General features: G+C 36.6%; 1 protein-coding gene across 1 annotated transcript; it reads right to left on the bottom strand.

Moving 5' to 3' along the window:
* Nucleotides 1-35,720: 35,720 nt before the first annotated feature.
* On the bottom strand, nucleotides 35,721-44,585 carry CTXN3 (cortexin 3). The gene is made up of 2 exons (XM_012727892.1): nucleotides 44,290-44,585; nucleotides 35,721-36,878 (listed from the first exon to the last, which is right to left on the bottom strand). Exon 2 carries the CDS (start codon nucleotides 36,774-36,776, stop codon nucleotides 36,531-36,533), a length of 246 nt encoding a protein of 81 aa, XP_012583346.1. The 5' UTR covers nucleotides 36,777-36,878; nucleotides 44,290-44,585; the 3' UTR covers nucleotides 35,721-36,530.
* Nucleotides 44,586-64,125: the final 19,540 nt, after the last annotated feature.

Raw genomic sequence — 64,125 nt, 5'->3', positions numbered from 1 at the left:
CCGCTGCTCCCCTCAGCAGTGTACTTCGTTGATCTGCCTGTTCTGCTCCCCCTACTCTGTCTCTGGTGAATCCTCCCTCCCTCCACATCTCTGGCCTGTACCCCAGTTCTGTACGAATAAAAAAAAATAGTCTTTAAACTAAAAAGAAAAATAAACATGTAAAATAACTATATAAAAATATAAATGAAAGCAATTTATATTTTGATGTGTCAAATTGGAAAAGATGAAATATTTAATTGCTAATACACTTTGTTGTAAGGATAAACAATGTAAACAGGGTTAAACATTTCTGAGGGCAATCTGGTAATGGGAAAATATGCCACCTTTTGATTTATCTGTGTAGAAATATACAGATATTTGATGCTCATGATTGCAGAGAAAAAAATCTGAATGGATGGCTACCATTTATAAATACTGATTATCTTTCAGTTTGCTGATTAAGAATGATCTTTGAGAATATTCACATTTTGTAATGACCAATGAAACTATTTCCAAAGTAATCTTTAATATAAGTTCTTCTTATACCTCCATATGGGGAGACTTTAAACTTTCATCATCATATATGTTTTTGAATATATTTAAACATGTTTTTTAATATATTTAAACATATATGTTTTTTAAATATATTTAAACAACATAAGATCCTTTCATTTTGAATGTGTTAGCCACTTCTATTGATAAATGAATATGTTCCAAGTCTTGGCAAATTATACTTAATTTTAAAAAACACCTTCAGAATTCTGTATACATACAAATATCATCAATCAAAAGAGAGCTGGAAATTAACTGTCAAGTATCTCCTTAACCTGACTATTCTGGAAGAATAACTCACTGAGGTACCAGCACTGAAGATTTTGATTAGTTAAATAAGGAAATAAATCCTTGGTGGCCATAGCTAATCATTCACTCATCATTTATCCTTCATACTCTCGACATTTTTATCTACAGCAGCAGATATTATGTGCCAGGCATTAAGCTAAGTTCTGCGAAGGCAATAGTAAATCAGAAACACTCTATGCCTGCTCTTATACCCTAATAAAGACAAATCAAAGAATCTCACCTTTGAACACTTCCCAGCCTCTACAACTCTTAAGAAGCAGATTTTTTACTCTCCAGTTTTAAAACTCAAATGCATTGCTATCCTGTCATAAGCAGACTTCTAATATGACCCCCACAACCTTTTTCCCCTGGTATTACACTTATGATTATGTAATGTAATGTTATATGCAGATATAACATATTAACATAGGGGACTATGCAGGTAGAGGTAAAGTTACTACTCAGTGGACCTTAAGCTAGAGAAATTATCTGAGTGAACTAATCAAGTGAACTTATTTTTAAGACTTATTTATTTATGTACACAGAACCAGGGTACAGGCCAGAGGTTCAGGGGCTGTGAGAGCACTCTCCAGAGACAGAGTGGGGAACAGAACAGGCAGACTGAGGAAATACATTGCTGAGGGGAGCAGTGAATGAGACAGGAAAGGTAGTTTGTGCTTTAACCCATTGCACCAGGAAGGGCCCCATGTGAACATGTTAGAAAAGAATTCCTCTAAGTAGTATCTGAAAAGAGAAATTAAAAATGTGAGACAGAGGGCCCTCCCTGGTGGCGCAGCGGGTTAAAGCACAACACTGAGAATCTAAAGCCACTTCCGCATGAGTTCGATTCTCGCCTGCCCGGATGTGACCACATGGCGTGGCAGACCTCTCCTGGCCCGCCCACTGCTCCCCTCAGCAGTGTACTTGATCTATCTGCCTGTTCTGTTCCCCACTCTGTCTCTGGTGAAGCCTCTCACCGCCCCTGAGCCTCTGGCCTGTACCCGAGCTCTGTATGCACAGATAAATTAATCTTTAAAAAAAAAAAAAAATGTGAGACAGAATCTATGTGAAGAAGCTTCTAGGAAATGAAAGTATTCACCAACAAGAAACTGAAGACTCCGGTCCTATAATCACCAGGAACTAAATTTTTCAAACGTCAGGAGTGAGCTGGGAATTGGATCCCCCAAAGCTCCAGATGAGAGTACAGCTTACATATCAATTTAACCTTCAACAGAAAACCTTGTCATGTCACCCCAGACTTCTGGTCTATAGAACTGTGAGATAATGTGGGTATTATTTTAAGCTACCAAGTTTGTTACACAGCAATGGAAACAAATACATAGTCCATTTTCATTTCTGTATCATCTCTGGGAACTTGTTTATAGCACATTGCAGTATAACTGGAGCTGAGACTAGTGCTTCAATTTCAGCTACTCGAGTCCCTTATCCAGATGGGAAAATAGAAGCCCAAGGTTTCTAGCCATGTTGGCTTTTCCCCCCACGTTTTAAATTAATTAATGAATTGATTCGGTTTTTTGAACAATCTCAAAATTGTACAATATTTGGAAGCATTATACACAGAATTTTCCTTTTCTTAACCATTTGGATGCATATATTGCTAATATGGTACTACATTACCCCAAATACTTCAGTGCATTTTATACCATATTTTATACCATATTATAGACAAGGGGCATTCCTCTAAATAGTTACAACACAGCCATCAAAATCAGGATCTTTACATCAGTTCATTTCTCAGAACCCATTCAATTCTGACAAAATATCTATAGCTAAAGATCCAGTTTGGAGTTACATATGTTTTCAGTTAACCTGTTGTCTCTTTAGTGTCCTTGAACTGGGACAATATCTCATTCTTTCCTTACTTTCATCATCTCAAAAACCTGAAGATTATTGGCCAGTTATTTTGGAGACCAAACTTGGAAGATTATTTGGCCAGTTATTTTGCATTTGTCTGTCTTCACGGTGGTTGTATATTTTGGCAGGAATATTAGAGAAATGATATCATGTTCTTCTTGTTGATGACTATACAGTAGCACACAGCAGCAAATTGTGATTACTGATGATGCTAACTTTACTCACTTAAGGTGGTATCTGCTAGAGTTCTCCAATGTAAAGTGTACTGTTCCCTTTGTAATTAACATTATTTTGTGGGGAAGTAATTTGGCACTATAAATATGTCATTCCTCATCAAACTTACATTTATTCATGTATAACATTTATATCAATATGGAATAGTAGATTCCTATTTCATTTAATGTTTCATAATATACTATAATTATAGTTTATTTTACTAGTTGTAAGTGATATATGTTATGCAGTATAATTAATTAATTATAGTTTATAGGTAATGATAATTTTTTTGATACTCAAATACCCTGGAAATTGGTCAACGGGATCTTCTTACAGTTGGCTTTGCTTTAGGGTTGTTTTGACAAATTCCCTCCTTATTCTTTGAGTGCATCCTTACTTATTCACATACCAGGATATTCCAAGCTAATATTATACATTACTACGGGAGTTTTGAGCTTTGTTAGTAAAAAATTATGCTTAGAAACCAAGATCCAGACACTTGATTTGCTTACTGCTTTTAGGGTTGTTGCTACTTTAAATTTCAACCATCTCTCTTTAGTTTTTCCATCATGTTCTTTCTTTACACTATGTTCTCTCCTTCCCCAAGTCCTTGTATATGTTGTTCCTTATGTCTAAAATGTCCTTCCCTCATCTTCATGTGATGAATTTTTCTAACTAATGTTTCAGAGTTCAATTTAAATCATTCTTCAAATAAACATTCCATGAGTGTTGAGACTGGCTGACTCTTCCTGTCACAGCATCACATTCCTTTAGAGGAATTTATAGTGTAGCTATCATCTGATAAAATATTCTCTTCCTCACTAAATCAATGAAAAAGTAAAGGGACAGACAAAACCAAAAGAAGTCCTTGAAATCTGACTGCAGGACTAAAGCTACTAGGGAAGTGGGATGGAAATGGGCGAAGGAGCCAATGAATTGTGGTGTGTTATTGGGGCTTTTTTGGTGGGTCCGGTGTGATAACATTTATTTGTACAGGTGTGAGCCTATATCCTTAAAGCATATAAAGCATTGTAAGTTAACATTACTTCAAAATGCATACTTTTAACAATAAAATTAAAAGGTGAAAAAGAACTGAAAAGATTTGGAGGCCAAAGGCTAGCTCTTATTTATTAATGTAGCATGCCATGTACATAGTAATTTCCAACATATGTGTGGAATAAATGAGTGTATCAGTGAATGAATGCATAAACATTACTGAGGAAGCCAGAACTAGATCCCAGTTCTTTTCCATCTATTTTACAGAGAACCCTCAGAACTTTTAAAAGGAAAGAACTCTCTGAAATAGTACACTAAATCCTCAGACATAAAGGTATAATTTGATTCCTTTCTGACAAAACCCTGAATTTTTCACAGTGGATCAAATAATTTTCCACATTATTTTTGAAGTTAGCTCTTCTTGGAATGAATTCAGACAAAAATGGAAAACCAAGCACCCTCTGAAAAAGGTCACAGAGTTTACCACTATTGATTTAATCACTTGCTTATTCACCATTAGATTTATTATATTCCAAGTAACTTTGCTAAGTTGTTAAGAAAACAAAAAGCTGCAGAAGAATATTTAATCTGATTGCATAACACTAAATCTTCACCACCTCCTGGGTCTCTAATTAAATCTTGTTTTTGCATGGTGCCTTGTCCTTGAAAGTGGGCTGTTATGAGAGTCTCAGGCAAGGAACTTATGACAGAAAATGTAGAAACTTGTTTTGAGACCATGTGGAAGTCAAATTGCCCTACTGTTGTTGGCTACAGGAAGGCCAAACATACAGCCGTCTCTTGGCTTGCTTTTTTATGGTTCGAGTGAGACCTAGACTCAACAAAGATGCACCTATGGATTCTGTCTCTCCCCAGAAATAACTCTAGTAACCATGTATGGGAATTAGAAATTTTTGGCTCCCTTGAAAACATTTCATTACTAAATTCTGCTTACTTGCTAGAAAAAAATGGGGTCAGCAGGGCATAGCTGAAACAGTTACAGTTATTCAAGCCCTGAGAGTCCTCCATTAGGAGATTTTTTTTTTTAAAGATTTATTTATTATTTGTGCATACAGAACTGGGGTACAGGCCAGAGGTCAGGGGCGGCGAGAGGCTTCAACAGAGACAGAGTGGGGAGCAGAACAGGCAGATCGACCAAGTACACTGCTGAGGGGAGCAGCGGGTGGGTCAGGAGGTCTGTCACACCATGTGGTCACCTCCGGGGCAGGCGGGAATCGAACTCATGTGGAAGTGGCTTTAGCTTCTCAGTGCTATGCTTTAACCTGCTGCGCCACCAGGGAGGGCCCATTAGGAGATTTTTAAATGACATTTTCTCACTTTACATTTCTGAAATGGGCTTCTGAGATATTTGGTAATTTGTCTTTCCCTCGCTTGGTGTTATTTAGTACAAAGAGAATCTCAGAGAAACTTATACAGTAGAAATGTTTATTCAACTCTTCCTTCTTTTCTTGGACTTGCACTGTGGTTTTCTTCCATTCTAAGAAATCTGACAAACGTGAAGACCTGATTTAATCTGGTTCCATTCGGATTAGATGAGAAATGCAAAATCTCAACACATGAGAACCAGGAATCTCTCTTCTATCCTTCTGAAGTTTCAGTGTAAGAAAGATCCTTGGCCACACAGAGACTTTAGTTATTAGACATCTGTAATACTTCCTAGCAAAGAACCTAAACAGTCTTTATAAACTCAGTCTTTATAACATCCTTCTGCTTTTCAGCCCCCTTCCACTAGTATATTTTCTCTTCCCCCCCCCATATCTTTCTTTTTACCCCTTACACTTTTAATGAAACAAACAACTAGAGAATGGCAGAACAGCACCCAGCCACCAACTAGACAGTTTGCAAAAACCATATCACATAATCATACTTAGCCTCAAATTTCTGCTCCTCAATGCATTCTCTTTAAGACCAATGTTCCTAAATGTGAACAATTCTGGGTTAGAGCAACTACTATTATCGTACTTTATAAAAATGTATATTTTTTGTGAAGGACAAAATAAACACTATTTTATCAATGAATTATCTTGGGAAGTAGGAGAAATGTTCAGAATTAGTGTGGGATTGGCATGATGAGATAGAAATGAATGCAAGAACCAACATAAGTCTTCCAAAGACCAGTATTTAGAATTTTAATGCTCATGAGATAATCTTAAGTTCAACGCAGACAGCAGTTTTGAGAAGGTTTCAAGTAATCTAGATGCTTCTGTGATTCTCAAAATCTCTATGGTATATTTTTCCCATTCATTTTCAGATGGCTCAACATTTACTTATGACCTGTTTCCTGTAGATTTGAAAAGGAATTTATTCATATAAAATGGATGCAGTTCATGGACTTTATTTAATTAACTAGAACTCTTTACCTATCCTGAAAAAATCATAATGTGGCCTTCTAAAACTAAAATGGCCTGACCAGGATCCACTGGGTTGTTCAAATAATCAAATGCAAAGAATCAAAGAAAGCTTATAAAAATATGGTCGAATGAGAATGCTGTTTAAAAATACATTGGTCTCTTTGAAGTAAAAGAAAGATAAAAGCTGAGCAATAAGGCTCTAACACTTTCTAAGGAAAAACAGGTTTTAAATGTTAGATCATTGCACTTCTATAAGGAAGATACCCAATCTATGTGTCATTTCCAGAAAAGAGAAAAGAGTTGTAACTGGGATTCTGTGCATCATGCCTTCAGTAGAGACACAGAAGATGTAAGTGTATAAGGCACATTCTTGTTTGTTTTTCATTTGTCTCCATGAATGTGGAATACTAATTTATTCCTAGCTTTTAGTAATATTCTACCAGACCATCGTAGCATCACTCTAGCAAACAATAGCAGAATAGAGCAAACTGATAAGAACTGAGAAGCTGATATTATTCTATCCTTGTCAAGTGATAGTCTGGTCACAAACAATGCTGAGTGGGGCTCTGTTAATTTATCCAAAGAAATATTATATATCTGATTTGCCTGGATAGAAACACTCTTGCACATTGGGCTGAAAGCTGTTAGGCGATAAATAATCTACAAATGTCATATTCATGGAAGGAATGTAGAATGTCTGTTTATCTACCAGGGCAGAGGAGTAGGGGTGTTATTGTGGTCAGCATGTACATTTCTGGCATCAATGTTTACTTCCCTCTGCTTGTCAACAGCTGAGCTGTTTCTCTGTCCTCCCACTTGGAGTCCTATGATATCAGTGATCATCACCTCCCATCAAGGCTTCCAGTGTTTATTCTTCAAATGCTAATATTAAAATGAAGCTCTTAATTCAGGGTCAGGGGATTTCTGAGCATTGTTTCTCCTCTTCTAGTGTTTTCCATAAGGGCAAAATTATCTTCAACTTTTAATTTTCTTTATACTTTTTTCCAACAAAAGTAGAGCTATTTAGGGACACCTCAAGATACTTAAAATTTTTAGTGTTTCAGTTGAAGCCCTTTCCCATGGAGAAATTTAGTTAGTTATAAAATTAGAAAATAAAATTTGTAAGTACTATAAATGTGAAGGTCACTGTAACCTCAATACATAGCAAATGTTAAATTAATAAAAATGTGGCAAATGAATGAATGGATGGAATCATGAAAAAATCTAGGTATTATCAATAAGATATAAATAGTAACAGAATAGTAAATACAAACATATGATTTTTAAATATGATTTTGACTTATCTAGTGGAATTTTAGTGGATTTAGCTCATCTGCAAAAAAGATAATTGGGACATTGTTACTATGGTAATATTAATATGATACATGCAATTGTTCCTCCAGCCTCTGTCTTCATCTTGTACTGGTCTTTCTTTGCTTTATTAAATATGTTCTCACCGCATACTTTCGTAGAGAACTTGTTTTTTTTTAATTAAATGTATTTATTTATATATATTTTACATCATTGTTAATTTTTTAACAATGTTTACTTCCCTCCACCTCAGGTGTTGACCCCATAGAATTTCCTCCCCCAGTTCAGTTGTGCACCATCACCACAGTCACCTGTGCATTTCCCTCCCTTCCTCCTTCCAGTCCCTCTCCCTCCCCTGCAGGATTTCTCTGGCTTATAATTGTCTGTTTTGTTTTGTTATTATTTTTTCCCTGATGTCTTCTTTGGTTCCCCTATATTACTTTTATAAGTGAAACCATTCCCCCCAAAATGTTGGGGTTATATTTTTACTCCTGGTGAGGATGTGGAATAAAAACAACTCTCCTCCACTATTAGTGGGAATGCAAGTTGGCGCAGCCTCTGTGGAAAACAATATGGAGAAGTTCTGAGAGAATAAAAATGGAAATTCCATATGATTCAACAATACCTCTACAAGCATTTACCAAAAAAAAAATTTGAAAACTCTAATATAGGCCCTCCCCGGTGGCACAGCAGGTTAAAGCACAGCACTAAGAAGCTAAAGCCACTTCAGCATGAGTTCGATTCCCGCCTGCCCTGGAGTTGACCACATGGCGCAGCAGACCTCTCCTGACCCGCCCACTGCTCCCCTCAGCAGTGTACTTGGTCGATCTGCCTGTTCTGCACTCCACTCTGTCTCTAGTGAAGCCTCTCGCTGCCCCTGAGCCTCTGGCCTGTACCCCAGTTCTGTATGCACAGATAAATAAGTCTTAAAAAAAAAAAAACTCTAATACGAAAGACATATATGACTATGTTCATCATAATGCTGCCCTCAGTTGCCAGGTCATGGAATCAATCTAAATACCCATCAACAGATGAATGGATAAAGAAATTTTGTAATATGTACTCAGTGGATTACTACACAACTCTTCAAAAAGACAAAATAGTGTTTTTTGGAAGAAAAAGGATGGACCTCTAAGTGATTATGTTAAGTGAAATAAGCCAGAAAGTGAAAGGCAGTTACTGGATAATTTCACTCATCAGTGGAATATAAATAACCAAAAAAAAAAAAAAAAAGTGCACCGTCAAAGTACATCAAGAAGAAATCTTGGGCTTAGTGAATAAATTTACTGGTTATAAGAGGGAACATGGAGGAGGTAGGAGGAGATGGCAGATGGAAATAGAGTGTTGGCACAGGTGGTGCTGTTGGGTGGTTTGGTGCAGGGTGAGTTGGCAAAGACAACTGACTGAAAACAGAATAACCTGATAGAAAATAGTAATGGCAAATACACAAAAGCAAAACAGACTGTTTACTTGGCAATTGGAAAAGATTGTCATATCTATGATCCTTATTTTATTATAAATCATATGGTAAAAATCTAGAAAATTAGGTTTGTTTTATTTTTGAATTTCAGAAAGCTTTATGTCTCCAGGAAATAGAAATCAATGTGTTGTCAAAATTTAGAAAATAATTGACAATACAGATTAGAATTTCATATTTACTTTTAACCTAATGTGGGATGCCAAACCATATATCAGTATTTAGAATCTACTATGTACCAGTCCTGCGTGAAACACATCATACTATTGGCAGATTACCATATTCTAGTGATTTATTTGTTATAGGGAGAAAAGTGTAAGAATCATGAAGCAAATATTAAATAATTCAAGATGAAAGAATTAAATTTAAACTAAGTGAGAAATGATGCTTGGGAAAGCTGTCATGCAGTGGTTGAAATAGATCATTTACCTTTTGGATAAGATCAAGGAAACTAAAGAGAATGATTGGCCATGTGAAGCCTGAGAGACAATAGGAACCTGAGGGAAACTCAAATGGAATGAATTAAATCAAAATACCAGTCCAAGGGAAACTTGGGGATGTTTCATGGGAACATATGGAACACTGAAATCCTTTTTTGGTGTACTCTACAAGCTATTGAACAGAGGTGTGAATTGGAGGGAAAAAAAAGATTTCTATTAGAAGTTACGTTAGACATAAGCAATGTTCACTTTTGAGGGAAATAATTTAATATATCAATTTGTCCTTTCCTTATTATGTCCATTCCACAGCGGTTCTTGAGAAAGGGTGCTGCCATTTACCTAACTCCAATTCTCTGAAGGGCCACAGAGTAAAGACTTCAAATACTCTAATCAAAAGCACTGATACAGAAATGATTGACAGAAACATTTTTGAAAGGAAAAATAATCTGGTATATATAGACTTCTACTGCTACCCCCAGACCAGAAAACCCAACTGAGCTGTGCAGGAATAGGGAGCAAATTTAGACAAATTAAGACCATATATACTTTTGTCTGGTGTTGTGTCCTAGTCCTGACCCACCTCTTCACTCACTCTACACCTGATAGAGGGGAAAAGATACAAAGGAATCACTATTTAAATTTTAGTTTTTGATAGCAAATAGAATATATCTCTTGTATCCTAGGTGAGGCTTAATGAGAAAACAGCCTACATAGAGAAGTCCCTGGCACCATCCTGTTGGAACAGAGTAGAATCTTAGGGATAAAAGGCTCATGGGCAAGTCTGAACTCTTGTATTTAGCCGAGTCAATGTTCTTCATTCAAACTTTGTAGATAATAGAACAGAGATGCATAAGAGATATTAGAGATATAGTGAGAGACTCTGGCAATGTCTGAATCCAGAACCTCAAGATGTAGGGAAAAGAAGTAGAAATGTGCAAAGCAAGACCAAAAGAAGCCAAGATTGGGCCAGGGAAATGAGAGTGACAGCCAGAGATCATGGCAGCATCATGAAGAGGATGAACCTTTGATAGAGGCTAATGATCAAACTCTGACTGTGAATTATACATTGTAGCAGCTGGTAAGACTAAGATGTGCCTGAAAACCAAAGCAGATCTAGCAGCTCAAAGGCATCTGCATAGGCTCAAACACAGCAAAACTGGGAAGTAAATGGCTTCCTTCCTGACAAGACTGCATGATTCTGAATAATGCTTTGTATCAGTCTACCCCATTCCTTCATCTTAGACTCAAATCTAGGGAGAGAGGAAGAGAATTACCAGAGAATGTGTCTATATTCTAAACTGGAATTGCCTGAGAAATTGATGTTTTTATTTAGCTTACCTGGAATAAATTATAATTATGGTTGTGCACATGAATGAATGCAGGGTCAAAGTCAGAACAGATTTTGATTGTAGAAAATAGTGTGTTTTGAACATCAATCTTTGGCCTTGAAATGCAGTTCTGCAAATCTCATCTTCAGGAAGTTCCTTCAGTTGCTGGTAGCTTTGTTCATTTTTAGACTTTTCACACCCACTCATTCTTCAGGGAACCAGATAACCTTGCCCTTAAACAACTTGTTAGGAAAAGTTCTTTCTTTTTATCTGCTTCATTATCCAGTGTCTTTGTGACCCCAAAGACCAATCTGCTTAAATATAGCCCTAGCATTATCATCAACGTCATTATGATATAAACAGAGACTGCCATTTATTGAATACTTATTTTGCCATACTTTTGATATACATTATCTCATTTAATCTGCACAATTGCTATCATGTAAATTTTACTGTGCTAAACCAAGGGTGAGAATTAATAATTATCATTACAAAGCTCACATAACTAGTAAAGGGGTAGAATCAGAATCTATCTGATTTTTAAAAACATTCCATTAATTATTTTCTCCAGGAATTAATATATTCATGTATCATGTTTTTTCAGTTGACTGAACTGAGTGGATCATATTGTATTAACATATATAACATGACTCAATTTTGATCAGAACTATTAAAAATAATTTTGGTTTTGCAAACTCAGCTGATTGAAGATGAATGTGTCCTTCAACATCAGTACAAATCTAAACTATTCCAGTTTACACATTCCTCTTGCAATTTAATTCAGAAAACTACGTAAGTTTCCATCTACCTTTGCCCCTGGAATAACCAGTCCCTCTGTCTGGGTTGGTAGTGGTCTTTTCTGCTGTACTATCACTACTTAGTTAGGTGTGTAATGTCACATATTGGTTGGCCTGTTGTTTGCTCTCTATGAAGATAAGTAATCACAAATGAGTGATTTATCCCAAATTCTATACATATCTATTGGGACCTAAATTATAGGAGTGGAAAAGTAATTTCAATCTTTATATCTTTACATTTCTATCTATGAAAAATAAATAAAAGTCAATATAGCTGTCCCATGCTAAATCTAAAACAAGTTTTCATGCCCACAATGAATTTGGTAGCTCAAAGTATCAAAATGGTAGGAAATGACTAAATGATATGTTAGCTTGTTCTCCAGGCAATGGCTCCACTACCAGGCCCATCCTGCTCTGTACTCCTAAATTCATGTATTCTCTATGTACCTATGCCTTGGTAAATTCATTAAAGCTTTAAGATTTTATTTTTAATAATATCATGGTGACCAAAAAAGGTCACAAAATTGTATACCTTTCAGTCAGCTTCCTTAAATTACTATACTGTTAAATAAGTCACACATTTTATTCAAACTTTGCCAGTTTTCCCCTAATGTTCACTTTTGGGACTAGTCTGCAACCCAGCTCCCCATATTATATTCAGTGTCATGTTTTCTTTTTTCCTTTGGTCTAGAATGGTTCCTGAGAAATCTCTGCTTGTTATAACTTTGACTGTTTTGAATAGTATTGCGGCTTGCTTTGTAGAATGTTTTTCAATTTGGGTTGTCTGATGTTTCCTTATGATTAAATTTAGTTGTGCATCTTTGGCTAAATTACTAAAGACCAGGGGCCCTCTCTGGTGGTGCAACAGGTTAAAGCACAGCACTATACAGCTAGCTTCAGTTTCATCTCCAGCGAGGGAGCTGACCCACATGGTGTGGTAGACCCTCCTGTCTCGTCCGCTGCTCCCCTCAGCAGTGTACTTCATCAGTCTGCCTGTTCTGCTCCCCACTCTGTCTCTGGTAAATCCTCTCACCGCCCCTGCACCTTTGGTCTGTACCCCAGTTCTGTATGCATTAGTAAATAAAATTGTTAAAAAAAAACTATTAAAGACATAATACTAATTATATGATGTCAGTGAACCTTGTTTCTGATGTTTTCACTCTGATTACTTGATCAAGTGATAATGGCATCTTTTCCATAAAGAGTTACTATTTTCTTCTTTATAATTAATCAGTATCTAGTAGTGAGATAATTAAAAATTATGTCAACATCCTGTTTCTCGTTACTCTTTTTTCCACTAATTTTTAACATATTTTGACGGTTCTTATTTTATTGTTCAAATTGTTTCAGAGTTGGCCAATGGAAGTGCTTCCAAGCCGACTTTTGTGTTCTCTTGACATGCCCCCTCACTTTGTTTGACTGCTTCCTTCCTTATTTTATTGCTCCACAATTTTATTCCAGATACTTCTTATACTTGTTATTCTCCAGCTAGTCATTTCCCCAAAGAGCCTTGGCTTCTTTTTTATGGAGGATTGTATTTTGAAAGAAGATCCAAGTACTATGTTTGTTCATTGTTACTAAAATATCATTACTTCCTAGCCCTCTCAGCAAATGGAGCTAAGAAATGTATGTAGGAATGAATGTATTTACAAACATCTCTGTGTGTTTATATATGTGTACACTTTATATATCATATCCATATCTTTGACTCTAACTTGCTATCCTACTCCTAGTGTTCACTTTGTCCTTCCTGCTTTTGTTAGTGGCGACTCCTTTCTTTGTCAATAAGAAATATGGTTCTCATTACTCAAAATATATTTACTTATTTGTGTAAGCCTAGAATACACATAAAGTAGTTTCAGAACTGCTTCCCCACATTACTTTGAAAAAATAAACTTACAAACCAGAGTCCAGTATTTATGCACCGTTCTCTTTTCCTTCTTCCTTGTAAGATAATGTCAAAAAATTGTCTCCCAAAGGTACTTAGGTTGTGTATATTCCCAGCCCCTTCACTGTAGTTTTGTTATTTCTTGTAGTACAATGAAATTTATTTATCACTATTTGCCTTCTCTGTTGAGTCTGCTGTCTGAAACATCTTGTTTGGCTTTAATTATGCATTTTTTTGTGGGTATATAATATTACCATGGTACTAAAACTTAAAGCTATATTTAAAATAAAAAAAGAAAAAAAAAGTATGTTCAGGAAATCATCACTGTCTCTCATCCTTCTATCCCACTGACTGAAAGTATCAGGATTATTCTTCTATAATTCATCAAATGTCTAGATTATTCTTCTATAATTATTTTTTTGAATAAATTGATAGCCATGTACATATTTTCCTAGATTCTTTTCTTTCTTACACCAAGATAGTATATTTTTAACAATGCATTCTGGAAATTGTGCTGTATCTGTTCCTCTTAAACCATTTTGCTCACACTAATATTTTAGTGCCTTGACCAAAGAGCATTCTAGCTGAAGGAATTACAACCAAATTTCTGGTCCTGCATGTGTCAGCTTAGAAGTGTTTTTTAAGATAGTTTTTCCTTTATCCAGTCATCTAACACCAAACCTCTGACCCATATCTTCTGAATCTTTCTGAGTATCTAACAAATGCGTAATCCTCACATGCCTATCATACTGCTATTTCTGACTCAGAATTCTTTCTAATGAGAGTTATGAATAGTGTTACAATGCCATTTTTCTCTCTGATTCAGACAAAACATATGCCTGTGTTTATTTCTTTTACTCTAAAGTTAAATTCCCAGGATTTTACTGCAGAGGGAAAAAAACATATCATTTGCTAGGTACTTTATCTTAATATTTCCTTTCTTCATTTTTTTTTAAGATTTATTTATTTATTCATACAGAACTGGGGTACAGGCCAGAGATGCGGAGGGTGAGAGGATTCACCAGAGACAGAGTGGGAAGCAGAACAGGCAGATCAAAGAAGTGCACTGCTGAGGGGAGCAGGGGGCGGGTGAGGAGAAGTCTGCCACGCCATGTGGATCTCCTCGGGGCAGGCAGGGATTGAACTCATGCAGAAGTGACTTAAGCTTCTTAGTGCTGTGCTTTAGCCTGCTGCGCCTCCAGGGAGGGCCTCCTTTCTTCATTCTTAAGGTGACTTTGTAAGATATCAACTTGAGGAGGATGCACTACATTTCCCAGAATTACTACTGTAATTCCAAGAATTTTATTTCTGAGTAGGATAGGCCCCAGAAGATATTCTTGGTTGAATTTTGGAAGATGAAAATGTAGGAACAGCTATTTTGTACACATTATTGCTGCTCTGCTGATTCAGCTCTTAGGTTTGAAGCTACCTTGGGCCTGCAGTACTTTTCCCAGTTTTGCCTTTTACTTTACTTCTGGGCCACCTGTGTATTTTTAGTTGCATGACAAAAGGTCATGGCATCTGCATAACACTCCTACCACCATAGTGAGAGGCAACAGGAGCAAACAAGGCTTTCATACCAATTTGAGCTTCTTGATTATAATTTTTTGTCCTTTCTCCCCAATGTTATACTTATCTTCCCTTCCTACTGCCTGATCTATGGGCTTCAAACTCCAGTATCAGACCTATGGGCTTCAAACTCCAGTACCAAACAATGACCTTACACAGGCTGATAACCATCTCCCCAACTGCTTAGTCAAGTCATGCACATAGAAGAAGAATCATTTATTCTGCCTCTCAGATGCACACAATTTTGACACTTTGAAATAGGTGCTAATGTAACAAATATCTAAAAGTGTGTGAGTGCTTTTGGAATAGCGTGTATATGGAAGATAGATTTTTTTTTTTTTGAGGATTATGTTGCCAAAAGCCTAAATTCCTTTCAGCAAACTGAAAGTATACATACTGACTTTAAGAATGAGGCTGGTAAATGTTCAAAAGAAAGTAAGTCCCATCTTAGTGAAACTGGAGTAAGAGAGATCATTGGTACAAAGTAACAAAAAGCCTAGCATACCTGCAGTAACTGGGAAGTCCAATCTATGACTACTGAATAAGGTGATTTAGTTAAGGAAATTTCCATTTGAAGTGTTAAACATGGCACCTAGTTTCTTCCCGCTGCTATAGTAAAATAGAAGAGGAAAGAAGTAAGAGAGATAAGAATGTTTTTCAAAATTTGTTTTGAATGCATGTGAAAAAAACAGGCATGTGAAAAAAAATGTTCACTGTCATTTATCAACAGGGAAATGCAAATCAAACAATGAGAGACCACCTCACACCTTTGAGAATAGCCCACACCAAAAAACCTGAAACAACAAAGATTGGTTAGGAGATGAAGAAAAAAGAAGTCTTATAACTACTGCTGGGAATGTAGTCTGGTCCAGTCCCTGCAGAAAATAGTATGGAGGTTCTTTAAAGTATTAAATATGTATATATGTGTACATACACACATACACACAGCATCTGATCCAGCAAATCTACAACTTGGCATTTATTGAAAGAATGCAAATGCACTAATTCAAAGGGATATATGCACTACCATATTCATTGTAGCATTATTTACAATGGCCGACTTGTGGGAACAACATAAATAGTCAGTATCAGATGAGTGGATAAAATGATGGGTATAGATACTCAATGGAAGAATATTCAACTATAAAAAGAGACAAAATTTTGCCACTGTGACAACACAGATGGAACTGGAGGAATTATGCTAAGTGAAATAAGTCAGAGGGAGAAACCAATAAATGATAGTGCCACTAATGTGGAAACAGAAATAAAACAAAGGAACAGACAAACTAGAAACTGGACTGCAGGATCAAGGGGAAATGTGGTCAGTGGGGAGCAAAGGATGAGATCGGTCCCAGTGGACCATAGTGGAAAACTATGGGCGTCTTGGTAATGGGTGTGGTATAGTAATATACATCTTACAAGATAGGAACCCACACTTCTGAAATCATATACAGTGTTATAAGCCAACATGACCTCAAATAAAAATATATAATTACAAAAATATCCCCAAACAAAATTCTCAGTCTCCTCCATCAGCAAACAATGCTAGGAAATGGCTTCCCAATTTAAAAATCAAATTAAGGCACTGCCAGGAAAACATGCCCTCAAGATCAAGCTGCAAGTTGATGTGACTGCAAAATCTTTTGTGAAGACCTCAGAAAGATCAAAAGTAGGTAGGTCAAAGAGAACCACTCATTCATAGAAAAGAAACTTTGAGATCACACCCACATGGAATTGAAAAGGACACAGAGGATACAAAAGTACAAAATGGCAATTGGATCCCCCAGAATGTCAACAAGCAGACTTGGAAATCTACTCATCTACAGATGTAATATGGTTCATAAAAAAGAAAGACGACTTTGCAGACAAAACCAAGAGTCTGTTATGGACTGAATTATTTCCTTCAAAATCCCTGGGTTGAAGCTCTAACCTTCCACACGAGCATACTTGGATATAGACCTTTGCAGAGGTAATTCAGGTTACATGAACTCATAAAGGTAAATCTCCAAGAAAATGCTATGTGAGGACACAGAGCAAAGGTAACCATCTGCAAACCAGAAAAAAGCGGTCTTACTAGACACCCACCCTGCTGTCACCTTAACTTTTACTCTCTGGAATTATAATAAAATTAATTTCCATTGTTTAGACTACCTAACCTGTGCTAATCTGTTATGACAACCTGAATTAACTTACAAACACAAGCCCAGAGTTTATAGCCAAATGTCATGGGAAATGACTTCTGAGTTTTGAGACCTAGTCAAGGAATTTCCAACATCTTCCCAGTTACATTTTAAAATTTCTATGATCCAAAGACTCCTTTATGACTTCTATTTCCCCTTATATCTGACCAGGAATGTTTATAATGGTTGTCCTATCTCTGTTCCAACACTGTATGTTGGATGTGTGTGAGCAGATAACCTGGAACTTTGGTTTCACATGTCTACATTTTGAAAGAAATAGCATACAAGAGCTAAATTTAAGAAAATGCACCTTAGAAGACTCATCTATACCTGCATTTGATTTAGGTTAACATATTCTAGACTTTGAATGATGATGTAATGGAATGAGACTTCAGGGGCTTGGAAAGGAACACATGTATCTAGACTGTGGGAGGAATATGAATTATTGGAGCCCAAAGTACAAGCTGTGGTAGGGACCTCTAAGAGTCCCCACCTCCTGGTATTCCCACTTTTATAAATCCTCTCACTGTGGGCTGGATTTATTGTCAAGCTTTTTAAAAACAATGTGCAGAAGCAACGACACATCATCTGAGATTGGGTTGCAAAAAATAATTTGTTCTCCCAATCACTTTCTATAGGAAACCACAACCATGGTATAGAGCTACTCTCTGGAAAGAACCATAAGGGAAGGATCAGATCAGTCTGGCGGACAAAGAATATCTGAGACAGGATAAAGGCTTCCTAAATGAGTTTACAAACAGATACTCACCTTGTCAGCCTTGAAATGATTTCCGCTTCAGGCAATGTCTTGAGTGCAGCCTTGTTAGAGATCCTGATTCAGAGCAACCACCAAAGCTATGTCCAGATTCCTGACATCTAACAGTTAAGGGTCATAAATATTACTTTTTTCTTTTTTTCAGCCATTGTCTTTTTTTTAACATATTATACACTGAAAAATAGCAAGTACATTTTTATTATTGCTTCTATCCATCTTAAAATACCTCTAGTGAACCTTTCTTTCCTCCAATATCTTCCCTTACCTATAACTTTTAATCTATTACTCTTTTAGATTTGCTTATACTATATATACTTACATAGTATAGTTATTAAATATACACTATAGTTGATATTAAATTGTAGGAAATGTTTAAATTGTTAATAAGGGTATTTTAAATATATAGCAATGTAGAGTCAAAAATATAATGGGCTTTTACATTATTATCACCCAACTTCAGCAGCTCAATATTAACACTGTCAATAGTGACACAATAACCCACAGTCATTTTTGTTTTGTCTTTAACTCTACCATCCTTCTTCCCAGATTATTTTGAAGTAATTCCAGGACATTTCTTTCATTTCATATCTCATATTTAAGAAAAACTTTTATCACTCATGGATCTTCTCATCAAGGTGTTTTGGTGTGAAGATAAGACCTTCAAAGCAGAGCCTAGTATAGCCATTCCTGGTGATATTTTTCTAATGGAAAATATAGAGGAACTATTCTAAACAAGTCATGAATATGAGTCTGGGGGTTAAAGATAAGGAAGCAACACAGACAAGGAAACAGTTGAAAAAAGTGAGTGAAACCTAGCAGCAAGACAGTGAACTATATCCAAAGTAAATATATAGCTAGATAGAACCAGTGAAAACTAGCTGTCATGGGCATAATCATTTTTAAAAACAAACTTGTCTAGTATTGATGGTTAGATTATAACAACTATGTTGCATATTCTACATAGCTCTCTTTTAGGCCGTCATGTCCTTCCTTCAAATCTCCTATACATATAGTTTAGATTCAGTTACTTTGCTGGTAGAGTGATTCAGAGAGTGAAAGCAGAGTAAAATAGTATGGAAAAGGGACTTTGTGGATAGGAGCGAAAAACTGAGAAGAGACTGGGAGCTCAGTAGAACAAGAACTAGATGTCATGAGTCAAAAGGAGATATATAAATAACATCCTCCCACCAGCTGCATCAGCAAAAAACAATGTATTAGAAAATATGCTAGGTTTCCCATAATATAGGAGAAGAAGAAGCAATGAACTTTTTGTTTAAATATTAATGGAAAACTGAGTGTAGGATCCTAGAATATATATGATTACTACCAGATTCTAATGCCTTGGTTACAACCCTAGATGCAAAGGTTCATAGATACATATATACCCGTTCTTAGAAACCTAACTTCATTTGGTAACAGCACCCATGTTTCACAACTCTACTTCAACCCATAAGACTGGGAATTTTCATCTCAGTCATCTAACCCTCTGTACTGGAAGAATATTTTATTTTTCTTGGATTTTATTGTTGAACACAAAGGGATAATATTACAGAACAAGTTTCTCTTTATTGCCCACAGCAATGATAAACCAAAAGTGTGCACAAGTAAGAATAAAATATGGTGTCAATCAAAAAACAATCAATTTTTCCATATAGTTTATTTTTAATAAAAATGTCTTTCTGGCATGCCAATATTGACCTGTCCTTGATTTCTGAAAGAAGGGTGGTTTTGCTGGGTATAGTCCAAGGATAACCAATGTCTCATTTCTTTCTCTTACCCTCCCATTTTATGTTAGCCATTGCAGATTTAAAAATTACAAATTGTCATCTCCCAGCAACCTGTCATGTTTCTAAGTTTAACTAGTAAACTAGTAGCATGTTAATCATTGTGTAAGACATTTTTGAAGGTGTATATATGTTAATCCTTATGTAAGGCATTTTTGAAGGTGTATATATATATGTGTGTGTGTGTGTATATATACACACACACACACACACATATCTTATATATAGGAGGAAATTTGTTGTAAGTATGTATACACACAAGTGTGGATTTCTAGAAGATGGGGAGGAGAAGAAGAGACAGAGTGGAATAAAAAATAGAAGCCATACTAATATGTTTATTCTCCTCTCCAAGCTTCATTCATCTTCATTTCACTCTTGAGAATAAGCTCATCCTCCAGCTACTCCCTATCAGTTAAGATCCCTTGTGAACCTTTCTCAGACCACACTGGCACTTCTCCATGCCCTTCTTTTTTTTTTTTTTTAAAGAGTTATTTATTTATTCATACAGAACTGGGGTACAGGCCAGAGATGCGGAGGGTAAGAGGATTCACCAGAGACAGAGTGGGGAGCAGAACAGGCAGATCCACGAAGTACACTGCTGAGGGGAGCAGCGGGCGGGTCAGGAGAGGTCTGCCACGCCATGTGGTCACCTCCGGGGCAGGCAGGAATCGAACTCATGAGGAAGCGGCTTTAGATTCTCAGTGCTGTGCTTTAACCCGCTGCGCCACCAGGGAGGGCCTCTACATGCCCTTCTAAGTATCCAGTTTAATACACCACATGACATAGCATTTAACTACACACTTTGACTGCTCTCTGAATGTTCCATGTGTCAATTCCATGTCTCCAAATGGATTATAAATAACTCAAGTACAAAGACTATATTAGCTTTATGTGTTTCACATCCTCTCTTGCTATGCTGTATCATGGATGCCAAATAAATGAACATTGATAAAATGAAATAAAAAGTTTTAAGTTATCTTGTAATAAGTAGTTATAGTAGGTACTTACATTGGGATCTACGCCTTCTAGACAAGTTCTTTACATTTTGGGTGTCCACAGTCCTTATTTGAAATATAAAGTAGCTTAGTGGTTAAAACCACACTATCTTTGAATCCTAGTTCTTCAAATTATTATTTGTGTGATCTTGAATGAATTTCATAAATATCCTTTGCCTACAATTACTCTATAAAATGGGCATAATGGTAGCATTTAATTCAGAATCCAAGATTATTAAATGAATTAACTCTCAGTCTGCTGAGTGCCTGGTACATCAAAAGCACTCTAAAAATACTTGGTACTTGTTATAATTGAATGAAAAATCACAGCTTATATTTCTAAATTGGTAATTTACATAAAATGTTGGTTAATATTTGTTTGAGAAAAATCCAAAGTCATTTCAGCGTTAGTTTCTAGAAGTTTCTGTACCTATTTAAGAAAGTAAATATGAGATGTAGAAGCTGACTTAAATGATTGAAATTTTATGCCAAACTTAAAACAAGAATGATCAAGGTTAGTTTGTACCAGAAACCTGAAATGTACTTGTTTTCCCCAAGCCTGGCCTAAAGTTTAAGCTGAACCAGTATGCCAACACTGATTTCAAGAGAAACCCAAATATAATGATTTTAGGGTTAACATGCCCAGTAGTCTAAGAAAATATATTTAGCAAACAGAAGTAGCATTTGTTTTAGCAGGGGGATAGTGTGCGTGTGTGTGCGTGTGTTTGTGTGTGTGTAAAAGTACTAAATCTATGAGTCTGTCTCAATTGCATTTGTCTTCCTCTTGAGAGACTTATTAAAAGGAAAAGTAGCTAAGATAACTTGTAAATGGGCCTTGTCATCATCTAATAATATCCAGTCACAAACATAGCCCTAAAATTCTTTTCATAAGGTTTTTGTAGAAACTAAATAAGATAATATTTATAAAGTTCTTAGCTTAGTAACTGGCACATAGGAGCACATAGGAGAATAAGTAATACATATTATCTTTTATTATTTTATTATTTCAGTTAGAACTTAGTTCTCTGAAATCAGTTAATGACAAAAAATAACTTGAAATTTTAATACCTTTTCTTACCATGTTTCATTTTATGTTTCTGTTTCCTTCTCGGTCTCTGTGCTTTCTATATCATGGGTAGACTCCAACTCAACAGTCCTTCATTCTGGCACTGCCAGACCTGCTTCTCCTTCTAGGCCTCCGGATAATACATGTAACCTTTTCTCACTTACCATTTTGCCTTTCTTCTGGTACCCTCCAACTTTAGGGTTTCTCAAGGTTCTCTTCTTTTCCTGCACTTGGTAACTGTACTGAATACCACCATTCCATTCCTTACTTCCTTAGAACCAGCTCCCAGGTCTGTATTTCCAGCTTCAGTTCTCTCTTCCATGCTGAATTTTTAACTTTTTTTTTTTTTTAAGATTTATTTAGTTATGCATACAAGTATTAGGGTACAAGCCAGAGGTGCAGGAGGTGAGAGGATTCACCAGTAACAGAGTTGGGGGAGTACAGGTATATTCACTGAATTAGTGTTGAGAGGAGCAACAGGCAGGTCAGAAGAGTTCTGCTGTTCTTGTGCGTCACCTCCCTGGCTAGGGATCAAACCCGTGCTGCAGTGGCTGCAGATAGCTTCATAGCGCTGCACTTTAACCCGTTGCACCACCAGGGAGGGTCCTGAACTTTAACTTTGACTTTATAGTTGCCTGCCACATATTTTCCTGCAGCTGTTTTACTAGGACCTTTAAGTCAAAATGATGGAATAGATGACTGGTTTATCCCCTATTTCTAGTCTCAACCACCTGCACATTCTAACATTTCCAGTTTTAATAAAAGAGTCACTCCTCTCTTCCATGAGACTCAAACCCTCAGATTCTCTCCTCTCTCTTCTTCCAGGCTCCAATGCATATATGATTTGTTGCTTAGTAGAGCTGTGTTAAACAATATGGTAGCCACTAGCCACATGTAGTTATTGAGCAACTGAGATGTGGCTAGTTGAGATTGAGATGAGCGATAAGTGTTAATACCACACCAGATTTAGAAGATTTACTATAATAAAAAAGTATAATATCATATTAATACTTTTTATTGATTACATGTTGAAATCATAACATTTTAATGTTAAATAAAAATATTATAAAAATTGATTAATTTCATTTCTTTTAGTTTTGTTTTAATGTTCCCACTAGAAAATTGAAAGTATGTGTATTGAACTGCATTGTTCTACACCATTGTTAGTCTTCCCTATTAACATTTCTTGACTCCTTCATTCAACTCTTACAATCATCTAGTTCAAGCTTCTTAAAATGCATCCTAGTAGGTTTCTCTACCTATATGTTCTCCCTTCTCCATTGTCCATCTATGCTACATTCTGTTTCCCGGTAAGTCTTCCTTATGAAAAGGTTCAACTCCAACCATTCCTCTCAAAAATAGATGGCTAATTACTTCTCTTTGTCCATCATATAAAGTGCAAATTGTTACAGCCCCCAATTCATTGCTCCTTCATATATTAGCTGTGTTGCTTTGGAAAACAAGGTGTGGCAAAGCAAGATGAAGGTCTGCCAGGAATAATCTTACTTTTTATTTTATCTTTTTGAGTAGAAGAGAATTCACCAAGCTGCTCAATAACTTTTACTTAGTCCAGCCTGTTTCCAGACCAAAAAATAACCTTATCAAACATTTTACAAGTTGGAATCACGTTTTCTCTCATATGTTCCCAAATCCACCAACCTCTGAAAAAAACCATCAACTTGTATGAGAGTAAGATTGTAAGAGAAGCTGCTGATGTTACTGACGGGCCTTGACTCCTCCCTTGAGGTAACAAGGTTGATACCATTATGCCTTAAAGATCCCAAATTCCTACATATTACCAGTCAAATTCAAAATTCCTACATTTTGCCATTAATATGACTGGTTCTTCTCTGAGAAGAGCAATATAAAATCAAACTTGTCTGAATCAATTAATAAGAACAATTGGAAATACCAAGGGAAGAGGAAAAAAACGTTGTGCAACTATTTGGCCACTTAGGACTGTTTTCTGAATGTCCAGTCAAGGTTGGAGCAGATCCAAAACTCTTTGCTCTTTCAAATTTAAATATAATACTAATTTAATATTACGTCTTGTGAATATTGTTAACTTTGTTTCAAGGATCAAAGTCTACTACTATTTCTTTCTACATGAACCCCCACACACCAACTTACCTGTATTACTGCTCTTTCCATGACCATTCACACTAATTTCATGCATTTGCAAAACCATAGAATGGTAGAGCTGGAAGGGATGTCATTTTACAAATGCCATCCTTAGATCCTGAGGTCATGAATTTCTGACAGAACCCAGAACCAGGTCTGCTCTTTTTCAGTCTTGCACTTTTTCATTATTACATCATTCATTCTTTCTCATCCTCCAGATTTAGCATTTTGAAAAGTCCACCCATTCTTCAAGACCTAAGATAAATGGCATTTCCTTCACTGGAGTCAACCAGCAGACACCCATCTTTCTTTGCCAACAGTTAGTCTGTTACCTGCTAGATGTTTGTTATCTTTAGCTCCCTTCCAAGATTTTATATTTTTGAAGGCAGTGATGCTATTTGACATATTGCGTATACAATAAAATGCTTTCACCTGGGAAATTCTCTATGCATGCTTGTCAAATATATAATTGAACAAAGGAAATGACATAGCAATTTGTAGTATTGGCTATTAAGTCTGTAATGTAAGAAAGTGAATGTGTGAAAATGATAGAAAGCATAAACCATTTGCAGTGCATTTTGATCTCCTTGAACAAAAGAATTCCCCATACATTTCAGGGCTTGTTATTGATTTAAAAATATCATTTCATTTTCCCACTTTAATCCTTTCCTTTCATTAGAACAAGCAGAGGGAATTAGTGAACTGTACCAAACACCAAGCTATTAGGAATTCAAGATTAAGTTTGGAAACCCATGTATCTCTTTAAAATATGAAGAGTGCCAGTTCAGTTGAGTACAGTAAGAATGCCAAAAGATCTGGTCAACTTAAACTGAAAAATAGAGATAATTAGTTTCTGCCAGTGAATGTTTAAATGTAAGATAATCTACTATCCCAATTTTTCTGTCCTGGTATGTTTATTAAGTAAATGTTTATTATGTGGTTCCATTTCAAACTGGCATAGGGGTGACTTTTAGAGAGCAGGAATTTCATATATGATGGGATGGATGAACTTAAAGAGAGAAAAACATCTCTGTATTTCTATTTTTAAAGATATTGCTTACATAGAGTTCAAAGAATAGACAGAAAGTAAAGGTTACCCCCAAATGAAAATTAGCCCCAAGAAATATCAAACTATCTATATATATATATACACACACACACCTTTATGGAAAGCCTGCTAATACTTTTTTTTTTTTTTAATGGGGAGAGTGGGTAGAAAGAAAGAAAAAGGGCAGGTACCAGTTTTTCATGTTTTTGACCTTGTGCCAGGGTATGGAAGTTTGTCATAATATTTAGTAGCCATAGAGGTAAGTAGATACTCAGACACTTAATTAAATTCACTTTGATGTTATATGACAAATAATTACTGAATATTATTGTACATAAGGCCGTGTGCTGGCTAGGAAATTTGAGGTACGTAAAGGTGATTAAAAATAAGTTCTGTTCTCAAATTAATCACAGATTTCAGTCAGAATGAATACTATTGCTAGATTGGCTGATTGGAATATCAATCCCCTCTTTAATTTATTGACTTTAACACTATTTTCTTGAGGAGTCTGAAATTGCCTCCATAATTATTTCCAGTCACCACTTAACTGATTTAACTTGACTTCTAAACTTGTGATTCTCCATTTGAAGAATCAGACCCATCTTAAAGATTTTTTCCAGAAATCTAACTTTGGGTAGTTCCATGATCTGAAGACATCTCAAGACATTTACATGTTTAAATAATGCTTTCTCATATATCATATTTTATTTTATTGAATTCTATGAATGCAGCTTTAGATTATATTCACTGACAAACTTATAGGGAACAATTTTGTTTCTTGAACGTAGGTTGAAACACAAAATACAAACGTAAGGGACCTCTTGGGCAAAATTTTATCAAAAAGTTTCTTCAAAAATCATAAAGTAATAAATATTCAGAAGTTCAGCCTTTTCATGCTTCCCAACTAGAATGGATGCTCCCTGTGGTAGGACTGTCTTTTCATCTTTGCAAACCCAATGAGAGCCAATACCCATTATGTTTTTGGTAATGCACGTTGGTGAATAAATTTATTAATGAAAAATATGACCTGTAGCATTAAAAAGCTTTCACCTCTTAATTTTAAGAATTTACCCAGAAGGGCAAGCAAAGGTGGAGAGTGTTTCAGCCAGGTAGAACAATCCAAAAAAACAGGGCAAAGGGGAGAAGTTATTTTGAGAAGAGTCTCTGGGGAGGGAGAGCAGCTAATCACAGGGGTTACTCCACTCAACCTCCCAGTGACATCCTATAGAATGCACTAATTGTGGATCTCTCCCAGAGGTGTTTGCCCCATAAATTTCTTACTGCCAGAAATTGTGGCCAATAACCTGATATCCTGGAAACTTGTCCAACATACTGAGCAGAGCTATCCAATTCTAAAGAGTCAACGGGATTTTTTGCCAAGAATTCCTTTGCAAAAATTGGAGGACATATCATTCTCTTATTTTGCCCTCCTTGGTGAGAGAGTTTAAATAAACACATAGTTTCACTCTTGGACTCACTAGCTGGATATTCTTTCAAATTTCAGTTTCAGATCACTCAAAAGAACAATGTGAGCTCCATGAAAACCAAGGCTTGGAGGAGGGTAATCACAAGATGAAAGTTTTCCCTATTTAAACCTAATTTAAGACTAAAAATAGTTGCAACAGCTTCTACTTATTTTAGAGAGGTAGGTAGGCTAGTGAGGGGCAGTATTATGTTGCTAGAAAACATCTACCATAAATTCTCCAATGTTTCAGTCTTGAATATGTTACTCAGGAACTAGGAAATAGCATTTGTCACGTGGAAATATATCTTGTTTTATCGGTAAAATGTATGCTTAATTTATATTTTTCAGAACACAAGCAAAATGTTATTATTTTAAATATTAATTTTGTAATATTTAATGTTTTGGTAGGTTTTTAAGCACTCGTCGTTAATTTATTTGCTAAATAGTCCCGTTTATTCTTTCCATGTTCTGGGACTATGAAAGTATTTAATTCACCTAACAAAGGTAACCAACAAAGCAATTGTCAAAAACTTGAGAGTGAATCTTTTCTGCTTCCAAATATTTTGAAAGTAGGCTCATGTGAAGAAAAAACTTATTATGATGAAAGAGCACTTTGGGGGTTGAAAAAGGGAAACACTATTTCTCCGATACCTAGAGGTCTGCACTATTTCCAAATTATAAGTTTTTACTTAAGCACAGAGCTCAAACTAATCTTCACTTTAATTGAACATTTACGGTATTTGAAAAAAAATAAATGAAATAATCACAAGAGCACAATTTTATAATTGTTTTTCTAATTAGTCCGATTTTTTAATGACAATATTCTGTGTTTGAGGCATGCATTTAGATAAGTTTGTTTCTCAGTGAGGTTCATATGTAAAATACCCCTCCTGCCTTATAATAATTAATAAGGTGATATTTGTTGAAAGCTTTTAGTCAACCACTCATCTCATCTTATTTAGTACTTGAATATACAATGTGGAAATATTATTAATATCATGTCGATTTTACAGCTGAGAAAATGAGGTTTATTTCCCAAGCTCGCAAAATTAGTGAGGGTTTGTGGTCAAATGTAAACAGGCTGAATAGCCCGTGCAAAAAATATTTACTTTATTAAGTCAACTTCATGGTCCTATCAAAGGTTACTTTTTAGACCAGGAAACCTCTTTTGTTTAATTTTTTCTTAAAAAATTTTTTTTTTACATTATTCATCATTTTGTACATTTTTTCATCTTGATTGTCATCCCTGTGGACTTCCTACCACCAGTTCACCCATAGTCCTGTGTGCTCTTCCCATTCCAGTTTTGATACTATTTACCTCTCGGCGGTGGTAGAATGTCTCTGGCTTATAGTTGCTTACAGATTTTAGTTTTTACTTTACTACAATACTTTTTTTTTTTCCTGATCCCTTACCCTCTGCTATGAGTGAAACCATACAGTGTTTTTCTTTTTCTTTGTAGCTAATTGCATTAAGTATTTCCCTCTTTTTTAGGGAAATATTTAAAAATAACCCTAAAAATATTAGCAGAATGTTGAATCAACATTAGTACTACTGAATCAGCATCAGTATTTCCAGAAATCTTGTTTCTATTTCTAGAGATTTTTGCTATTGATTTGCTTCTTAGAGCTACTCTGTGACTGGAAGAGCATTCATGGCAACCTGAAATCTTCACTTGCCTCACACTGGCCACGTGACCTGGGTCATATTATCTAAGTTCTTCAAGTCTCCTTTATATTGATATTCAGTAAGTGGTTCCCAACTTTCTATCATTTTTTTTTAAACAAAGGAATGTTTGTAGAGTAAGTAGTCCAAACATCTCAATTTATAAGTGAAGAAAGCGAGGCCCAGAGGAATTAAAGTGACTTAAGAAAACTGCTCAGCTCGTGCCATGTGTAACCAGTAGTGAACTCAGGCTAGTGGGGTCCCAGGCTTGTGCCCTTTCACTCTTCTATGCTGTCTCAAGTGAATTAATTTATAGTGGATGAACTCTGCACTCAAGAGAAGTTTCTCTCAAATATTGCTTGATTGTCTTTATATGTTATCAGGGCTACAGACCTGATTAGAGAGGTGGGCGCAGCTACAAGTTTTTTTCACTGCTAATGAGTTTTAAGCACTAGTTTATGTGGGTAATCCCTTGTTGTCATTTGTGTGACTCCCACTTCCCAGTTTGGATCCATGACATTTCAGTTGAACTCTGAGAGTTATACAAATATCAGTTGTGACTTCCCTGTCTTCAGAAGCTTTGTTGCATAACTTCAGTGAGGCCTCCTGCTTCATAGGTTTCCCCTGTTGAGCATCTCCATAGAGAATCTCCATGGAGCTTCCCATGGGGAGCAGATGCTGCCAATTGACTCCTTAAATGCATTGAAGTCCGCTTACATGGGGTCTCTCTTTTCTGATACATTCAAAGTTTTATCATTAATATGGCTAAAATATAGATGGCTTGCTAAGCCAAATAATGGATAACACAAATAGGTAGATTTGATTTCAGTGAATATGATATGTAAGGCAATCAAATTATAAAAAGTCAAGAATGGTGAAACAAATTAAATAAAAATATAAATACAACTAAAAGGGAAATATTTACATTTTTACTCTTGGATGCACATTTTTAAAATATATATACAAAAACTGGGTGAGAATGTTTGACTTTGGTAAATTTCTACCTTGAGGTAAAAATGCCGAAGTATTTAGACTGGGACTGTGATATGGATCAAGAGCAATGTGGTTGTAAGACAGATCATTTCACCTTGGGCTGTCTTACAACATGTGGTTTTTAGAACAAAATAAATGATAATTTAGTTTGGCATATTTTACTCAGTTCTTCCTATGCATCAGGTAAAACGAAGATCATCCAGAATGTTTGAAAAGAACAAGCCGTGGTTCAAAACATGACAACATGAAGGATTGTTTAAGTAACTGGACAGTTTTATCCTGAGGGAACAATGGTAACTAAAGAACTATGAAGGATTTGAGACTTTACCCATTTGCAAGCTGGTAAGTTAGCTGCTTAGTTTCTTGGATGCCGGTAGAAGACACAAGATTCTAAGACAAAGGATAGTGTACTACTTACAGTGATCACAGTGCCCAGAGTAGCCACATTTTCTGTGTCAGTTCCTTAAGCTCCAGTTTTCACAGGGCAATGAAAGAAGGACCAGGTAATGCTTGCACACACAGCAGCTTATGTTATAGGAGCTCTGAGCTTAGGAAGATTCAATCTTTTATAATAGACAGCAAGCAAATTTGCCCAACTATTTTCCTAGGGAAATGGAGATACTATCTCTAAACATATGAGTTTGAAAGAACAAAATCCCTTTGCTGAAAAGGAATTCAGAAAGAGAACAGACCCATGGAGAACTGTCTTTCAACCCTAGCTTCATTGTAAGAGTACATTACAAATCTATCACTCCAGAAGAAAAAAAAAAAACAACAAGCTCAATTGGTGAAAATTATTGAAGGACATATTCATAGTGTGTCAGATAATAATTTATGAAAATCATAGCAAGCTCAGAATGAAATGGACTCCTTAAGACATTAGACATGTTCAGGCAGAGCATAGGCAGCTACTAGTTGTGACTGTTGAGGAAAATATTCATTATCAAAGTAGAATAGAATTTAATGTTACCTTAAGTTCCTTCCAGCATACTATCAGGGAATAGAGAAAAAGAAAAAGTGAAGTAACTAGGCAAAAATGCGTGACAAACAAGGATAAAGAGTACTTTCAAACTTGAAATATTTACTGTATACTGATTTTATCTATGTCCCAACCTAAGAGGATCCAGGCAACTCTTCGATAAAGCAGAGCTAAGGCACCCACATCCCTTATGAACCTTATATTATAATCTCCCTTGTTGTATATTCACTTTTAAGAAAAACAATTTTTTTTCATGGATTTATTAACTGCTCATCATGTTTGAATTCATCTACTGCTGCAACCAATGGGTGAAGAAGTGAAAGCAGCATGTCATTTCACCTATTTGCTTCTCTGCTCTTTTGTAAATAAAGGGAGGGTGTTGAAGTAGAAGACATCAGTGTTCTTTTCCCAGCTTTAAGCTCCAAAAAATCCAAGAAACTGGCATAAATTTCGAGCAATAGGATGGTTATAGGGCTCAGGAAATAATACAGGTGGAAATCCCTTTTGAAAGGTGATTTAAATTGAATCCCTCTTACTCTAAAGTACAAAAACATCAATCAGGATATTGGGGAAGGCTGTGGGTTATAGGGATATAAGAGTAGCTTATGGTGATTTTTTGGCAAGACCTGAGAGTAGTTTATAGCAGGAAATTGCAAACAAAATATCCACTCTATACTAAATTGAGGTTCAGTGGAGATTGCAAACAAAATATCCACTCTATACTAAATTGAGGTTCAGTGGAGAACACTGTTCTGAAAAATGATTGTGGAAAAGACCCCAGACTGACTGAAGTATTGGGTCCTGGCTCATCAGGCCTAAGCCAACTGTAGGATTTTATAGGATGAGATGCTGTAGGATGCTTCTGAGTAAGTAGTCATCTATATTGAAATTATTAATTTATTTATTTAACAAACAGGAGGAACACAATTTTGCATCTCAAAACAAGTAAATATAGTAATTCCTTGCTTAACATTATCAATAGGTTCTTGGACACTGCAAGTTTAGGCAAAATAATATATCATGAAACTAGGCCCTTGAATAATATCATTTAGTTCACTGTCAGCCAAGATTTCTTTTTCCTCATCAATGTTACAACCAAATGACATTTATCAAAGCAATATTGTTCATCTATGTTGGCATAAACCAGTTTAATCCCAGATTGTATGTACACAAATAGATTTGTTTTTCTTTTATACAATTTTTTTCTTTTACCATAAAAGGCAAAAAGCAAAGAGTATCCAGAATTTGTTGTTTGTTTTAAGGCAGCCAATTTTAAAGAGTCAGAACTCACCTTGCACAGCAAGAGTGACCCCTGCCAGGCTCATGCCTAGGGAGCACACTCAGCATCTTGGCATCAAGCCACCATTGCTTTCAGCTATGTATCCATGTTACCTGAATTTATTTTATGTACCTGTTAGGAAAAGATGTCTCGAACTATCAGAAAAGCCTAAGAGAATAAGGTGGTTATAGTCAGCATAAAACTGGATGTAAGTAAGCATTGTGATGGTGGTGAAATGAGCATCATCCCAACCTCCAGTAAATTCTTTTAGCCAACATCATCACCCCTTGAACTTCCGCTGTGCTTGCTGTTGCTCCAGTTATGGTAACTGAAACCATGCTCTTACACAGGCTATGAATTTATTGAATCTTTCCTGCTTTTACCATATAGTGTTATTTTAAGTTTCATGTGTTATTTGGTATGATTCGGTAGGTTAATTTTTGAGTCTCCAAATTTCTCCCATATAAATTAACGGTAATTGTTTTTTTACATTATTTTGGGCTTACAAATGGTGTCATAGGAACACTCTACTTTCAGATACTGGGAAAATGTGTAGTGTTGGACACTTTTTATGGAGATCATCACCCTACTCTACAACTTTGTGATTAATAATTGAGACATCTCCTTGCATAATTTTTCTCAGAAGACATACATCTCATAAGTCACGTCTTAGATTTTATCCAAGGCTTTGGAATTTAAAATATCTTATTGAAAATGATTGTGTTTCAATGTGTGCTGCATTTCAATTCTGAAAGTTGACTTTTTGGCATTACAAGGTCTTAAAAATTTATCTATGGTGGGCAAAAATAAAAGGTTTCACATTACACCAAATTTATCAATATATTTACACTATAAGAGCTTCAGTGTTTCACTAAGACATTGTGAAATTAATCCAGTTTTAAAAAGGAAACGGAATACTTTTTTTTTATATGTATAAATATTTGGTCTAACTTCTGCCTCCTAAAATGTTGCTTATTTAATTTCAGCTTTAACCCTTGAAAATGGTAAAAGATTGATCTGGCTTGGAATGTTCATTAGTTTAACAGCAGGAGTTGAGTTAATCTCCTTACATTCCATGTTAAATTTACTTTATTCGGTGTTTAAGATGTTTTAAAAAATGTCTCATGGAGAGAACAGTGTTGATCTAGAACTTGGGGTCTTTTGGGGGCATAAACCACTAGTGGTGTGATTCAGAAAAGAGAATGAATTTGCCACATTTTTCTGAATCAAAAATAAGCTCAATGCTAGAATGACCTTGGGAAAGTAATTTTTTTTTCATCCTGGGATGCAGATGTTCATGATAAAGAGTCACTGCACTTGTTATGAATATCTCGTAAGGTACACAAAATGCTGCACTGTTACTCTGAAGTCAGAAAGATAGGGAAAGGGGATGATATGACCTTTCAAGAATGTGCTATTCACCCCAAGGAGCCTGTAGTAATTAAAGCAGAGGCAGAGTTAGCCTTGCTCAAGGGAGGGATCAGTTTACTCTTAATAGCCCAAAGTTCTTTATCACTTGTGCTATTCTTGCTCTTGACATGGGAGGGATGGAAAGTGGGGAGTCAGTGAGGGAAGGTTGAACAAGGAACAGTAATCTGAGAAGATAAAACAAAAATAGAGCAAGGAATAGAAGGAGAAAAGAAAGAAGAGCAAGCTCAGAGAGGCCCTGTGGCACTTGCTTGCAATCTTTGTCAGGGAGCCTCTTAGACACAGGTGGCTATTCCCATTACAGAAGATGATCCTCCCACTGCAGGGAGTATGGAACAGAGACTGGAATTGACAGCTGCTCTTCATGAATCTATAATGACTCCCACATGTCACTTTGCCATTTAGAACCAACTGATAATTGAGGCCCATTGTTATCCTTCCTTCATGTGCTCCAGCCACCCCACCCCTTCACTCTTCAGCCAGGCTGCTTTCTTACCTAATTTTATGGTTTTCCCTCCTCCCTTCCTTTGCATATATCTAAAGCACATCAACCTTTTTAGGTCAAGGGTATTATTTTTTAATAATGATAATGGATGTTGCGTAAACCTTTATACCAAGCTCTTGAACATACACTTCACGCTGAGCTATCATTTCCTGAGATACTTCTTTAAGTATTTTGGCCCATACCCTTCTCCCTGTATTCTATAGTGTGAAGTATTTGTTCACTAACCTGACTTTACAGAAGTAACCTCTAGGAATGAAAAGCTATAAGCCACAATGTCAAGAAGTTTCCATGAGAAACTATATCCTGACAGTGACTGAAGGATGCAGAATTTTGCCCTTTTTTACTTATTTTATATTTTTTCTGTATTTTTTAGAGTGAAGTGTGTGTATGTGTGAGTGTGTATGAAGTTCCCACACAATTTTACGCTACGACAATCATAGGTCCATAGCAGTTATTTGAACAATGATCCAGACACATGCCTTTCATGGTTCTCTAACATGGCAGAAAGGTATTCAAGAACAAGAACTAGCCCTGTTGTTCTCCAGTACTGGAAATGCCAAGCTTAAAATAGGAACTCAATAAATATTAGAGTGGGTTTGAATACACTCCCATAAAATGAGATAAAATAATGACACACATGACATGGAACATTTGCAGAAATAATAAAAATAAGCCCTCCCTAGTGGCAAAACAGATTAAAGTGCAGCACTACAAAATTAGCCACCTCTGTTTCAGAGGAGTTCAATCCCTGGTCAGGGAGGTGACCCACATAGTGCAGCAGACCTTTCCTGAATCACCAGCTGCTCTCCTGAGCAGTGTACTTCATCAGTCTGCCTATTCTGCTCCCCACTCTGCCTTTGATGAATCCTCCCACTGTCCCTGCACCTCTGGCCTGTACTCCAGTTCTGAATGCATAAATAAAATCTTCTTTTAAAATTATTTAAAAAAATAAATAATAAAACTTAAAATTAGGGGGGTGAGGAAATATGTATTAGTAAGAGAAAAAAACACTCAGGTGACTTAATAGATCATAAGTCAATATCAGTATTCAGTGTTGCTTTAGGTATAGAATCAACAGATGTTGAAGGAATCCCTCTTTTAATCTGAGGTTATATGTTCTTAAGGTGATATGTTCAATCATAAATTCTACAGTTATGTAAGAAATTTAAATCATTGGAGAGAGTTAAGAATCAAAACTTTTATGCACTGTAGCTAGGAATGTATAATGATGCACCAACTTTGAGAAAGTCTCCTAGTTCTTCAAACAGTTAAACACAGAAGTAGCATATGACTTGGCAAATGCTACAAGGAGTTTACTCCAGGGAACTGAATATACATAGCCATAAAAAAAAAGTGCACCCAAATGTTCATAGTAGCATTCTTTGTACTAACCCATGGGTAGACAAAATGTGGTATAGAAAACAATGGAATGTTGTTTAGCCCTACACAGAAAGTTCTGCTCATGTCCTGTGATATGCACAAATCTACCTTGAAAACAAGTTAAGTAAAAAAAAAAATCATACGTAAAAGACTATATCATCTGTGATTCCTCTTATTTAAATGTCCTACATTGGTAAATTTGTAGATGCAGAAAGTATCTTTGAGGTTGCCTGGAAGTGGAAGGAAGCAGGGCGGATAGTGACTACTAGAGAGTATAGAATTATGGAGTTAGATGGGTGGTGGTTGCTCAATTCTGTGAATTTAATAAAAACACCAGAACTATACACTTTAAAAAGTTAGATTGTATAGTATGTGCATTATATTTCAGTAAAACTATTTTTTTTTTTAAGAAAGAGAAATATCAAGAAAACTGGAGAGAAGGGAAATCTGGGCAGCAGGACTTCCAAAGAATTTTTTCTTTTAAATGAAAGAAGACTACAAAGTGACATTTCTAAGGGATGTCTTCTTAGGGCACAGTTGACTTTTTTAATCAAAGGGATGATGGCTAGCTGAGGAGAAAATTAGAGGAGATAGACTATAAGTAAAGCCTACGTGGTTTAGTTTAGATACCAAGTTTTGCTACCAATAGAAACTGAATTAATAGATTCCTACATCTTTTTAGTGGCCTTAAATAGTGCTTAAAATAGGTTTTCTGTGTATAAGACAGTTTATGTTAGCTCTTGCTGAAATGAGAGAGAGATGAATTTTGTGACCTTTCATGGTCTTTGCTCATAATCATATTCTTTCTCACTCCTCCACTTCTCCCTTCTTCTCTCCACCCTCCTCCAGTCCCGCAATTGCTAAGCCTCCTGAGGTGTAACATTAGGGCTTCAGGGTTTTCCTGTTAGTAAAATAAGAAAAGAGACACTTCTGTATCTTGAAACTTTTTATTTGATTTCTATATTCAACCATAAGCACACATTCCTCTTAAGACTATAAAAGTCTTCTCCTCTAAACAATTAAATTTTTGTTTAAAAAAAATAAGAGCAACTTGAAACAGAAATTTGCAAACTATCATTTCAATCATTTGTGTAAAGAAAGCAAGTTCAGGTTATGCGTAGCTACCTCTGCATCTGTTACTGATATGAATACATAGAATGTACTTGGCCTGGTAAACAGTTTTAAAAGCTCTCTAAGCCTTTAAATGTAGTTTCACATGCAAAATAAAGTATCATTATCACTCATATTTTCCAGAGCTGGAACCATCTCTTTTAATCTTCTTACTGCCTCTCCATTCTCCTTGTTTTAAGAAATAGTAAAGATCTGTTTTGGGTCCATTCAACACAATCTTCCTCATTCTCCATCCAGGACCCAGATGATCATGAAAATAAAACAGACTGAGGTACAATCAGCATACGGAAGCCGCTTCTTTGCCTTGCCACCAGTTTTGGATCACATCCTTTCTAGTCTTTTATTCTTGGGCCAAGTCATGGGATAGTTCTTATGATGGAAAGGTCTCTGTCAGTGCTGATACATACATTCAGTAGTATTCATTCACTCAGTGAGCATAAAAATTTAAACCTCCCTATTTTGGGTTAGTAATATAAACCTCCATTTCCAATCTTCTCAAATGTCTTTAACCCAACTACACCTTTACAGAATAATGGGAGTAGTCCTTGGGCCAGATATTAAAAATTGATTTGTTAAGATCATTGATAAAAGGAATTCTATGCCAAGACAAAAATGACTTCACCTTCTCAGGAGGAGATCCTGCCCCCTCCTTTCTAAGCAAGGGCATGGTCAAATTGCCCTTTCTCCAGACCTTCAAGTCCATCAGCCCAGGTCGAGGTTGGCATGCTCCTATATGGGTCTAGAAGAATCCGGAAGCACCTGACAATGAGAATGCCCAAGAAAATAAACAACAAAATCACAAAAACAAATGTGGTTTTCTGCTCCAGAGACATGCTAGAGTCTGTTGATGTGTTCCCAAAGGGTGCTAGAGTTGAAGGGACAGGTTGTCCTCCATCCATTATCCAGTGAAGCCAGAACACAGGATCTCTCAGTTTTCTTTTCTTCCATCATCAGCCTGCTGAGGTCATGATGGCTGTGCTTTGGAGAGGCTGAATGATGTACTGAAAGAAATAAAAGGAAGGAAAGGGAATAACCATCAAATAACAACCTTATTTTCTAGGCTAACAGTCATCTCATTCAGAGAGAAGAGGATCTCTAAATGTTTCAGCACAGATGCTTCATTCTGTTCAATACAGGAAAGAGTATTTTACTCTCACATGAAATGACCAGATTGTCCTCAGAGCAACAACCGAGGGCCAGGAAGGCGGGGCAGGGAATGCCAGCAGAGTACCAGATGAAAAGCCTGAAGGTAATTTTGACCTCGGGCTATGTAGCCAACTTGACATCCAAACACAGCCTCTTCCTGCCAAGTCTCTTCTAGCTTTCCTCCAACAATATAACTTGCACATCATTCTTATAATGATGCCATTGAATGAACACCAGCTATGTGCCAGAACTGTGACTAAAGATACTACAACAGGCACTCTGTTACAAGCACCATGCAAGCAAGGACTTCTGCAGCCCCAGCACAGGGAAACTAAAGCTAGAAAAAGTGCTTGATATGGAAACTTTTTGGGGGTGCATTGAGTTCTAGACTCTAGACTGTGGCCTCCATTTTACTGCTATTGGAGTATGGGTCTTTGGAGACATGACTAAACTATGAATGAAAATAGAAATGTCTTTATGTCTCAAGATGCTCTAATGAAGTCTTCTCACAGACATTCATCTTCTTTGGAAAGTATACCAAGAAGAAAGATGAAGTATTGTTTTACTTAAGACTGAGGGAATGTTTCTTTGTTTTCTCTTTCCCAGGTTAAGGGAAAAGGGAGGTGTCTCAGATGGCAAGCCATCAACCTACTGTTGCTGCTTCCTTTTTCTTCAGAAAACAGTGACAAGATTCAATATTTGACCCTGGGAAGCATCTAGGGGATGGAGATAGGGGAAGGAAATGATTGACTGCATTTTTATTTTATTTTTTACTGCATTTTTCAAAAAGCCTTTTCAAATGCCTTTCTATGACCATTTGGTAAAGAGGAAAAGAAGGAAAAATTGCATTATCACCATTTCCATTTTACTGGTAGAAAAACGGAAGTATACAAATATTAATGTTTACTTTTAAGGCATATAAAGTATACACCAACCCTATTAAAACCTTCTGATATCGAACTAAATCTATTTAAACCAGATTTTATAAAGGAAAGTATCTGTATTAGATGTCATATATAAAACAACATGACATATTTATGAATTTGCAAGAAAAAATACAGAGTACTGAGCTATAGAAATTAGCATGGATTCAAAAGAAATTATGTTCAGTGAAAAAAGAAGCCAAATAAAAACAGAGATTATGATATGAAGCATTAACAAACTATTTCTTTAGTTGACTTACAGTTATTAGTTGTTGCCTTAAAGGGCAACACTAGTAATCATGGTAACGGCCTACATGTGTATTGATACTTCAAAGTCAATAAAATCGCAATTTAAAAAAAAAAAAAACAGCTTCTAAAGGGTATTGCAGTACCTAGGAGGAAGGATTCACCAATTTGGGGAGAACAGATCCTTTGGAATACTCAATGACTCTTTAATTTTTTTTAAAAAAGCTGAAATAATTGCAACATATTATCAGTTATAATTCATTTTTATGTTGAAGTGAGATTAAGATAAAGTTTGTACTTTTAAAAGATGAGATTAGGAATATAAAAGACATTAGTGAATTGGATTTAACTTTGGCTTGCTTGTGTGTCAGTAGCCTCAAAGCCTAGTTGATGCTTTTCAGTGGGCAACTAGGGGTGAGGATTAGGAAGAGGGGAAGAAAAGATTGACTAGAACTCAAACAGCACTTTTTAGCTCTAGGGCCTTCCAACTAGGTCCATTTGTACCCACCCAGAATACCCAAACTGGATATAATGGTATAAATGTCTCCAAGCCCTAGGTCAAGTGAGGGCCATGTCGCAGTTGAGGAATATGTACCTGAGTCATCCTACCATATACCTGCTTATATTTCCATGTCCTAATAAAGAACCCCTTTTGGTCCCTGATATTATAGCTGTTTTAAATAGAATCCCCATTCTATATCCATTTTATCTCCAGCCTGAAAGAGATCAGGGTTCTTTGTCTTTAACACAACTGAGACAAATACATATTTTCAGAAAGTTTTTAATGAAAATACTAAGAAGGAAAGGAAATAGAGGAAAAGATAAGATCACTACCTATATGTAAATATACAACATAAATATTTCTAGTCTAGTTCAGTTTAATAAGAAAAATGAACAACTAGATGTGGAATAATTTGTGTCTGTGAAAAAGATACCTCTGGCCACAAGCTGACTGACTTATTCTGTCCCTCCCTTCCTACCTCTGGCCTTTGGTTGATGGGAACCATCTTGACACCCAGGGAGCAGTCTTTTCCTGCCTTTTCCTTCATACAAGGCAGATTGTCATGATCTCTTCTTATACTACCTATGTTTTCCCAATGACTCAGGTTTTAGGGCAGATACACGATTCATTTGGGGTCATACACCATGACTAGCAAATAACTCAGTCATTCTGATTCTGATAATCAGCCTCATCTTCCTCTTCAGTGTCCCTATAAGTGAATTTGGGGCCTGGCTTCTCTACACAGAAGTCAGGTATTGTATTGATTTAAAAATCATTATTAATGTGTAATTTTACCACCCTATGCTGATTAGAAAGTAAAATGTAGTGATAAGGTTAACCCTCTTTGCAGCCAGATTACATTTTGAAGAACTTGCTAAAATGTAAATATGTATTCTCCAATCCCTTCATCACCAACTGTTTCCAGATACCAAACTGATGAGAAAATAGAAGTCAAAGCTTTTTTGAAAACTGTAGCTCTTTGTAAATTATAAGTCTTCTCCTTCTGTGCATACCAGGCTGCCTAAGTTCCTATTAAATCATTTCTTTTTCTGTCATATCATCAAAGGTTCCTATTAAATAACAATATTTTACATAGTACAGTGACACATGAGTACATTAGTAGGAATTTGTCTATGATAACTGTTCCAACTTGAAGAAGAGAAAGAAGTAGAGAATGGTCTTGCAGGAGATGAGAGGTTGTTAGGACTCTGTGGATGGTAAACAAGAGGTATCATTAGCAGATGGTCCAAAGGAGAGTCCTGGGGAGGATGGAAGATGGTGAGAGATATAAGAAGGTCAGGAGATGAGCCAGAAACATTTGCCATGTATTTTACAGTTTTGCCTAGGATTGATTGAAATCCCAGGAAGAGCCTGCTTGATTTTAAACCCACGATCAACTAATCAATAATTTACAAATTGGGAAAACTTAGCAGCATGTTTAAATTAAAGGAAACATCAGATATAAGTAAGGTGCAAAAAAAAAAAAAAGAAATACATTTAATCACTTAACCACTACCATACCGAAATATTTAAAAGGCATCTAAAATATAAAATATAACTGTAAAAGCAAAATGTGCCTTTTTGCTAAAAAAAAAATTCTTAGAAAATGTTCAAGATTGCTTTTAAATGAACAGTGAAATCTTTTTTTTTTTCAGATAAGTACTAAAATCTGGACAAGAAAATTACTTTAAAAGACTTTGACACCACCACCTTCATCCTAAGTGTTAATGATTAAAAAAAAAAAAAAAGACATTTGGTTTAAGTATAAAGGGAGCCCATAGTTACTCACAGAGTGTTTTAATCCTGACCAGCTTCCCCCATCAGCAGCACTTGCATGTCTTGCCTTTGCCAGATCTGTTTGTGTGTGCTCAGGAAATAAATATTGGATTAAGGAAAACTTAATAAAAAGATGAGATACCATTTTCTAAAAATCATAAAATGCATACCTTTTTTCAGGTCAGTCTCCCCAGACTATGGGATGTTCATGGAATATCAAACCCTTTGAATGTCTCCGGAAGCCCATGTGAGCATTTTTAGCCACAGTCCTTCTCACCATTACCACTGAGTCAGTAATGGTAATTTGCAGGTGGTCCTCTCTTCTCCCTATCCTTCCCACATACTGCATTTTATCTTATCTTTCTAAGCACGTATCTCACAGCTTCCCCCCTCAGAAAACCTTCGTATTCAGGTATCCAAGACCCTCTCCCATCCATTAACCTCTGTAACCTCTGATATGCTTATAATCTGGACCATAAATCTGGGCAGATGCTAATGGAATTTTTCTATTATGTTAATTTATTTTCATAAATTTAAAGAGAAAAAAGCATCAAATCTCACTGCATTTCAAGTAAAATGGCCAACATATTAATAAGAACAAATGTACATGTAACAGAGTCTGAACCCCTGAGAAGAAAACTCGCCCTTTGCTGTCCAGCTCCACCTAACACCTGCTGTTCTTGGAACTCCTCCAGTGACCACTTCATATCAACATGAACTTTTGTCATGGTACTCTCTGCCTAGGCCTCCTCCTGGTCCTGTTTCCACCTGTAGATTTCACTCCCTCCCTCAGGGCTCTATTAAATACCAGCTACTCAGTGGGGCCTCCACCTTTCTCTCAGCTAAAGGAGTGGGATGCTTCCTACTCCCTCTCCAGGAGCACTTCCTTTGCCTCTTGGCAGACTGATCACAAGTCTTCAAGGGTTGGTTTCTTATCTCTTTTTAAACAATAAGCTCCTTGAGGAACTGCTGCTCTGCTTTTTCAAAAAGAGGTTGAATGAAGTCTTTGGCCCTTACAGTCCCAGGCACTAAATTCAAACTTCAAGGTGCCAGCTGATACAGACAGGATGAAGAAATAAAGCACTTGTTATCCGATTGAACTGGGATGTCAGATCGTTTCAAAGCCTCACAGATAGCCCAAGTCACAATGACATTTGAATAGTCACTGATCTCGTGATCTGAAAAGCTGTTGTTTAACTCTTTAAATTTTTCTTGGTTTCATTGCTTAGAGTGGGGTCTGAAATAAAAAAGATCAGCTAGATGTCAGAGGTTGTCCTTTTATTTAAGGGGACAACCCTTGTTACCTAATCCTACTTTTATTGGTGGTGAAGGGCAGCCATTTAAATTATCTTGAATCCAAATGCCTTCCATGGAAACTATAAATGTCAACATGTACCCTTCTCAAGCTTGATCCTTCGGACATTTCATTTCATTAGCATCTCATTATACAACTTCACAGCAAGGAAACTGTTGTGTGTTTTTTTTCCTGAAGAAAAGATATCTAAAAGCAATGACACGTTTCTTTTCTTATATTTAAAGTGACTGGATTAGTTAAGTGTATTTAGCACCTTGTTTTGTAGGTCCATGCAGGCATGGACTTTTCTGGTTAACTGCCATGTGTGTACTCCTGTCATGGATTGCAACAATATTATCAAGATTTGCAGTGGCTGTAGTACATGTATAGTTCTGTCTGGGGTAGTGGGTGTGCAATAAGTCGGTAATGATAAACAAGTGTTTTTTCCTTTTTGCTAGTTTGTGTAAAACTAGGTTTATTTCTGATTTCTCTTATCCAAACAAGAACATGAAGGAATGGTGATTATATATAAACTGCCCCACATTATAAAATCAATTTCCAAAAGAGTGGCATTCCCCAGAAGGATTCAGGATTGCAAGTACTCCCTGGTATGTTAATGAGTGGAAAGGTGTCAGCCTTTGGCATTCAGAGTAGTTTAAACAATGCTATCTGTATTTAAGGTGCTCCTAGGTCACAACATTGCCATCCTAATTTTTAAAACTTCCAGGCCAGTTATATAGCTTGACGTGTTCTCAAAAGTAGGTGTGAAAACAATTTGTCCACTGACCAAGAACACACACAGGCTTGTCCACTCACTTTACATGTCATGATCAGGATACACTGCCCTACAGAGACATCCTGCACATTTTCTATCTGTTTATCTGAAGACTTGTAGGGCCAATCTGTACATTGTCACAGGAAGGGTACTGCCTGCCAGGCAGCTCTGAATTTGCAGCAACTGGTTGAGGCAAATTTAGAGTGTTGCATTGTTCTGTATCAGTTCTGTAGCTGGTGGTTGAAGTGTTGACATGGCTTTTAGTGATTAAGTTATACACATCTTTAGATTTAGGCTAAATAAAATCACTTTCTTGTTTTTTTAAGTCTCTACTGCCTTGCTAGCCAGAGTTTCTCCTGGTCCACCCAACTCTTCACACTACCCATCTTTCCACCCCAGATGTGTAAATATGCCAACCATCACTATTATACAGCTCTCTCCACAATTGTAAGTCCTCGACTATACCTCCTCATCAACTAAGTAGTCATTAGCAAAACTTATGCACCTATGAATCCTGTGGATTTGAATTCATGATCCCCTTGGTCACCAGCCAAGAATTAGGTCAAGATTTCTAGGCTCGCTCTTGGTACTTCATACATTTTTTCTCCCTTTTTCCTTTGGCTCAAAAATACATGCCTCCCACATCTTTTTCTGCACATCTTTTCCCCCCAAATAAAACCCTCTTATTCTCATACAATAGCCCCAATACTTCAAAATTCACCAGACAGCTAAGGGTAAATATTCTATACATTGAAAAGCTAGACCCAAGGCAACTAAATAGTCCACAAACGATTATTTTAAAAACGCATAAATATGATCAGCTACAAATGTCAACAGGCAGTTGAGAACTGTTGCCAGATCCTGCTGCTGTACTCAGAAGTCTGTCTCCTCTGCCTATCCCTGCAAAGGCAGCCTGCAGACACGTCTGCTTGTGTTTGGGAGTGGACCCTGTCGTTCTGGCCGAACCCTGCTTGTCAGTTCAGGGTCAGCAGGAGTCCCTTCTCTTGGGTCTGAGGCCTAACCTCAGCTCTACTTCTTCTCTGTCTACATTTTCCTCCTAACATCTGTTTGAGGACTTTTAAAAGGACTGCAGGGCAAGCTGCAGGCTAACTGAGAACACCAGAAAAATGCCATGCACATGCCCTGTCAGTAACTGGGGGTATCAAAAGACACCAGCAGCAAACTGGAACTTTTAACTTCATACAAAAAACCTTGCTGTTTTACCCAGTTTCCTTTCTCTTTCCTAGTCTGTTTCCCTGTGGGGAAAAAAATAATCCGCTAGATAACACCTTAAAAGGCTAGGATTGCACAATGATTATCATCTAGGGACAGTAAGGACAGGCAGAACTATCATTATGAGTTGTTGAGTTGTGATTCTTTATAAACAAATGTAAATATCCCTGTTACATTTTGAAAGGTTGGATGTTTTAGGTAAGCTGGAAAAAATACTGTACCAGGCAAACAGCTTTCAAGAATAATTTACTGCAGCTCAGCAAAGAAAAAAACCATTTTATCCAGTAGCAGTAGCATTATAAACTTAAGCATGCTTTTAAAATAAAGCACCATTACATTTGACCCCTGGTGTTAACTTCACCTAGCAACTGTTTAATTAGATTTTTATCTGACAGCTAGATTTAAATTCAGAACTTGGATCCAAAAGACATCGGTGCAATTATTGTTCATGCATAAATTGTAAAGTTAAAGAAAAATATTTAATTAGCTCATCAAAGACATCATTTTGGTCAAGTACCTGGATCTGGCTGAACAAACACTTGATCCATTTCCTGGTGGAATAGTTACAGGTAGTTATAAGCTTCTTTAGTTTCCATTCTTCCCGACCAAGCTGTGTTAAAGCAGTAGACAGTGGTAGCTGCAAGCAGCTGATGGCACACCCCAGATCTAACGCTGTTGTTTCAAGCTTAGAAACTTCCCATGAAAACCCCCGAGTTAAAGGAGCATCGTCTTTCTGTGTGAGGCATCGTTAGCAGCCAATACGACTGCTTCTCTGAGGCAAGACATGATTTCAGTTCTGCCTCAGCAACTCTTCTGAGGATTTTGCTTCAGTGAGTAGAGGCAGTATCCTAGCTGTGAGTCTGAAATCATCTTCAAGAAAGCATTAACATTCAAAAGGAGTACGGGGAAAACATCACAGGGCATTCCCATACCTTTTCTAAATCAAAGCCATAAATCTCCCAGGGCTCTGTTCTTCTCCATTGATTGTTGACACTGCTCCTCTTTAGGAATGTCAGTTAGCACCATGCAGCAACCACCCTCCATATTGATTATGGTTTATGACCTTCAGACCAACTTAATTAATGGGAATACTTGTAGGGCAGGACATCAACTTAGCATTGGGAGATGAAGAAAAGACTCCTTTTCCTCAAGAAAATGAAATGGACCTTTCCAAAAAGCAGTGATTATGGGAAGCAAAGTAGAAAGAACAATTAAAAAAGAACAAAATTGTATTTTACCACCTGTTTGGACATTCACTCGACTGCAGGTCCAGGGTCTCCTCTGGCCAGTCTGTGTAAATGTCTTGGCAGGCATGACATAGTGCTTAAATTATTTTCCTTGGATAGAGTGCCTAAATACATTTGAAAAAATATTTTAGGATAAAATTCATCTTTAAAAAAAGTGTTCCTCTGGAAAGAATTCAGCATATTCCTTAAGATGGAACATCCTTGGTTTTTGGCAGCTCACTACTTTCTTTGTTGAAAAGGAAGCACAGTTAGCGACAACACCCACCCACCAAATGATGGGGTGCATGATATTTAAAGCTAACTCTGACTGTGCCTGTCAGCTCTGCTTTCTCTTCAGCTCTGGTGAGAAAACAGCCATTATATGCAGTAGTTTTAGGGGGCTGGAACAGAGCTCATTTTCTAAGAGGAAACCTTCATCTGCTTAGCAACAGACAACTCTGGCTAGAACTCAGACCAAAAATTCAAATGTGAAATATTAGAATCTACTATCAGAATCAAGTGCTTAACCTTAGAACTCAACCACAAAAGAACATGAATGTCTTTTCTTCACTAGTTATTTTATTCTCTGTTCCCCACCCTTCTCTTCCCATTCCTCTCTCACATACAGAGCAACAAATACATGAAATCCAACAGATTATTATCACTCAGTACTAGCTAGTATCCCACTTGCCTCTCTGCTGATGGTGTTAGTAGTTGTGGCACCCAGTCTTGGTAATGCCAAGAGTGTGGTTCAGTAAAAGTTTTGATCTCACCCTCACTTATATTTTCTATGTGGTCGGAAAGTACCGAGTTAGAAATGAGCTTGGCTTATTCTCAGTTTACTGTATAACAGGGCCTCAGTGGATATCATCTTAGCCGGTAGAGGGGGTGGGAACTTCAGAGGGACGTGGTTGCCCTCTAGCTACTCTGCAGGCTGAACCCATCCCAGATTGATGAGCTCCTGGCCTGTTTTTAAAACTCTGTAGAGTAGACTCCATAACTCCTTTTGACAACCTTTATTTAAACTTGACTTAGTTGCTTACTTGGCCTAAGTGAGTTGGTTTATTTCTTTTCATTCTGTTCACAGTAAAAAGTCATCATTAGCTACTGCAAAATTTTCTTGGAACACTTCTTCCAAGGGAGCTGAATTAGGCTAACCAAGGAACATTTGATAAAGATCTTGCAACCACAGCCAAGTTTGGGTGTTTCTTTTATAAGATCATATATAGTTATTTAAGGTAATTATGTAAGATGATTGTAATTGGAATTATTGGAATCAGCCTTTTCCTCAGATTGTTCCATTATTTGATCATTATGAATTCTGAAACTGAATAAGGACTTGCCAAAAGTTCAGTTCTTTGGACATTTCATAGTAGGACTTACTTCTTTAGTTTTAAATAATCCTTATAGCTCCTCTCTGAATTCTTCCTCTCTGAATTATTCCTCCTTGCTAGTCCATATTTCAGTAAGGAGACTAGAATGTTACGTAAAGCTCTATAAAGCTAAGACTAACTTGTAATTGTGATAAAATAGGTTATATATGGTATACTTCACTTTCTCTAATTAGATCCCAGGGTTTTTCCTTGGTCTTAATTCAGTCTTTCTGTTTTGACTTCTCAACATTAAGAAATCTATTTTATTTGAAATCTATATTATTTTAACAAGTTTCCCTACATTTTATTGTAATTTTAAGCCTCTCTTGTAGTGTTCTTCAAGTTACAATTCTTCAAGTTACAATTCTTTCCTAAATACCCTGTGGTTCACTTTCATAGAGAAATAGACAGTGAATGTGAGGGGGGAAAAAAGGTCTTTAAAGCTTTATCCCAGCACAAGACTTTGTTGTTGTCTCTGTAATTCCTTATCATTGTTATCATCATCATCATTTTGCTTCCTTCTGACTCAGCCTAATTCTCAAAATAAAATTGAATAGTTTAATCTTCAAAATATTAACATGTTTTCTCTTTATGTTTTATCACTAGATTCTGTAAAAAATATCCTTCCTTCTTTTGTATTTATATTTTTTCTTCCATGTATTCAAGGAACATTTGTTAGGCTTATCAAGTGTCAGGTGTGTATTATGTTATTAGGTATTTCAAAGAATAAAAAAGAGTGGGCACTAGATTTCTGCTTATGTTTGTTCACTGCACTATGAAACTACAAAACTAGGAGGCTCCCTGGTAAGAGTCTGGAAGTACATAGCTTCTTGCCATGGCTGCTAAGCTTCTTGATGGATTAGTCTACCTTGACTATTTTCCACCTCCATCACTTTCCACTATCTCCTCTTCACTGCTTACACAGCAAACATGTGAATTATGTCCTTACCTCTTTATAGGACCTGATTTCACAAGGTCATCTCTGGCTTCTAATTGCCTCTAATTCACCACTTATGTTCCTTGCTTTTTGTGGCAACCTGAGACATGACTGACCACTCTCTTTAAGGAAGTCCCAGAGAAGAGAACACACAGAATGAACTGGAATAGCAGGAAGTGATATCTTGCTTCTTATGGCCCTTCTCCCTGTGTCTATTGGTTCTTTCTTCATTCATAATCAATGTTTTGCCTTCTGAGGTGAAAGTTTAGTGTAGCTAATGCAACTACCAGCAAATGTGAAATTGGGGGGTGGAAAAGTAAGCAGGTGAAGATATACATTAAAATTGTATCACATTTCATTCATAGCAAAGAAGTGGAAGTCACCTTATATGTCCGACTTCTTAGCTAAAAAGTTAGATCAATACATAATGTAATATAAATCTTTTTCTAATAAAGATTATCTGTTTCTAACATCCCTCAGATTTGCTAGGTCTAAGTATAAGTTTATTTATCTACTCAGCTGTCTTCACAGGTCAGTGAGCATTTAAAGCACAAGGGAGCAATGAGGGATATTTAAAAATATTCATTCTAGTGTCCTCCCTGTTGGCGCAGCGGGTTAAAGCACAGCACTGAGAATCTAAAGCCGCTTCCGCATGAGTTCGATTCCCGCCTGCCCTGGAGGTGACTACATGGTGTGGCAGACCTCTCCTGACCCACCCCTTACTCCCCTCAGCAGTGTACTTCGTCTATCTGCCTGTTCTGTTCCCCACTCTGTCTCTGGTGAAGCCTCTCACTGCCCCTGAACCTCTGGCCTGTACTCCAGTTCTGTATGCACAAATAAATAAATCTTTAAAAATATATATATATATATATTCATTCCAAGCCTATAAATTAGAATCTGTATTCAAGATTATTAAAAGCAGGCAGGTTAAAGTCCAGCTGCAAACTGGCAGCCTCCTGGTTTGATCCTTTCTTGAATGCATTCTGGTACACATCACATCTGTGCTATGTTGAATACTCAATTACTAGCTGATGGATCTGGAACAGAGGAAGTATTTGAAATGAAAATAAGGAACATACCATTCTGCAATTCAGTGGGAATATATTTAAAGGAAAGAAAATACTGATAGGATTTAATACTTTAAAGACATTAAGTGAGGATTACAGACTGTATGAAAGATTACAAATTTTCTTACAAAATTAACAAGTTTGTTCAATGCATCCTTTATCAGGCAAAAGAATAATGCATATAAGAAGGAAAAGCATGATTCTCATGAATCGTGAGTTGAAATATATAACCCTAAGAAGGAATAATTTCACAAAATACCCCACAATTGTTCTATTAATTGTTCTATTGTTTTATATTTATAAAATTTTACTTATTCTAATTACAGTATGAAAGTGTAAGAACATCACTGGGAATTACTTGTTCAAAGGAAATTCATACTGAGGAGTTAATAGCCCAATCGGTAATTTTTTTTAATGACTTGTACAATAATAACAACTTTTTAATGACTTCGAAATACTTAATGTCTTTAAAGTGTCATGTGAAGTGCCAATTAGGTTTGATTCAAACCATCTTAACCTTTATGCCATTTTGGTAGTTTGTTCCTCCTGCCCCTCAGCTGCATTGAGAACAGAAAGAAACTGTACTGTGCAGACAGCGAACTAAGCAGCTTAGAACAATATAGTGATTTAGAAAGTGAGTTAGAAATTACCAGAGAATTACTGATTTAAAAAGTGAGTTAGAAACTACCTGAGAATTACTGACCTCTTAGTCTAACTTTTATACCTGACAGAACTGGAGATAAAAGTCTTGCTTAAAAAAAAAAAAAAATCTTGCTTGTGCAAAATCAATTTCAAAACACCGTGAGGAAGAAAAAAAAATCACACAAAACAGTTTTTAAAAATGCTTTCAAAAAGAACTTATGAATAACAGTCTCAGTTTCTGATATTGAAATTTATAGAAGTGAGACTAAGGAAGTTGGAATAAATAAAAGTTCTGATATATGTCATTTGTGGTGAATTTTAGTTGTCACAGCACTACATCTTAGAGATGATATAATTGATTATTTAACTATGTATATTTAAATATTTCAGTGGGATCAAAAAAGTTTCAGTTCTGTAGCCTATTATTTTAAAAGACAAATGTTAATAGTACGTTTTTCTCTTCCAATTTTGCTCCAAACTTTACTAGGTAGACTACCATCTATAATTTTGCATATAAATTACATATAATATGTTTATTGTGTGGAGTGTATAAATGTTATGAATCCCCTATGTCTTAGTTATATAAAATATAAAATTGCTTCAAGAGCTTGTTATTAAGTATAAAGATTTGGGGCACCTGGCCCCTAACTGCTTATCCATTATAACTAAGAATTTATATTTTAATTAAGACTACATGGTTGATGATATATAGGGGATACAGAATTCTATCTTAAAAATGATGAAGTCAAATATTTCCATTTGCTTGGACATATTAATTTAGCTTCTTAAGGAAAAAAGTCTTAAGTTTATTTTTGACAGACTTCTTTGAAAAACATTATATCACAAGCAAGTAATTATACAATGCTCAAAGACTAGACTCAGGAATGACAAATGGGGACAAGTAAGTAACCTTGGGGACAAGTAAGTAACCCTACTGCCTTCTGAGGTTATAGAGATAGCTAGTGGACTAAGAACTCTGTAACTGTGAAAGAGTGATGGGAAAGACTCATTAAATTATCATTCACGATGATAGGTATACAGTAGAGAATGAGTGCATTGATAAGATAGGCAAGACTTGTATCAACCTATTAATAAGAAAATAACAAACAACAAAGAAGAGCAATGATTAAAATTTCATTCTGCCTGGGGTTAGATCTGAGAGATGAAGCCAGTGCACAAGGCTCCTTTTCATTGTGCCATGTGATTGCTATTTGATTATTTTAAAGGTTCCCATTGTTTATGTGTAATTTGGTTTTGCAAACATTGTCAGTTAATATAAGTAAGCCATTAGGAAAATAAGTAAAAACTTTGCCCACAACATAGGCACTGAATCTCTCACAGTGGCATTCAGGTACCTGAAGCAAATGAATGAGGATAGGTTTGAGGACAGGTTTTCTAGAATATCCAGATTCTTCTAATAGGGTTGTCATCTATTCTGTATGTAAGTGAAGTTAATATTTGTTGGTTGCCTTTAAACATCTGTGCACTTACAGTGTGATTTATTGTAATCACATAGAGTGCAATAAATATAAATGATTACCTTGCTTTTCCCATACCATGTGGACATCATTTGTTTATATACGTGTCAATTTTTTATTCATTTATATAGCTAGCTTCATTCATTTATTTATGTGTATGTATTTTACCCCATCAAATATCTGAGATGTTTGAAGAAAGCTATAAATTATTTGTCATTAGTGATAGCAGAATAACACATTTATTATGTATTCCATGAACTTTCCTAATGTTGATCTAAAAAAGACTAAATATACTTGTTTACAAATTTTGAAAAATCTTTTTTTTAAAGATTTATTTATGCACATAGAACTGGGGTACAGGCCAGAGGTCAGGGGTGGTGAGAGGATTCACTGGAGCAGAGACAGAGCAGGGAGCAGAACAGGCAGATCAACAGAGTACACTGCTGAGGGGAGCAGCGGTCAAGACAGGCAAGGTCTGCTGCAACCCTGTGGATCACCTCCCCGGCCAGTGATCAAACTCGCTCTGAATAGGCTGTGGCAAGCCGAACTGCGTCCTTACCCGTTGCACCACTAGGTAGGGCCAGAAAAATAAAATCTCTATAGAGCAGTTATTTGGCTGAGGCACTAGATAACATTGAATTTAAAAATCTTATACTTTTATAAACTTTATAGTGCAGCAATCATACATAAGTAAACAACTCTCTCTCTCTTTAATATTGCTCAGTATATATTACTGCTAACACGAAGATGAAAATGCTGCATAGTAAATTAAGAAGGACTGAGGAAAATTCAGGAGAAATTTTTAAAGAGCTTATGAAAAACACATCTCCTCATTTCAAATACTCAAGACCAGCACCTTCCAAATAAGCTGAGACAGAGCAGATGTTAGCAGATATCATGAGGGTACCCTTCAGCATGACTTGCAGGAAGGGTCCTTGCTTTTGTTCTCCACATTTTTTTTATTCTAAAGGGGATGTTAGGTCAATTGAGAAAAACGAACACTAGTGTTGCCAATAGCCCAGCCATTGGTGTTGCATATCATGAATATGGTTCAGGGCTTAGGTCCAATGCCAGCCAATATTCAGTGGACTGGGGTTACTAATGTGTAAGCCAAGAAAAACTGTGTTTGCTAATAGGAAAGGGATGAAGAAAAATCTCTGTACATGCCCATCCCCTAGGCAAGTCAGGAAGGCAGAAGGGCCATTCATCATGAAGCTGTCCCTTCGCTCAACCCCCTCGCCTCTCCCCTGACTAGTCTTGCCTTTGAGAATTAGCTGCTATGATTGGAGATGAGCTCTAGCAGGCTCCAGGCTCTGTCTTGAATTTCCCATAAGGCTGGAGTGCATGCCTTTTCTGCCTGATTGCAGTTCTTCATATCTTTTTTTTCCTTCAAACTTTTTCTTGCTGTGGTTCCATTACTACAAAACCACAACTTTTCCCACCCCATCTATTTTTTCCTTCAAAACCTTGAACCAGACTACCTGGTTCAAAAAACTAAATACGGCAAAGAAGAACAATGACACATAGTTATGTAACACCAACTTGTACTTTCTATATCTTTTTAATATTTAACATGACAAAAAACAGAATAATGTTGATGATGAAATTAGAATAATAACAGAACAGCAAAATTCAGCAACTTGTGCCTTTGGTCTTTATAGGCTTTAAAGTCTTAAAATGGCAAAACTTGAATTCTTTCATATGCTTTTAATTTGATGGAAGTGGTTTTGTGTGTGCATGTGTGTTTGATGCAGAGAAAGGCAAAGAGAATTTTGACTTACTGATTAGGCTGTAAAGTACTTGTGAATAAAGGAGGTGGGTTGCCTATTAATTTATTCTCACTTGTCTGGCTCTGATATTAGCAGAGGTAACAAATTTACCCACACTATTCACTCTATTCAAATCATCCTAGATGAACACAGTAGTGGTTATTTTCCTCCAGTTGTTATCTTTTATAACATCACTGTTGCACTTTGCCTACCCTATTAAAATAAGTCTAACCAGGCATAGCCATTAATTACTAGTTTCCAACCAGTAATCTTCTTTTGTATCCGTTAAGATGAGCTAAATAATGCTGTAACATAAAGGAAAAGAATGAATGTCAGTGGGAGAAGATAACAAAAAATGTATTTCTTAATATATGCTCATTAGTAGTCATTTGGGAACTCTGCTCCACTGTCACTGTCATCTTTAGTCCAAGACCAACAGAGGGACCAGTCTCTACCAACAATGGACATAGAGGGAAAAGAGAGCATGGCAAAGTATGTGCTGGTTGTGAAGGTACACCAGTTGGCTTAAATGCATTAGATGAAATAAATCTCTTGGCTATATCTGATGGCCATGGCAAAACTAATCTTGCACTAGGAAAGAACATGGGACACCATTGACCAGTGACTCGGTTTATCACAGAATTTAACTCAAGTTTCACCCTTAACAGAGTGACTCCCCATGATATGCCTCTGTGAGAACTGGTGCTTGGCATTCACTCACCCCTGTCTCTGCATCCTTCAGTTTCATCTCGGATCAATAGTCTCTCCCAATCATGTCTTGATCCATTTCCACCTGATCTGGGTTGGATCTCTCCCTTAAATCTCCTTGCCTTCTCATTACTTCTAGTCTTAGCTTGGAATTTGATTCTTGGGATCACCTGGTTTATTTGGCCTCTGATCTCTTGGGTCTTACCCTTTTTCTAGCTCAGCACAGGAAGATTGCATGTTGCCCTGTCAGTGCAGCCCCAGAACTCTTTAGATCTTTCATAATGGGCAAGGTGACAGTCTGACATTTCCAGGTCACTCCCACACCCCAACTTCAGTACAAACCAGTCAGGCTTCCCACCCACTACATGGTAGGGACCATATCATCCCAGAATACATAATGTCATTCTGGTTTTATAGCTTCACAGACAAAGGTAGGTAGGGGAAGTGATTTGTGCCAGAATCCAAATGGCAATGTTTTTTTTGTTTTTTTTTTAAATCTCAAAGTTATGTTGATAAAGTGGGAAACTATGCATCAGTGATTGCAACCTCCAGATAATTTAAATGATTCTATGAATCTAAGACTGCCTGTAAAAAATAAAGCAAGGGGCTCTCTCTGGTAGCACAGCAGGTTAAAGTGCAGCACTGTGAAGCTGGTTGGCACAAGTTCGATCCCTGGCCCCAAAGGTGACACACATGGTGCAGCAGACCTCTCCCATCTCGCCTACTGCTCCCTTTAGCAGTATACTTCCATTAGTCTGCCTGTTCTGCTCCCCACTCTGACTATGGTGAATCTGTTAAGGGGAAGGATGTCCTAAAGGAACTCTGCAGAGTCTTATGGGCTCCACCCTGTACTCCAGTTTTCTGTACCCTACACACTACTCCAGTGATTGGAAACTACAACTCCCAGCAGTACCAGGGAGAGAACTGCGAGGACCCAAGGGCGGAGCTAGCAGAAATGAATTCTGGGACATTTGGGGGATAAATAGGGCGCGATTGCTCGCTCTGGCTCTCTCGCTGGGGAAGCAGCTCTCTGGTCCACATGACTGTGTGTTCAGTCAGCCTAGCCATAAGGTATTGCAGTTACTTTGTATCCTGCTCTCTTTCCCTGGGTTGTTCCCTATTCCTTTTCCCCTTTTGTAAATAAACCCGTTATTGACCCTTTTGTGTGTACCTGCAGTATAACTGAACTGTGAGCACAGGGGTGAGGCCCCACAGACAGGCGGCCCAGTCCACTCTGGGCTACCCTGCAACAAATCCACCTCTGTACCCCAGTTCTGTATGCATAAGTAAGTAAATAAATCTTTAAGGAAAAGAAAATAAGAATAAATGTCTTAAAAATAAAAGGGAAAATAAATAGAGTTTGATAGAGGCCTCTGGAAAAATACTGACTTGCATTTCTTGGTGGGCAGGAAAAGTGGTTGCAGTGGATACATCAAATTTGTATGGAGTATGGTTCCTCTGGTCTGCAGAGATAACTTGTTCCAGCCAATGGAGAGAGAAATGAAGTCTTTTTCTTCTTTGTTCTGTGCTTTTGTTGTTTCAGGGTATTGTTCTGTTTTCTAATTGGGCAAAGCTTTTGAAATCTATTTGTAACTACCCTAACCTTCACCACCCTCCTCTTCTAGCTACGTGTGGAGTCAGAATATTTCTAATAAGGTACTTGTACTCATTTAGGGTAAGCCTGAGAGGTGAGCAGAGGGTGTGAGTTGACACTCCACATTAAGGCACCCAACCATTTCCTGGGTCTGAGATTTTTTTAGAGAAAGGAGTTATTTCTTAATTCTGAACTACTTTAAAAAATTCAAGTATAACTCTTGTTAATCAGGTGATTTTTATTTATCTTCCTTGTTCTTCTGTGTTCTTTTATTGTTGGTTTGTTTTCTCTAACTGGAGAGAGCCTCTTAAATCCTTTTTGTAACTGTTCTAACCTTCAGCATAACCTCTTCTAGCTGCAAGTGGAATCAGAATAATTCTAATAAGGTACATGTACTCATTTAGACCGCTGGAGACTTCACAAGACACAAACATTGTTTCATGTTGCTTCTTTGCTGTCCTCTGAGGAGAATAAAATTCATATGCCCTTCTGAGTGTTCAGGCGAATAGCTCCTGACAGCAAGTAAAATAAGAAAAAACAAAGCCAAAATAGCCTTTTACTTAAAGCCAGTGTTCAAGATAGGGACTAGCCCATTCACTTTCCTGCATGGATTTATGACTTTTGAAGTTAATATGGGGTCTTGAAGTGGTCACTCTGTGGCAAGACTACTAACCCTACTAGTGGGCAACTAAGATATTTTGGTCCTTTGCTACCAGCCCCACTTCTTACTTTGTTCTTTAGATAGAATATTGCATTACAGGTGACTCCAAGCTGAGCATAACCTTGGTCAGGAGTTGATTGGAAGAATAGATTGTCTAACTTACAAGTCCACAAAAAGTTCATAACTTAAAGAAGAAATTTCTATGTGTACTTTTATGTTAATTTTTTATGTTAAAGAATCATTTCTCAAAACTCAGAAAAAAAGGAGAACTTCATGCTTCTTCCCAATGATGTTTTACTGTAGACAATGTCAATATACTAGATAATCAATGTCTTGCTTCTTAGAGAATATTGAATTCTTTACTTCAGGGAGAATATTTTTTTAATCAGGCTCTAATATAACCAGAATGCAAACAAGCTGAAGTTTGGAAGGAACATGATAACTCATTCAGAGCAGTGTAATCTACTACTGAGAAAAGAAGGATTAAGTGTTCTCTGAAGACTTCTCAGCTGTTGGATCTTGACCTGGGGAAGCAAAGTAGTGCAGAGACCATAAGGATCTTCATTCTTATTGTGGCTGTGGAACATCTTTATCCTAAGCTAACGCTTGCTCTTGGATTCTATTTTCCTCAGCTGTTAACTTAAGAGGGCCATAAGTAGACCAGAAAGTGTACAACTCTACATCTATTGTATGATCACAAGAAAAAGTCATCATTTTCATACTGGGTGTGGGTGAATTTAAAAGAACACTGTCTCCATCAAAATTGGAGGGTGTACAAACTCTTTGAAAAGGGTAGAGTAGTTCCATCAACACTTCAGGAGGGAAATAAAAGGAAATTTCCATCAGGAGGATGATAGTTTTCATGATGTTTTTCAGAAAGTAGTTTTTGAAAAATTTCCTTATAGCCTACTTCTCTCAAAGATAGGAAGAAATGGGCTGACTCTACATTACTAGTTGCCCTCATTCTTCACTTGAAGAGTCAGAATTCAAGTAAAAGCAAAGGCTCTGAAACATAGGGAAGCCTGGGGCAGCTTTTCCTCTTGCAGGAACTTCTTCCCAGTTCTAACATGTATACTGGCTAATCTCTGGGAGAAGAAGAGAAACACTGGTTTGCTGTGGATGAAGCAAAATAAGAATTTTCATACATAATCTTCCCTTTTTAATTGAAAAGGGTATCAGAGTATCAGAGTATCAGAGAAGTTCATTATTGGCTGAAAACCAACCATAGGGAATTATATTGTTATACTAGAATATGTAAGCTTTCTTCTTCTTACTGATAAATAATGGGAAAGAAAAATACAGTTCTGCAAACATGTTTTCATAACAAAGGAAATTAATTCAAATTGGTCATGATTTGAGTAATTGGTTCAATTCTAACTTAGTGACTGATAATAGCATTGGCTATGTGCCTTTCAAAGGTTACTATTTACAAAATGAAAACAAATTCAATGAAATTCAAGCAGAAGCATTCACTGTGGAAATCTCAATGAAGAGTCATTTTAGAAAATAATTAGAAATCATGGACACTGTCATCAATACTTCCAATGAAAAGGAGTTTGTGATGTTTTGCTAGATGAGTTTATGACATTAGGACTTACCCATAAAACAATTGACTAAGTACCAATATTCAACTGTCATCATTGTTTTAGAATCTGATCATATTCAGGACCCTCCCTGGTAGCATGACTGGTCAAAGCACAGTGCTATGAAGCTGTTGTAGTCATGGCAGCATGAGTTCTATACCCAGCCAGGGAGGTGACCCACATGGTATGGCAGTCCTCTCCTTACCTGTTCACTGTCTACATTGTCAATCTGCCTGCTCTGCTCTCCACTGTCTCTGGTGAATCCTCTCACCCCCCCCCCCACACCTCTAGCCTGTACCCCAGTTCAAAATTATTTCTACTGTTAGCAGATATCACTTGTGTTGGTTTCTCTAGTTCACTGTCCCATCTCTTAATAACTTCCAGAATCCATTTATCCACTATCTCCCAATCCTCAATCAGCTTGGCCTTGTCCCAGTGACCCTCAATGGGATACACATCCAACAAAATCTCACCTATCTATTTATTTATTTTACAATATTTGCTTTATCAGGTGTAGTCCCCATAGAAGTTCCACTGCCAATTCACCTATGCACCATCACCACAGTTCCTTGTGTTCTTCCCCATCCTAGCCCTGGTCTCTTTCCCTCCCCCTTCTCTGCAAAACATCTCTGATTTGTAGTTGTCTTTTTATTGTTATTTGGTATTGCTGTGTTTTTTATTGTTATTGTTTTTTCCTTTGGTCCCTCATTTGTATATTCTTCCTATAAGTGAAACCATCCAATATTTTTCTTTTTTTTTAAAAGATTTATTTATTTATGCATATAAAACTGCGGTACAGGCCAGAGGTGCAGGGACAGTGAGAGGATTCACCAGAGACAGAGTGGGGAGCAGAACAGGCAGATCAATGAAGTACACTGCTGAGGGGAGCAGCGGGTGAGCCAGGAGAGGTCTGCCGCACCATGTGTTCACCTCCAGGGCAGGGGATTGAACTCATGCTGAAGTGGCTTTAGCTTTTAAGTACTGTGCTTTAACCCACTGTGCCACCAGGGAGGGCCCTATCCAATATTTTCCTTTTTCTTTCTTACTTATTTAACAGCCTAAATCCTTCTAACTCCATCCATGTTGCTGCAAATGATATTGCTTTATCTTTTTTTTTTTTTTGGTTGCTGCATAGTATTTCATTGTGTATATATACCACATCTTTTTGATCCAGTCATCTACCTTTGGACATTTGGGCTGTTCCCATGTTTTGCTTATTACAAATACCACTGCAATAAGCATAGAGGTGCAAGTATTCTTTTGAATTAATGTTTTTGTGTCCTTTGAGTAGATTCCTAGTAGTAGAGTTACCAGGTCGTATGGTAGCTCCATATTTAGTAGTTTGTGGATCCACTGCACAGCTTTCCATTGTGGTTGGACCAGTTTGCATTCCCACCAGCTGTGTAGGATTGTTCCTTTTTCACCACATCCTCGCTAATATTTGTTGTTGCTAGTTTTTTAAATACATCCTACTCTAACTAGTGTGATACTTATTGCTAACTAGTGTGATACTTATTATGGTTTTATTTGCATTTCCCTGCTCCCTGATTTTAAGAGATGTTGAACATTTTTTCATATGCCTGTTGGCCATTTTCCAGCAAAATCTTAATATAAATAACTCACAGATGAAATTCACTTAAAATTAAACAGATTATAGACACTTAAAAGAGTGAAATGTAATGGAAAGTTGGGAGTTCAGAATTATCATCCATCTTATAAGGCAAAAAGCTAGACAGCACTAAACTGTTACCATTTGTAACTTAGTAGAATTGTCCAAGTTTAGATTATTTTAATGGGGCATAATTTTTTGTGGTTTAAAAAATGTGTTTTATTTTATTTTTAGTGTCTTATTTAAGTTGAGATAACATAAGTTTACAATATTGTATGTGATTTAGTGGAATAGATCTTAAGTTATATATGTTCTAGCTCCCTAGTTATACTTTAACCTCCATAGGAAGACTTCTGTCCACACTAATCCCCAAGATACATTAGGGCAGGAATGTAGGTCCTACATAAATATTTGGATTCGTGTGATATCTTCCTGTCTAATTATAAACATTTTTGGATGCGGTGATTTTTCCACTTCTTATTTCAAATTATTTCCCCTGCCAGTACACCTCCCTGTGCAATATATTTGAATAAGCTGGAGAGCCCTCACCTAGGAAGACTTTGTCTTTGCGCTACTGAGAGTCATCAGTCTCTATCTTACACAGGGAAAATAATTTTCACTCAGTCCTGTACATCGGAACAATATTGGACAAAAGCTGAAGTTTTCAGATGCAGTGCTTCGAGACTTTTCCAGGGTCCCTGGGCTGGATTACTCAGGTGATATCATGGCTCTCAGGGCTACTTCCTTGTAGGGATACAATGCTGCTGTTAAGATATTTAAACAATGTCCAACAGAAATAGCAACATCTAAACATGTAGCTCTCATTCTATTCTACAATAGGACGTGTTGTGAATCAAAAGAAAGAGTCCAAGGTTTCCATCCAAAGCTACAAGTCAGAATTCTTAGATTCTATAAATTTGCATAATTCACTAACCTTTCTGACTCTCGTTTTACTTAGATGTGCCATGAAGTTAGATGTGCTAACCCTCCCTATATGCTATGCACGAATATGCTCTTGCTTTTCATTTACTTCCACAAAACACTTTAAGAGCCCAGTATGTCTTTTAAAGGTATATTGTTTAAGGAGATAATAAAGAATAAGGATCATCATCTCTCTCACCCTACCCCTTTTTCCCTTTGGGATATTAACCATTAGATAGGGCACTCAGAAACTTTACAGAGGAATATAGCCCTGAAAATGCCTATCCAAAGGCTTGTATATAGCTAAATGATGATATGGACCTATTAAATGAAAACAGAGTGACGAGGAATGAAGCATTTTACATTTCCTCAACCGCAAAGATAAGGAAGGGTTGGACCCAGAATGGATAATAAGGCAGAGAGGAAGAGACCGAATTTAAAAGTCAGCTACATGGGGGATCTTGGGAAAAGAATTGCTTTCTATTCATCATTCTTTCATAAACCAAACCCTAGGCCCATACTCTCCTTTGGCCACAAAACTGCCAACGGACGATGGAAAATTCTTCTCTAATGCTAGCTAATTAATGCATATTTATTTATTAAAATTTAAGTGATTTTAGATATTTATCTAAATACATGAAAGATGAAAAGAACTTTTCCATCTCCTAAGGGTAGTTTTCTTCCCTACACCCCCACCATGGGAGATGTTTTTTTTTTTCCAATAGTCTGCCACAGAGTAAGCACTATATGTGTTTATTACCATCATGGCATTATTTTAAATACATTTTCACATATTAAATAACAAAAGAATAGTGATGATCATAAAATAAGCTACAGCATACAAAATATCACACAAGTGCTTGAACATGGAGGTCCTCAAGAAATTTTAACTTATTTAGTAATGTATCACTCTCATTTACTGTGCATTTGTGTATTTGCAAGATTCCAATCCTCATTCCAGGAGATGTATATTTTTGTTAGTAGGCAAAATGTGTGCTCTATTTTCTGAGAAATCTAGCTGTACATATGAATGCTACTGGGTTTGTTTCCCTTTGAATCACACCACATTTTTTGTTAATTTTTATTTTTGAATAATTTTAGATTTACAGAAAAGTTACAAAGATAGTACAGAGAGTTCCCATAGTGATGGAAATGTTTGGAACTAGATAGAAGCAACGGTTGCATCAGTTTTCTTACTAAGCCTCATTTACTGGGAAGAACCATTTCCTCTGACTCCCTGTAATTGTGAAATTACCTGAGCTTGCATTTGGTATGATAGCTAAACACCACAGATGGGGGGGGGGGGAAGCCTGCATGAATATGAGATGTCTTCAAAATAATAAGCACTAATAATTAATTGTGAAAGTGAACTGTCTCAGGTAACTATTCATTTCTCCCTCAGGGTACTACTTTTTTGTATCTGCATTTTAGAACTTGCTATTTAAAATTCTAATCAGGGTTCAGTAAACTTCCTGTAAAGGACCAGATATAAAATATTTTCGTTTTTCAGGCCAGGTGGTTTTGAGATTTATATAAACTCTGTTGTGGTAGGAAAGCAGTCATAGATGATGCATAAACAAATGAGCATGTCTGCATTCCAATAAAACTTTATTTGTAGATATTGAAATTTGCATTTCATGTAATTTTTTATGTGTCAAAGAACATCCAGTTTTCTTTTGATTTTTTTTCCCTAAACCTTTTTATAAACGTAAACCCATCCATAGTTTAGCAATCCCACTCTCAGGTATCTACCCGAAAGATACAAAAACACTGATTAAAAAAGATACCTGCACCCCCATGTTTATTGCTGCTTTATTTACATTTGGAAAGATGGAAACAACTCAAATGCCCAAAAGTGGATGACTGGATTAAAAAGATGTGGTTCATATACACAATGGAATATTACTCAGCAACCAAAAAAAATAAACACATGCCTTTTGCAGCAGCATGGATAGAGCTGGAAAAGATCATGTTTAGTGAGATAAGCCAGAAAGAAAAGGAAAAATACCAGATGGTTTCACTCATAGCAGGAGTATAAAGGACCAGGTGAGAAAATAATAATAATAATGAACAGCTATACACCAGAGACATTTTACCCGGGTGGAGTGGAGAATGGGATCAAAAACGGTGGGGGGAGGAGAGTGCACTGTAACTATGGTGATGGCACATGGGTGATTTGGTGATAGAAGCCACAGGGATTACAATTGAGATGGAAAAAGGCACAAAATTATGTAAAAATAAGCAACTACATTCCTCATCTAAATAACTGATAATCAGATAATCTTAATACCATCTATAATCATAAATACTAAGATCACAGGAATTTTCAAGCCAGTACAAGGAAGGAGAAAAGAAGGAAGACTAGGAAAATAAATAACTGAAATGTCATATCCTTAAGAGTTACTGAAATTAGACTGTACTATCTGTAAGAACATTTCTTGATAAGCTATTTGAAAACACTACCTTTATTTTTTTAGTTTTAGAATTCAGGTCGCAGTTGAACATGGATTGCTCAGCACTGCAGAGGGCTTTGTTATGATTAGCATCAGAACTGGAAAAATGGGCTATGAGCCATGATTGTTAATGGAAACGAGTTTGTCCTGCTATTATGCTGCATGACAGATAGAGAAAATAAGTCCAAAAGGAAAGAAAGGGATCGCAAACTTACTTATGCATTTTAATGTACAGGAGCCTTAGTGTGGAGGAGCATTTTCACATTAATGTAAATAAAGCTATATCTTTTGAATCCAAGAAAAACACTTGAGATGAAGAGATTTTTTTTCAGAGTTGCATGCTACTCCTGGTTATCAGTTGAGCATCTATAACCTCAATGAACTATGCTGATAATGTTGTATTGTGAGTTAATTTGGTGCCCAGGGGAGAAGTGGTTGCATGGCCAACTGAAATTTTTCTACTTGTTCGTGTCCTGATCACCATGGGTACATATTTTCCAAATTAGCAGCAATGTCCCTAGGAGAACTAAGGTAAGGCAGAACAGCAAATCACTGTATTTTCAGTTATACATACTTAAAAAAAAAAAAAAAAGGCCCTCCCTTGTGGCGCAGCGGGTTAAAGCACAGCACTGAGAAGCTAAAGCCACTGCTGCATGAGTTCGATTCCCACCAGTCCCGGAGGTGACCACATGGCGCGGCAGACCTCTCCTGAAACTCTAGACAGCTTTCATTCAGTAGTAAAAAATCTTAGAATTACCAGGTTGGCACAAAAACTGTCCCAAAAATAGTAACCCTCCCTATTTTTCAGAGTAATGCTTAAGTAATTTCAAATGAAGATAAACCTTAAGTACCCTCCTCATGCACCAGATCCCCTTCCTCAATCTTTATGGTCTTCCCACACTAGGTATTATCCATGGGCTAATTTACATCCTGCAAGGTAGTTCATCTGATAGACCTGTTTTTCTCAGAACTCACTGATTATTATGAGAGTCTATACTCCCACAACCAAAGAAAGAACTGAAAATTTTGGTGTGTTTGTAAAAATTGTGTAAGGTGTTTTTCTGCCTTAGCTTGGGTGATTAACAAAAGCATGGGGAGTGTGCTAAAAGAGAGGCAAGATATGAAGATGACTCATAGGCAACCGGCAGGGAAAAAAAAAAAAGTGGTGGTGGATCACTCCTCTAGAAATGGAAGTAAAGTGAAAAATAAATCTGGCATTTTGATTGTCATTCAGGAACAGTCAGTTTTCTACCTGCGGCTTTTTGTTTGTCATTTTCTACTATTTCACAACACAAGCTCTTCCTTTACTGTCTCTAAACCAAGCACTTCGTCTCCTTTCTTCAAACAACTCACATTCCTTAAAGCCTTGTTTATTACCTCTGAAAAATGGGGGCCTCACTCTACATCTACCCACTCTAAGTGTATATCCCCATGATTATTCATTTACATATTAATAAATGTAAATAATAATAAAATGTGAGTTCTTTCAACTCCCTGGAAAAGTCTAGTACTTAATTGTCTATCTATATACCAGTTATACGTCTTAGACTGAATTTCAGAGCAGTACAAGAACTATGGTTAGCTTATTTTAGGACCCAGAGTTGACCCTAGACATTATATTTTGGGCTATCCTTTTTATACTACCTGTTCACAAGCTGCTTCTAGAAGAGTTTTCTGTATTCCCCTGCATCATAACCCACCAACTTAAAACTTCCCAATTAGCTGTTAGTAAGGAAGGAGTGCTCATAAATGCAATGATGTTAATGGATATTAGTAGTTTAACATTTTGCTTTCTCTGGACTACTCTAGTCAGCATTACATTGAAGAAAACTAGTATGTCAAGAATCAATCTTAACAGAGCTAGAACTGTAGCTAAAGACAAAAGATGTTTTTCAGCCTGAGAGCTTCCTCCAGGCTCTCATGTGTAAGAGGAGCGGCATCTCATCCATTACTAAAACCACCTAAATAGCCAAGCCCAGATAAGTACTTTAAATATGCAGTTTTGATAACAACAGTGATATACAGATTTAAATGAAGAATATTCATGCAAATAGTGTACATGGTAAAAATTTTAATATTACAATTATAAAGGGCCTCTTTATTAATTATAAATAATGGAAAACATCTAATTCATATGAAAATTGTTTAAATGATGTTATATCTGAGCTTCATCATATTTGTCATGTTTGAGCGATACATGGACTTCTGAGCATAATTAGTCAGTGTATGGATTTCAAACCTCTTATACTTTTTTTTTTTTAAAGATTTATTTATTTATTCATACAGAACTGGGGTACAGGCCAGAGATGCGGAGGGTGAGAGGATTCACCAG

Source organism: Condylura cristata, unplaced genomic scaffold (genome assembly GCF_000260355.1).
Source record: "Condylura cristata isolate star-nosed mole 26May11 unplaced genomic scaffold, ConCri1.0 scaffold00021, whole genome shotgun sequence".
NCBI classification, from domain to species: domain Eukaryota; kingdom Metazoa; phylum Chordata; class Mammalia; order Eulipotyphla; family Talpidae; genus Condylura; species Condylura cristata.
Note: the sequence above shows the minus strand (reverse complement) of the source record. Positions and strands in the feature narration are given on the sequence as shown.

What these genes read in the sequence shown, in the direction of transcription:
- CTXN3 (XM_012727892.1), bottom strand. Translation starts at nt 36,776, where the DNA reads ATGGATGGAGGACAACCTGTCCCTTCAACTCTAGCACCCTTTGGGAAC.